This window comes from Symphodus melops, assembly GCF_947650265.1.
Source record: "Symphodus melops genome assembly, chromosome: 1".
Taxonomy (NCBI): domain Eukaryota; kingdom Metazoa; phylum Chordata; class Actinopteri; order Labriformes; family Labridae; genus Symphodus; species Symphodus melops.
The window spans coordinates 51,229,471-51,284,567 of NC_136691.1; the positions used below are offsets into that span (position 1 = coordinate 51,229,471).

At 44.9% G+C, this 55,097-nt stretch overlaps 2 protein-coding genes across 2 annotated transcripts; one reads left to right on the forward strand and one right to left on the reverse strand.

The window, feature by feature from the left end:
- Nucleotides 1-6,635: 6,635 nt before the first annotated feature.
- Nucleotides 6,636-49,630, reverse strand: LOC306837855 (zinc finger SWIM domain-containing protein 6-like). Its single transcript, XM_079365694.1, has 14 exons — nt 48,552-49,630; nt 24,083-24,439; nt 22,510-22,658; nt 21,097-21,247; nt 19,251-19,430; nt 18,767-18,937; nt 18,474-18,620; nt 17,911-18,057; nt 16,521-16,781; nt 15,395-15,530; nt 9,517-9,674; nt 9,243-9,406; nt 8,331-8,412; nt 6,636-7,859 (listed from the first exon to the last, which is right to left on the reverse strand). The coding sequence occupies exons 1-14, from the start codon at nt 48,979-48,981 to the stop codon at nt 6,994-6,996; spliced, it is 3,399 nt and encodes a 1,132-aa protein (XP_079221820.1). The 5' UTR covers nt 48,982-49,630; the 3' UTR covers nt 6,636-6,993.
- A 2,476-nt stretch (nt 49,631-52,106) lies between these two features.
- smim15 (small integral membrane protein 15) lies at nt 52,107-54,288 on the forward strand. Its single transcript, XM_079370799.1, has 2 exons — nt 52,107-52,211; nt 53,580-54,288. Exon 2 carries the CDS (start codon nt 53,612-53,614, stop codon nt 53,834-53,836), a length of 225 nt encoding a protein of 74 aa, XP_079226925.1. The 5' UTR covers nt 52,107-52,211; nt 53,580-53,611; the 3' UTR covers nt 53,837-54,288.
- Nucleotides 54,289-55,097: the final 809 nt, after the last annotated feature.

Below are 55,097 nucleotides of genomic sequence, written 5' to 3' on the forward strand. Positions count from 1 at the left end.
GTAATGTCTAAGTCCTACACATCACAGTGAAAAGTTCTTTGGGCCTGAAACTATCCTAGTTAGATCATACAACAGATAAAATGGACCCTTGTCACATAAGATCTTCTGACATTTTCTAAAAAGATTTCAGGGAAATCACGCACTGATATTTTCAGGAACTTGCATTGTAAACTCAGTAGCCCTTTCGAAAAAGGAGGACAAAGAGTTTTCCATAATGGTGACTTTTTCTGTGTTAATATCGCCACAGCATTTATGCAAGAAAAACACTGAATTAAAAGGTACTACACCAGCATCTGAGAAGAGCAGGAAATAGTACACTGCAAAAACTCAAAACTGAGCCAGCATATTTGTCGAATTTTTAAAAAAAAGCTTTACACTTAATATAAGCCACATTCACCTGCCAACTACATTTAAATTTTCAATTTTAAGATATGAAAAGCAAAATATTAAGGCTTGAATTGTTATTTTCAGAATCAATTTAAATCCTAAAGGAAAAAAATGAAGATCTCAGACGTACAATATTTCAATGAAAAATGTACACAGTTAAAGTTACAGTATATTAACTCACTATACGTCAAATGATTAACTTTAATAGTCAAAACTAACCTGAAAAAATGAAAGGCAAACTCAGAGCTGACAGGATATTTGCATAAATAAATACCACAAGAAATGGGCATCTATTAGCTCTTCTAACATGATAAACCATGTTTCCCTCTCTTTAGAAGAGGTCACTCACGCTCAAGGAACCTTCAGTATTTAAAGTCATCCACATTATCCACATAGACAGGGCTTTCTTGAAGCAATGATCTATTTTATATATATAAAATTGCTGGTTTCAGCTTTTGCCTGAGAAGTTGGCGATTGAGGATTTTGTTTTCGCGAAAGAGAAAAAGGAAAAAAAATGGTTACACTTCAGAGGAAATGTTATAGGTACGGGCAATAGCAATGTTTGTTGTAGCTTGTCAACACAAGATTCAACTTGGGCCCCTCCTTCTGAGCTCATCGACCACCAGAAGCACACGCCCACTGCAGGACTTACATTTACGTCGTGTAACTACACCGCAACCTACCAGAGAACACAACATTTGTTGTAATGTAAAAGCTGATTATTGAGTAAGCTTGCACAAGCTAAACGCTGGCGTTTGGCACTTACTTGTCCAACAGAAAGCTGGCCAACTGAAAGCCTACCCAAAATGTATCCTCATTTTGGAACAAGCTTTATCTGCTTGGTATTTTGCCTCATTATGATTATATTTTGTCCACTTTGCTGCGATGTCCGCATCCATAATTTTTGTTGGCTTGAATTACATCCAATCGCTGAGTTGTATCCACTCTGAAATTCACCTTTCGCGCTGTCATTGGTCAACCAAAATAAAATGTTCAAATACAGGCAGAGGGGAGGTTCTTTGCAGATACAGTCCCAACCACAAATGTATAGAGGCCCATATAGGAAAAACAACTGAATTTAAAAATAAAGGCATTTGCAAGGTTGTTTAAAAAGAATTGAATAAAGCTTCCTGCGCCTGGTAACCTGTTATAAAAAAGTTTTGCATGTGGAATACTGTGTGAAGAAATGATGTGATATGTGGAGCAATAAGGTTGGCAACAACGTAACAAATGCAAGAGCCTTGTTTTTCAGCACTCTGGCAGCGAAATGCTCTTTGTCTGCAGATTATGACTTTGAACATAAAGATAAAATGTATGATACAACACATGTTTCAGGGTTCACCTGCTACTGTTATGTCTCAGGCAAAACATTTGAAACCGACAAAAACACCATTTTCATGTGAAACTGTAAAGAATAATAGATCTACAGCTCTGCAGGAAAATGTCAAGGCCTTGATGTGTTATGGAGCCAAGGCGCAGTGTGTGTGTGTGTGTGTGTGTGCGTGCATGTGTGTGTCAGTGAAAGAGAGGGAGAGAATGCTCTAGATAGAAGTTTTGATGGTGACGGTGAGGAAGAGGGCTTTTGGCATGAAAGGGGCCAGTGTGTGTGATCATGATGTCATTAGGAGTATACAGTGAGACAGACCGGAGGAAGCTGCTGTACCGAGTTGCACCCAAGGGACGTCATTACCAACTGGAACTGAGCAGGGACCTGAGTACAGGTCAGACACACAGGAAGTAGACTCTCTCTCTCTCTCTCTCTCTCTCACACACACACACACATTGAAACAAGTGTACAGTTACTTGCACAAACACACACGCAGACACATGCACACACACAGGCAGGCATCAGTAACAACAAATGGACAGATCTGTCTGGCCTCTGACAGCAGTAGAGTGTGTTTGTTGCAAAACTTGACGAATTCCTCAATATCTAAGCGGACACCTCTGTGGACAAATGTGCCTCATTAATGAGCGCACAGATGGACAACACACACACACACACACACACACACACACACACATGCACGCACACAAAGGCATGGGCTGAGAGCTCGTGCTGTGCTAAGTTGCGGTGTGTATACCGGTGTAGCTGTCTGCACTTCATTACTGTTCACACACAGACAGTTGCACTGTTTTTGTGTCAATGTTTAATGAGGGGCTGGGAGTCTGGGGACCTTACTGCTGTCAGGAGCTCCTGTAGTCTGGAGCTACCACCTGTTCCTGTTCACTCCCCAAAGGCCTTAACACACACACACACATCGCGAAAAGACAGACACACAGAGGCATGCAAACAAGCGGGAGCATGCACAAAAACATGTCTCTGCAAACGCACACACACCTGACAAACTACATACACTGATTTAGTCGTCCTGTGGCACCTCTGTCAGTGTTGGATGCATGTAAACAGGTTATTGTGGTTGGCTGAGCCTGGCTGCCTGACAGAAGCTACAAAGACCATGGGAATATCAATTGATACATTTTATATTCCTCGTCAGCTTGCCTGAGATGACAGCGTGAAAGCTTCTGCCAGTGGGAGTGATCCCTCTCTGCCTCTTTCTGACACTGCCGTTTGATGGAGATCTGAACCGTCCCGACTGATCAGCGCTCAGCGACAAGCAGTCCAACGGCCTCAGACTGCGTCCCATAACCATCCATGACAGCCTTTCAGCTACTTATGTGCAACTGAATAAGAAAATGTTTCCTGCTTTAGCCTGCAAAAAAGGCAGAAGACATAGAAAATACATTTCAAAAAACTAACTTTTATTAAAACAAAAAAACAAAACAAAAAAAATCAATTATTGACTCATTAACAAGATTATAAAACAGTGATTTAGTTACATAAATAAATTGATATCGGTGTATCAAATCTTAATTTCATAAGCATGTATACATGGGTCATTGTAATAAATAAAATGGGAGAGCAGAAGATCCCTACATAAACAAAACAAAATAAAAACTAAAAAAAGAAAAAACAGCTAGAAAGACTCAGAGGAAATTGTTTCTGAAGAGAACAAGAGACACTGGACAACGTATTTTTTTTCACCAAACACACGTGAGGAATTGCTTTGTTAAAGCATAAGTTACACAGCCATTCACTTACTAATTAAGGACACTAAAGCTGGGACCAAAGGTGGGTCGTCTCTCACCTCTTTGAACGCGTTTGGTTGTTAGACAGATCTCCTGTTTGGTTACTTTAAAGCGTTAAGACAAGGCAAGAGAAAAGGCTGCTTTTATCTTTAATGAACACGAGATCGGAAAAGAAAGATGCACAGAAAAAGAAACCTCAGACATGTAAAGAAGGTAAAAAAAAAAGAAAAAAAAAAAAAGGACAAGTAATGATAGGACAGCTGAACATCGCAGATGAGACGCTGGAAATTCTGCTGTGAATGAAAGGGAGAACTGAGGAGACTGTTTTTTTTTTATCTCAGCTAGTTTGAACCTGTGCATAATTATCAAAGTTTTGTTGAGTTGCAAGACTAAAAAGTTAATTTAACAAGGGTTTAATTGCTGCAACAAAAACCAGACTTCAGCCAGAAGATGTCCTTAAATGCATGTAAGGCTGGACACATAATACATGAATATTGAATTTATTTATCTCCAGTTAGCTCCTGTATAAAGCACATCATTGTTTTCCCCACAGGATCCTGTGAGAATCTAGGCTAGTGCAACAGCTTACATGCATGATTAAGTACTTCAAGAAATCCTGTATTGTTTTCAAACATTGGGTCGTCTACCTCCATCCCTTTTCTTAGTCAGCAGGAATGAGCAAGGTTATTCATCACCATCACAATCAGACTTAACCTGTAGAATCCAGCTGCTCAAGTATGAACACAAGTCCAAAAAGCCGTCAACAAAGTCAGTCCAGTCCTTCTGATATGTTCTGTTTTTCAACAAAAGAGAAAAGAAGAGAAGACAAAAAAAGAGAAGGAGCGAGAGAGAGAAAGAGCAAACTACAGCGGCTTCAAGTATTTCACATTACATAGAATACTCTGTATAAATTAGTTAACATATACTTTCAGATCCTCCATATTCAGACATATACTATGGCATATATACAGAGTACAATAAATGCTCGCTCATGTTTGTGTCGTGTTTTTGTCTTTTTTTTTCTTCTCCTGTAGTCAGTCGTTCATTTGTTCCGCCTTTTTTCCTGTGTAGAGAAATCCCTGAGAACGTTCTGGTTGACAATTACTGAAGGTTCAACACAATGACCTATAACAGTAGAAAGTCTAATTTCTATGATTCACATGCACAGAGGGAAATGACACTGGCCAAGTCTGAAAATACAATGGTGGCTGTAAATATGAGAGAGGACTGACATATCTCAGTGTGTTAGAGCCTGTTGTTTTCGGGGCGTAAGTACCAATGCCGGGGCAGTGATGTACAGCAGAGCCGAGCGCAGAAACACCTCAGCAGGTTATTCTCCTCATAACCTTGGTCCTGCTAGTGGATGTCCTATTTCATTAACACTGTCAGCTATTATGGATGATAAAAAATCATGATCACAAAATAAAATGGGAGCAGGTTCAATACCGTATCATGAGGTAGTCTTCTCCCTCTGGGTATCAACAAAGTCTCGAAATCCAACTATAATGGTCAAACTAAGGCTGTTAAAAATCACAGCTGTACTACATTACATTAATGTAACAATAATACTCGTTATGTGTAGCCTGCACACTTGACTCAGTCTTTAACAGGTATTCATTATGGAGATGGGGACGATTACAATAATTACAATAACACAAGTAAACTATAGTTGTGTGTACTGAAGCTAATTGAGCATATTCATATAGCCATTTTCCTCTGCTGTCACGCTCAGGTTGGGTTGCTAAAGGAAGGTTCTAATATCGTAGGGTCTGTGTATGATAAACATTTATGTACGCTCCACTTCAGGATTATTAGCCAGAGAAATGCATCCATGTTTCAAGTTAAAACAACTTTTTTTGACATTCTGACTTCTACTTTAAGTTTGACAACAGTAAATATAAGCATTTAGCATCTTACATGGTAAAACACATAACCTAATAACTATGAAGTGCTTAGTGTTACATATGTTCGACCTATAACTTTGGCTAGTCATTTATGTAGCGAGCTAGCAAGTGGTTGAATGCAAGCATGAGCTGCTGTCCATGAGCTGCTGATAAAATGTAAACTCAGTAATCTAAGGTGAGACAAAAGCTAATATAAGCATTCAGCCACCTACAAGATAATATAAGGATTAAGTTGATGAGAGCTCCTAATATTTTTAGTAGTGTGACACGCAACAACAAGAAGCTTAAATTAGCCTTAAAATATGCTAGGTACCTTTTTAGCTAGCAAGTGGACAAGTGATTAGGTTAGACAGGTTGTACAAATGCTAATGTTGCATTTAGTTACTTTTAAGATGTTTTTTTGTTAGCTATTAAATTACTAAAAGCTATACGCTTGGTTGTTTTTCCTGGCTTTAATTTCTTGGCAACATACTGTTAGCTTTAGGTTATTATTATTAATCTAGCAAGTTTTTAAAAGCCAGCATTACCTGTTGTCCAAACGTAGAAATGTTTGAATTGATAATTAGCTAAGGCTGGACGAGCATTTAATCACTTATTAAATGATGAAACAGCTATTAAGTTTTGTAGTATTACACAATGGCTCAATTTCTTTGGAAGCTTAACCTTCTGTAGTAATGAGTTGTCCAGCATGTTGTTTTACCTTGAAATATCATTCAATTTCTTTCTAATTGCTTATTTGATCATCAAACTAGAAGTAGGTGCTTCTCACTATGTCATTCTCAACTATGACTTACAACCTAGAGAAAAAGGAGTGCAACATATCGACAGCATGTGAAGACAGTGTGACATCAGAGGAAAATGGCTGATGTGCAAATATGGTTGAATTCCTGCGACCGAGAGAAAACCAATAGCTCCTCAAGTGCTGTTGCTGCTGTAACTGCTATGTCTAAAGAAATGCTGATGGCTGCTTTCTGTCAGTGCTTAACCAAGCTGAGCCGAGCTGAGCCAAGCTAAGCTGTGCAGTGCTGCCCAGCGCCCAAACAGCAAGGGCCTGGACAGACTGAGGTGCTCCGTGTGGTTTAAAGCCTTAGTTTTTCTTTGAGGATGCAGTAATTTTGTTTTTTCTACTTCTTGCTTTTGTTTGTTTTTTCATGAGCGCTAATGTAGAAGGGTTTCGGCCACTTGACAACTTTTAAATCATTGTACACTGAAAAAGGGAAAAAAGATGCTAAAAAATAATTAAAGGAACCAAAATTTTAAAAGCCATTTCACTTTTCATTTTCCTCTCGCACACATGTAGAGAAATACACACAACATTCACAACATGACAAATTTCCTCTCTTCTGAAAAATAAAAACACTTCTGTACACATAGTAGTAATAATATTATTAATAATAATAATAGTAATAATGTTTATAACAATAACAACAGCAAGAACAATAATACCGCGTGTGGCTCTGTTGATTTTTTTGTCATCTTTTCCTTTCTCTTTTGCTTCATTCTACAAGTCACATCCCTCTTTTTACTTGTCTATTTTGTTTGTCCAAAAGAAGTTCAAAAGGCAGACTCAAGTTAATAGAAAAGTACTAGAGTGGGGAGGAGAGCCTCACCCTCAGCCGAACCTCTCCCTCACCAGCATCATTAGTTTCTTTTTGCCCTTGTAGATTTGTTTCAGGTTGTCTATGAACTGTGTGAACTGAATGTGTCCGTCGTGAGCCATCATGAAAGTCTCCCGGGCTTTACCTAGGAACTCAATGAACTCGCTGTAGTGGCGCGGGCTGATGTGTGTGAGCCGCGAGTGTGTTGTGTTGATGTAGGCCCCGATGGTTGCGTCCAGCAGCTGCCTGAGCGGCGCCTTGTCCAGGGACATCAGCTTCCCAGAGTTCCTGCGACTGTGTAGTGCTGACACCATGCCCGGTGTGGTCAGCGTGCACCGCCGCAAAATGTCTGAAAGCACGGTGGCACACTTCACGCTTTTTACCACAAGAGGGATCACTGCGGCCAGCTCGTTTTTCCCTAGCGAGTGGCTAAGTGCACAGGCCCACAGCACATCGTTGATGGCCGGGTGTGTGTCCTGGTTGTAACTAAGGTTCAGGTGAGCCATTGCTAACGTTGCTAGCTTGTATGCCCTCATCGGGTAACCGCGGTGTTCCATGTAGCGGGCTATGGTGAAGAGCTGCGTGTAGCTCATCCCCGTTGCTGCTGCGTCCAGTACAATCTGGTAGGCTGTCTCGAAGGCAATGTGGTCCTTTTCACAGAGTGTGAGGGCAGAGAGGGCGCAGTTCTGGGGGTCCTTCATGGCACACTGCAGGGCGAGGGTTCGGGCGGAGGAGGCCAGGTTCTCCTGCTGGTGGCAATCCAGGTGGAGGCGGACGATAGTGCTGTTGGACATGACGGTGGTGGCCACGATACTGGTGGCCTCTGTTGGGGTGAAGAGTGTGAACCAGCTCTGCATAATGCTGTCAAGTGCATACACACCTGGAAGACACAGATTGAACCGAGTGAAGAGAAAGTTTGAATTAAATTCATTTGCAAAGATAATAATTATATGTTTCAGTTGGAACATGACTTGTTTTTGCACCTGCACCCATGCTTATTGGGGAACCTGGGAACCGTTAATGCAGCTAAATAAACTGCAAAAAGTTATTTGGAAATAGTATTATGCACTATCAGGAAGTGTATAGCACCCACTTGGAAATTACATCCCTTTTCTCCTCCTAACTACATCACCTTTTTGAATATCTGGCAATCCAAATTGACTTGTACGGACATCAATCTATGTCAGATTTTATGTAAAGCTGTTCTGTTTACACTGCACGTCTTTACTTTCTTTTAAATCCTCATTCCGTTAGTACAGTTTGAATTTGGGTGCGACATTTAGAGACGCGTTTGTCAAAGGATCAGTGAATTTATATCGAGAAAAATGGTGACAAAGCCAGGCTCACTTACCAACTTCAGTGGCACATGTGACTAACCAGCGCACCATCTCTCTCCTCCTCCAGTTTAATGTGGACAGAGTTATTCTCATCACCTGAGGAAGACAAAGAGAAGGATGAAGCAGAGGGAATGACAGGTGAGTTATCAACTAGGGCTATCAGCATTAACTAGTTAATCACGATTAATTTAGGTCTATATTAATAAAGAAATGATAGTGTGCTATTTTGTGTCTGTAAGTGCAACGTGAATAAGCCTCCCCAGTGTCTCCCTGTTGTCACAGTGATGGAAAAGAATGACACTACTGCATCTTTGACTGTCTTAATTGACAAGAAAATATATCCACATTATGACAAAAATTTCACTTTTTGTTTTTCGAACCATTCCTTAGAGCTGTTATTCAGTTTTTTTTTATCCTCAGGGGTTTCTTTTTCGTGGTTAAGTTCATGTCTTAACGTTGGATCAACCATAAAACAGGTTTGAATTCAAATACAAAGTATTAACACAAATATAAAGTATTTTTTATCTTAAAACAGAGTAAATGTTTGGTACTTCATGGCAGCCAGGCCTGGTATAGAAACCCGTTAAAATATACAAACTGACCCTAAAACTTTATGAAAGAATGGTCAAATACATTTAAGAGTATGGACTGTAAGAAACGGATAAGGCCTCAGTGGGGAGGCAGAGTTTTGAAAGTGGTCACCATAAAGGAAATGCTGTCATACTTTAATTTTTGGTCATTTTAGTAACAGACATACAGGCGGAGCTGTGGTGGGCATTATGCCTCCAACTCAGGTGCCTGCAGCCAGCCTCAAGTGGACAGTCGAGGAACTACAACTTCTGCTATTTTTTGCACTTCTATATAGACTAGCCGCTTTAGTGGCATTCTTTTTTTTCTTTTTTTAACAATGTGGTATGTGTGCTTACCTGCAGCCCCAGCTCCAGAGAGACTTTGAGAAGTGTGATGTCAGGCAGACTGTCCATCAGAGTGGCGATCTTGAATGCATCTTGTGCCAGTTTAAAGATATGAGACGAGGAGTGGATGTTTTTCTGGATGGATTCCAGGACCGTCTCCAGCTTCCGACTGTCACCTGGTTGTGATTTAGACACAGAAAGTGTTTCAGACTTCTTTGCTTGATAGTATATACCTCTGAACAACAGGTGTGTGATTATATCTGAGTGTTTGGGCACATATCCACACCTTTGGCTGCAGTGAGCATGGTGGAGGCAAGCTCACACTGCTGAGACTCTATGTGACTCAGGGTGAACCAGCGCGGGTAGCGGTTGGGCACCACAGAAACTATGTGGTGGGGTCGAGACAGGTCACCGGACGAGGCCGTCGATTCCAACACCGGCAACCTGACACAGGCACAGGACACAGAAAATGTAACTTGGATTTTGACTTAGTGAATGCATCTTTATGTAAACATTTAGAATAATGATCTAATGGAAACACGGCACATGGAACAGAGTAATGGAGTACAGGCAGAGACAGGCCGAGAGACACCAAGGATCCAGGAATCATCAACATCACAGTGAAATGACTTCATACAGACAGACAGAAGAAGTTGTCATTATGATGGTCTCAAAAGGACTTCAAAATGAAAATGACTTTTGTGATCACAGGGGGATTACAGTTCGCCTATCCCTGCAATTTACTTCCAACCTTGCATTTAATCACCTAGAAACCGAGGTATAATTAGTATTTTCTTCACTCTAATTGGTCATAATGAAGTCGGAGTCCCGCAACACCTGCTAGTGGATGAAGGGGCTTCACCAGTTTTCTCTCTCTCATTATTACAACACCGACAGGGCCGAGTCTTCTCCAGCACCACCTCCCCTACCACTGTGGCCGGCTCATCTCCTATTCTGCTTCACTTCTCTCCCACCTCACTTTCAAAGGTCTTCTTTCCTTCAGAAGGCAGCACAACCTGGCCTTCTCTCAGCCAATCACAAAGCTAATTGAGTCCACGGGGAAATTAAAGAATTCACCTTCCAGCCCTGTAAGGCTGGACACACATCAAACAAATACCGACACACATGAATGAAAAGAGTCAGACACACACATACACACACGCTCAGATAGATACCCACCCACCCACACCCACACACACACACACACTCACACACAGACACACACACCTGCCCTTTTGAAAACACATCAAAGCATCCCAGTAAAAGCAATGTGATGCTAAATGCCAGTTTCAATTTCAGAGCAAAGTGCATGTGATACTGTTGCCACCTGAGTGCAGGCATGCACGAAAACAACCTCCTCGCTTTTACCAGAGAGGGCACAAGCCAGACGAGTCTCCCGGAGAGAGAAGGTGTCAAAAACCCCAGTCGTGATGCGTGCGGGTGTGAACATGGACACTTGGTGTAAAATGAAGAAGTTTGGAAGCCCTAGCAACAGCCGGGTTCACTCCACACGCCTCTAAAGAGCTGCTAAAAGCCTCCACCACACTGGGGCCTTCTGGAAGATTCCTGGGGTGTAGCAAAGCAAAAAAAAAAAAAAAAGAAGGCCCTGGGTAAAGATGGAGGCCTCATCAACATTCCTGTCTTTGTTTGGTTTTCACCAGAGGCCTCGATTGGACGGGAGCTTGAGAGGCCAGGCCCAGCTGAAAAATAACCTCCTCAAAATGTTTAGAGGAAAATCCATACTGGGCTATTGTTCCATGGAAAAGCAAAAAAAAAAAAAAAGCTCTGAGCTCTGAAGCATTTAAGTACAGTACATTCCCCATGAAGGGTGCAATCTCATTGAGCGAACGTGAAAAACTGTTGCAGAATGGTAAAAACTGGTTATAAACACGATCGTCTTCTCTCTGTGAAAGCACTCGACTCAATGTCGAGTGTGCTTAAAATACCCAAATTAAACTCATATTTCTTTACAGCAGTGCCATGACTGCATATGTGTTAAAGATAACCGAGTGGGCTTGAAGAGGCAATCAATCCCCGTGTGTGAGCCTGTGAGAAGAGGAGGGGGCTGCTCTGGTGTCAAAACTGAACCTGTGGTGCTGTATCAGCCTGTCACCTCCGAGAGGGACACAGCCAAACTCATCCAGCCAGAGATATTCTCAACCGAGGAGGAGGAGGGCATCTGCTAGGAGCCATAGTTGTAGTTTTAGCAGATGTGGGGATTCATCATGGAGGAGGAAATATTATCCACATACTGAGAGAGAAAAAAGTAAAAAAAAAAAAACTAAAAAAGGACAACAGTGACGAGACGTTGATGTAAAGCAGCACAGCCAGTATTTACCTAAATCCTGAGGCCCTTAGAGGTGTCAGCCTCACGAGGATGACTGACCTCTCTCCCTCGTTCTGCTTTTCCCCCCGTCTCACTGTAAACACCTTTCACTTTCATAATATATCAAGCACACATCTATTAACTCAGCGTCACATGACTTCCACTTCTATACACAAATGAAAGAAGGAAAACTGCATCATGCCAGAGAGGATGTGAAACCTAACCCCCAAGTTTCAGCTCACGTCTGGTAAGTGCTTGAAATCACAAGCTAAAAATCCCAATACATCCTTCCACTATAAGTCATCACGGTCAGAAAATATCCAGTTCTCAGCTTAAGAAACCCTCCAAGCTTAAACGTGTTACTATCACAGAGGTGCATGTAACACATGCATTCAGATATGCGCAACACTTGCACAATTCAAGTTTCAACATCTTAGTGCCTACTGTATGGTGCAGAGGAGTTACATCTATAAATAATATGAGCGGAATATTAAACTTCATGTGTTGTAGCTGTTTCTCTGTTTGTCCCTCCAACACAGCTTTCAGCAGACGGCTGTTCAACACGAGTCGGGTTCTACTCCAGGTTTTTCTAGTCTAGTAATTTATTATGTTTTAGGACGGGGGCCATTTAGATACTTTAGATTTTAAAATGGATGTTTTCTCTTTTAAATCTGGAAAGCAAGATTTACATTTTTAATGCTACGGGCGTCAAGCTCTGGAATATATTCATCTCATTTCTTGGCTTAATTCTTCCAACACATGGGAGGTTTAGAGGTTATCCGACTGTGCAGGGCTACACAGCTTGACCTTATTTAAAGATGTTTAAGTTTGTGAGCTCCCTGCGAGTGTCATTGCAATATCATTGTCTTCGTTTATCCTCAGACTGGGTTATGATATACAGTGGCGTATGTTTAAAGATTATGGATTATGCGGAGGATCAAAGGTTGTGGATTACAGAGCGGATCTAGCTTCATTAGCATTGGAGGACTTGCATCTCATATGGAAATCTCATATGATAACAGGCGGCTGGGATTTGTCTCTTTGGCTTCCACCGAGTTGCGATAAAGGCCGTCTCTGGAGAGGCAGAGAGCCTCTTCTTCTTCTTCTTCTTTTCAGTCAAATTCTGGGCATCGCGTGAACTAGTCTGCAGCTCTTCTTCTTTTTGTTTTTGGCCGCTCACACCAAGCCATCGAGAGGCATATGCTGCTCTCGCACGCTTTAATTAACCTCGTGCACACACAGAACATAAAGGACACACTAACTCACGCTTACATACACAAACTCATATGGAGGGGATTTAGCAGGCAGTGATGTTTTTAGAGCGACTGTGAAGGAGAAGACAGATCGACAAAGCCAGCGAGAAGCGGATAAAGTGTGTGTGTGTGTGTAAACGAGCAAAAAAAGACTCTCCCTCTCTCTGCTTGTATCAATGATAGTGTTATAATAGGTCCATTAAAATAGCCCCGGTTCTTTTACCTCCTCCTCTATATTTAACTGTCCGCTGTCCCGTGGGACCAGGGAGGTATATGCTATCATATTACACTACGCTACATTACACACATTCATTATGTGCTGAGTAGACACCCCTGGTTCCCAGGAGCACCCATAAGTGGCCGTATTATTCTAAATCGCCTGTTTCACACCACAGGAGCGAGGATAGAGGAGGCGAGGGGAGGAAACAGGGTAAAGGAAGTAGTAAAGGGAGGACGGGGAGTGGCCGACTCAGGGGGAAAAAAAGAGGTTTGGGAGGGAGTTCAGAAGGTGACAGTCAGCAGTTGAATGTGAGACCTGGAACCGCACAAACTCCACAAACAGGAGGCCAGCCATGGTTTTTTTTTTGGTTTTGTGAGGAAGTTATTTTCATTTTTGACACCTCCCGACTGCTTAACTAAAGGAAAGTGTCAATGATGCGTCTGTTGTCCTTTTGTTCTCTTTTTTCCCCCACTGGGACACGCGATGGTGCGAGCCACAGACAAAAAAAACTCACTTTTTCATTCATCCACTTATCATCCTGCAGATTCACAGCCAGTCAGAGAGGAACCGCTTTGTAGAAACACAACAAACATCTTCCACACACTGCCCTCTCCCTGTTGGCCCTGAGTGTGCGTGTGTGTGAGTGTGTGTGTGTGCGCGTGTGTGTGTCTGTGCTCCTCATTACAGCCACACTAATTACACTCTCATTAATGTAATTAATATTCACTGATCCAGCTCCCACTAGTCACAACATCAAAACACAGCAGCGAAGACTGATTAACACACATACACATGTCCACATTGTCCACAGATGAATACACACAGGAGCTTAATGCAGAGAGATCACATGGAAAACACAGTCAGGCCTCCAACTAAAGACGGACACATAAAGAGACAAACACAGAGGGCTCAACATCTTTTAAACTGTTGTGTGTATCTCTAACATATGTTAATAATAAGTGTGACTCAGCTGCAGTGATTTACTTTAAAGCTTAAAGAGAGCATTTACAAGTCCACACAGAACAGCAGCAAACTTCCAGCCATGATCATTTAAAAAGGAAAAAAAACAACACTTTTTTTTTTTTATATAGTCAGACAATAACTGGAATAACTTTTAAATTTGTTTCCTCCAGCTTCTGGAATCCAGTCAACAAATAAGGGAGCAATCTCTAAACTCTGTAAAGGCCTGATGAATACAGAAAGTACACACAACAGAAAGTGTTGAAGAAAAATGCCAGAAAGAGGGTGATTCTTTTCATCAAGTGAAAGCGGGAGAGTTCAGTGGAAATTGCCCCCAAGTCTCATGTGTGGAGAACATTTTGCAGGAAGAGATGCTACAAGTTGGAGACAGTGTGGATTTCAGGAAGCAAGTCTCTGGCATATTCTCACTGAGTGTCCAGTGATAAAACCCTGCTGGGTAAAGTTTCATGAAGCAGACCTGACCTGCCTTCATAGTTTACCATGTTATTCTACACATTTGTTTGGTATGTTGATTTCTGCGTGTAAAAAGAACATCACTGCTGTGAGAGCTGGTCACTTCCTGACCTGAAATGACCCCCACAAATACAGCAACAGGAATGTAAAAAAAGGTTGAAGCGAGGATTGCATTGGGTGAAAAAAAGGCCAATTTGCTCTTCAAGACAGAAGTCAAATACGTAACAAATCAATGGCTGTCCTGATTCCAAACAAGGTTCAATGTGAAGAAAGGCAGTCTAAACTGAAAGGCGCTCTGAAGCTGTAAAAAAAAAAAAATCTTTCGTCGGGACATTATTGATGATAATGTCCATCCACGTTAAAAAAGGATTTTATACAGCATCAGAGCGCCTCAGACTTTCAGTTTAGACTGCCTTTCTTCACAATGAACTTTGTTTGTAATCAGGAGGACAGTCATTCGTTTATTAGCTAAATACAGAAATGGGTTGATATACTAAATGCTATTTATGTTGTGTCTCCACAAAAATATTTTTCTTCAACTTTCGACCAAGTGGGTAAAATATATGAAGTCCCGAAGGGCAAATTTTGTGGAGGTTCCTCTTCCTGAATCTCTCCTCCCTGATATGTTTTTAATGACTCCTATAAACACAATTTATCTCCCCTCAAATTTTACTTGCTTCAATACTCTGTTTTATAAACTGCTGTCCAAAAAAAAAAAGAAGCAAAACAGGCATATTGTCCTGTTCTTTTAGTTTTCCGTCGTCATGCTTTAACAAGGCTCCATTAGCCCAAACTCGGAAGGATTATCATAATCCAAAGACTCAGATTTCTTTCCATGAATGCAAATCAATAAAATCTGATTTACAAGGTTTTGACAAAATAACAGCACCACACACACACACACGCAAACATCAGATAATATGATGCATACCTCATGGCTCTCAGTGCAATTTTGTACGCCAGTTCAGCGTCGTGAGGTAGGAGAGAGGTAAAGAGATAGCGGGCGAAGGTGTGCATGGGGACACTCTCTCTGTGGACGATCTCACCGAGGCCAGAGTACGGACCAGCTGCAGAGAAACCGAGAAAACAACACAAACATAAGACAAGAGGAGCTGGTTTAAGTGATGGAAAAAAAGGCGGAGAAATGAATAAAACTGTCTCATCAGGTTAATAAATGTTAAAGGGTGGATTTCATATTTATAGTGTATGAGATATAAATAGACAAAAATGAGAAAAAGGAGCTGTTTATGTTTGTTGAATGTGTGAGTTGTGACTACACACTCTGGAGTGACTTCTCTTGTTCATCCCTCCCACCCAGGACGAGGAGAAGCCACGCTGCATAAAACAAACTGTGACGTCAAAAAACCATATGGCCATGTGTGCAGACTTGGCCTCACTCTTACTCTCACTCCCCTCCCTACCCCCATCCCTTCCTGTGCTTCCTTTAGTCTCTGGTGGGTTATTTTAAACCCCAACAGGCTCCTAAGCCACAGACCACATCACACAGTGGCTCGGCTGCAGCCTCCAGGGGCCTGCAGAGGCCTCGCAGCCCGGCGCTCTATTAGCAACGGAGCCAGAGGTGGGTGGTCGTGTAACGTGTTGGGGGCAGACGCAGGGCTGAGGGTTTGGGTGGGGACTCGGCCACCTCCTCCTCCTCCTCCTCCTCCCCCTCCTTCTCCTCCCTCTTTCCTTCCCATAACCAAACCTCATTCTGCTCCAGCCCAGGTCCTGTAAATGTACACACTGCTGTGTGTGCGTGGATGTGTGTGCTGACACAATACCCCTGGTGTAACTGTGTAAAGAGCTCATTTTGGTCTGGCCCAGGGCAGCGCAGCCTCTATTTGCACCACAAAATGAAAGGATAATAAATAGTGAGGCAGAGTCCAATGTGTTTTTTCCTGTTTTAGCAAGAATGTGTAGGGGTTTGGTGCGTGGGAGGCAGGGAGGGAGGGAGAGACAAAAAAAAAAAGGAGGAGGTGTGTCTACATGTGTGGAAAACTGCTGTGAGAAAGGCTGAAGAAAAGGAACAATGATAAAATATTTGTTTGCTCTCTTACCCTCTAGCAGATAGACGGCCTGTTTACGGAAGATTTTGACCAGGGAGTCGTCCAGTTCCACTTCCTGCAGCTTAGCCAAAAGCTGCTCTTCATTGCGACACACCTTCTCTTGAGCGTAAAGCCCATCGGGCATCACCCGCTGCTGGCCCAAGCCGACCAGAGCCGTCTCCACCGCCAGCGCCACGTACGATTCACCGTCTCCTAACAATCGTTGCACGGGCATCCGTTGGAGTTCTGCTCTGCTGACAACACTGGAGCAATCTGTGGAGAGGACAAAGACAGCAGAAAAGATAAAGCAGAGTTAGGTTGCTGGAACAATGGCATAAAGTGGTTGTAAAGTGTTTGTGTTATTCTCTGAGGTTTTGGACACTAGATGAGTCTGTCTCCTATAGAAAACCGATGTGTCAGTCACACAGGAGAGATCTGAACCAAACGACCATCCAAAATAAAGATCAACGCCTCAGGAGCATTCCTCTCTACACTCCTCTACCTCAGAGGAGAGGGCTATTTCTGTGAGCAGAGGAGGCAATGAGGGACGGAGCAATCGCTGAGCGTAGGAGAGGAGAGTGGAAAAAAGTGAGAGAGGACTGAGACTGAGGGTGATTTAGCACAGGGGTTTTGATCATTTGCATTTTAATGTAAGAAGCAAATGATCAAGACTTCAAAACCAACCTTGTTATGCACCCCAAAAAAGACTTTAAATTCAGTAGTAAACAAGGCAGGCCTGTGAGAGTGAGTCATGTGTTTTGTCATTACACTGCAAAAACTAAACACGGGATAAAGAAACACAAAATAAAGTTCGGAAAATATTTGTATTTGTGTTACCTCTTTTACATAACGTGGTAATACGACACATGAATGGCTTTATATAATTAAGAGGCAGGTGGACTGACAGCTACTTTGCTGACTTATATTGAGTTATTTTAGTCAGGCACAGCCAGAACACTCTGGGAGTTCTCAATAATGAAGGCTGTCCACGTTGTGTACCCATGCTTGTGCTCGTGCATGAAGCACACCTCTTCCAAGCGTGCCAGGGTCAAGGAAGTGCACCATGCTGGAGCACGGATTGGAGCGCTCACACTCGTCAGATTAAGTGGACTGGACGGTACAGCTTGCACAGTGACTGAGGTCTTAAGGTATCATTTTATCTGTGGTAGTCGTATGCATACATTCAGTATGTTATTGTACAGCCACATTCCTCATATATATGACATAGTCCAGGCATGCGGTGCTAAGAATGCATGGACAAAAACACACAGAGGAATCTTTCTGTATTGGTCACAATCACAATCTATTGTTTTAAAAGTTGCTGCATCAGCAGAGCAGTGTGTGTGTGTGTGTGTGTGTGTGTGTGTGTTTCAGGATGTCAGCTTCTGGACATCAGCAGTACCTGAGAGGTCTAAGCAGGTGTTGCCACCCTCCTCTCCCCCCCGTCCCGACTCTGTCAGGGTGCTGAACAGGGTGCCGATGGGATCCAGGGGGTGTCCCACCCAGCCCTCCATGTTGGTTATGGAGGTATGGCCTTTATGGAGCAACTCTGAGACAAGACAATCAAGATTTAAATAAGAAGAACAGAGATTTAGTAAATCAGACATTCAGTGAAATGTCCCTATTTGTCATTATACTTAGATAGTAAAAAGATAAATAAATAAAGAAGGCATGCAGTGACAGTGACAATTTAGAAGAGAAGAGATTTTTTTTTTCATGGCCTAAATGTTTGTCTTTGCTGGTTGTTATTTAATGACTCCAGCTTCCAGAACTAAATGAGAGCAGCTGGGTGATTGTTGCAGGATTTTCTCCTCTTTTCTTAACTCAACACTTTTATTTTCCTTTGTTCTTATACACTTTTGAATATGTGTGTTACTGCGTGGGTGCGTTTACAGTCAGTGATTTGATCAAGATTGGTTAGTCCACTTTTTTTGTATTCAGTTTTTTTTTTTAAAGTGGCTTCACCTTTCTTGTGTCGGCGGAAGTGCTCGAGTTGCCTTTGCTGTTGCCGCCGTAACGTGTTTACTACAGCGATGGCCAATCGGAGGGCTTCTCTTGGGTAACCGTGGGAACGTAGGGCATCCACTCTCGCACAGGCTGTTGGGACGTGTTCTGAGGGTGGAATGGAAAAAAGTTTTGGCCTCTGTTGGCTGCTGTAGATTCTGCATCCAACCATACATGTATAAATAACTTATCTGACACATGCGCTTACTCCTACACACACACACACACACACACACACACACACACTCGCTCACCGTGCCACAGGGGCCAGCCGCGTGAGTCAAAGAGGGAGCCCTCCTGGTTGTCATGGTAACAGTAGTTGGCATAGAGGTCACTGGCGATAATGTGCTGGAGGTGTCGGTCCTGCCAGTGCAGGTCACAGGCCTCGATGGCCCGAGTGAACACAGTCCGATGGGGGCGCATTTCTGTAGCAGGAGGAGGAGGAGGAGGAGGAGGAGGAGAAGATTACAGCTCCAATAAAGTTTTGTGGGGTTTCATCCTGCTTTCTTTTAGCAGAAAGAAAAGAGAATACAACAACAACTCAAGGACACAAGATAAATGATGGGTTATATGAAGTAGACAGGTTCAACAAGAAACACGTCACCAGTCAGAAATAGAAAATAAAAAAAAACGTTTCCTGTTTCCGAGCAGCCTCTCTCACCTTCAAAGCCGTCCGATATGCTAGCATTTAGTAAATATGATATTGACACACATGCAAATAACTTGTCAAACCCTGACCTTGGTTGCCATGGGCACCCTGAGGCAGTGAGTGGGTGAGGTTGGGCAGCTCGTTGCCGTGGTTACCATCCTCCCAGGGGCAGACGTCCACGCTGTTCCATCTGCGCAGCTGGCGCAGCCACGAGGACTTCTGCTCAGGTTTGCAGTGAGGGTTCAGTACGATGCACATCCAGAGGGCCCCTGGAAACACACACAAACGCACGCATAAACACACACGCACGCACACACTAATGACAGCTTCCCAATGTGACAATGACGTAACCATGACTCACACAACAGGTGGGTGTGTCCTCTGAGGTTTAAATACAGTGATTGTGCGAGACTGAAAGCTGGGGGCGGTTTTTAAAGATGCACAGCATTCGTAACATTCTTTCTTTTAGTGCACATTTTGTATGCCTCCGCCATCTTGCACTGAAATACAAAACTCTGAGAAAACGGAGAACTTAACTAGTCCCGAGGCAACACTGGGCTGCACACACATCATTTTGGAGTAAATTGGAACAAACAGAATATGAAAAGTGTCTACGTCTCCTGGGATGGAAGAACATTCAGGGATTTTACTCTCAAGACTGCAGGAGATATGTAGAGTCGGCAGAGTGTGCGTGTGTGTGTGTGTGTGTGCGTGCGTGCGTGTGTGTGTGTGTGTGTGTGTGCGTGTACGATTGTGTTGATCCTGTGCATGTGTGTTAAGGCAGAGAGAGAGTTTGGTAGGAAGGACGAAGACAAGGACAGAGACTGAACAGGAAGAGAGGAAAACGAACACAAAAGGTGCCGAACAGAGGGGGAGCAGAAGAAAGGCAAAGAGAAAATGAAATGGGAGCGCAGATGATTTGGACGAGGAGACATGGGCGAGGACAAGTGAATGAGGCACGGCTTTGTGTCTGGAGGAGAGGAGTAGCTGAGGCTCAAAGAGGAGAAAGACAAAAGACGGGGGGGGAGAGAGAGAGAGAGAGAGAGAGAGAGAGAGAGAGAGAGCGAGGCGCCGAGAGGCAGCATTCACCACACATCAGGGCGAGAGATAAGGAGTTGGGAAGGAGGGTTTTGAAGTGTGGACTTCAAAGAGGCCGTACACACACTTCCAAAAATACGTGAACGTTAAAACAGATGAGATCACTGCGCTGTCCTCACAAAGTGCAGAGCAAGACCAAAGAGAGAAAACGAGACATCATCATCAACAGCTACAGCGGGGAAGGCAGCTACATCAACAGAGACATTAGAGGGGAACAACAAAGACGGGAGACGACACGACTGCTGTCCTGGTGACGGGCTTGTTGGGTTGGGGTTTTTTTTCTTGTGGTTTGTGAGGATGTGTTTCGCTGTAGGTACAGTACATCTGTCAGAGGAACTACACACTGCTTCAAACCACATGCCTGCACGGCTAGCAGCACTCTGTCACATCGACTAAATATATAATGTGGAGTGTTTGAACGCATCACGGAGGTCATAATATTTGGGGTTTTGATGAAGCGCGATGTGCTGTGTTTAATGGCTTCTTATTCACAAAGACACTCGCGCTGAGCTGACAAACTTACACAGTGAGAGGAAACGACTGGGCTGTCAGTGACGAGTGTGAGTCTGTGTGTGTGTGTGTGTGTGTGTGTGTGTGTGTGTGTGTGGGCTGCCTTGGACACAGAGGACAAATAAACAGACAGGGAGAGAAATATGCGTGTGGTTGCCTTTGTGTCAGTGTCTGGGTTCGATCGCCCACTTTGCTAAATCTGTCCGTGCCTGTGCATAGAGGCTGTGTGTGTGTGTGTGTGTGTGTGTGTGTGTGTGTGTGTGTGTGTGTGTGTGTGTGTGTGTGTGTGTGTGTGTGTGTGCGTGCATGCATGCTGTTCTCTCTCACCTAGCTCGTCCCAGAGCTGTCTGTACTTGTCGGTCATGGTGGTGCCCTGCTGTCTCCACAGCGCCAGCCGAGGGTCGGCCATGAACTGTTCTGTGATAAGTGTTAACATTCTCGCTCCGTTGGAGTCACGCATCTTCAGCATCTCCCTCACCTGCAGGAAGGGAAGGAGAGAGGGGACAACTTTTAGACACAAGCAACCAAAACACACGACCACAAGTACAGAGAGCTGTCAATGCACGCCTGAGCATTTCTAGAACACCTCAGGACAGTCTGCCCCTGACATATTTCTGGGCTGCCTTTTCACATATTCACCTCGCAGTGTGATGTTTGTTGTTAAAATGTAAGTCAGAGTCACAATTTAGGAGTGGGGGGGGGGAAAGAAAAGCGAACTACCCAGGAATGTAACCATTTCTCTTTTATTCTTCAGCTTCAACACGCTGCTGAGGTTTATCTGGATTTTCTCTTCACTTCCTCCAACTGGAAAATTTCAGAAACTGCGCAACAGCGGCTCGTTTATTACAAAACAACGATGGTCAGCATCTTTGTGCAGCAGGAAACACAACCGCTGTCAAGTGCACGCGGGTGTGAGCTCAAGGCTGATACTGATCGACCGTTCACATATTTTTGTGTAGTTTTAGACGCCAAGCGGAGAAAAAAAAAAAAAAAAAAAAAAAAAGAGAGTGTCATGTGTGACAAGTATGTGTGCACACGGCAGCACAAACACAAGTAAAGTACACGCACACACTCAAACACACACGCACACACTCAAATGAACAGTATACAGTACATGTCTGTTTTGTCATCCGATCTGAGGGCAGCTAAATGTGTGTATGAATTTGAGCGTGAATCTAGAGTTGGGTGTGTAAGGGGACAAGCTGCTGTCAGTGTGTGTGTGTGTGTGTGTGTGTGTGTGTGTGTGTGTACTGAAAAGAGTATAACAGGCATCAAAGAGCATGAAGCACAGACATTGTAAGAGCCGGGCAGGGTGGATGATAATGGCATTGGCTTGCAGTCTTTACATATCACACAACACATTAATGCCGTCCTCGCCCTGCAACAGAGAGACCCACACAGCCCTCGTGTAATCGTTTAATCGCAGGCACAGAGTGCTATACAGTGCAAGCCTCTCCTCTTTCTACACCTCTTTCTCTGACTTCCTCTGCAATTAGCTGCAGCTAAAAGGCAGCATGCCTTTTAATGTATGTGCCAATAAGTTGTTTTGTCTGGGATGACTTTGAGCCCCTTCCATACGGGAATACACGAGATTACAAGTGCACTAAGGAGACAGACGGGAGAAAATATTTATGATGCAGAGACAAGTGCACCTGGAGTGAACTTGGGAGCATGTGCGTGTGTCAGTCAGCGTCGGTATGTGTGTTGTTATGTTCTGAATGTGGACGGATGAATGCTCACCTTGCTGAAGAGCAGGTTGAGTTGCTTGCCCGAGCCGTGGTATCCTCCCTGCGACAGGAAGAGCTTGACTTGCTCCTGAACCTGCTCCTCGTCCAGATGCCAGCAATTCTCGTCGTCCACGCTGGCTCCTGCCGTGGGGTCCGGGGCCCCTACGAAAACATGTGCAGACAGAAGATTGTTGTTGAATGTTTTATTTAACGACAAAGTCACTTTTCAAGAGAAAATGCCAATCATTCTCTGATTACAGCGACGTGATTATGAAGATTTTCTTCATTTTTTCTTGTACCTGATCGTGAACTGAATGCCTCTGGCACTCAGTTTACTTACTTGTAAACATCTGCTCTTATTTTTAACCCTTCATATGTGTATTTGAGGAAAACGCCCTGTTAAATAGCGACTAACCAGAAGTTGTGCTTTTATCCTTACTTTATAAAACTTTGTTAGCACAGTTACTTTGTGGACTAGCATGCTAAAATGACAAACTAAATCAGTGTTTTTTCATCATTTATTTAAAGCATACAACCTCCATTTATTTGGGAACTTTTGAAGAAGGGGTCAGCTCCTCCTCTCGGTCATTATCACATCCACTTTATAAAAAAGAAGCTGCAATTTAAATGCATGTTTTTCCATGAACTTCCCTGTTCTTTCCATATCTGAGAGTCTAAATTAAAGATGAGTTGTAACCTGTCACCTTCATTCAACTGACTCTTCAGAGTCCGAGTCGGCTTTATTGCCCAATGGTTTACATGTACGAGGATTCTGCTCCGTCTTGGTGGTTCCACCGGGTCACTGTTTCCACACTACAGCGACACTTTGACCAAATAACGAGGACCGTAGGCTAAGCCTGTTACTCAATTCTTCAAAGCTACTGCGAAGGTTGTAAGAAATGAGAACAATGTGAGTGTAATTCTGACTGTGTAAAAGTGAAAATTCAACCACAAAAAACAGCAGCAAAGAGTTATTTATACTAAAATGACCTTTGAAACCAAGAATGAATGTATGACGAATGTATTCTAAATAATGAAAGTAAGTAAATAAAAGCGGAGCTCGATCATAATGTCCTACATGTTTCCTGTTTTGTTCATGCTGTTTGCCCTTCAGTGTGTCTCTCTCTATAAAAGGTATAAGCAGTGTGTACAGTATTTATTGATAACAAGAAATACTAACCTCTCTCCCTCTCTCTCTCTCTCTCTCTCTGAGGTAAATAACAGATCTATAGTGTTGATTATAGGCACACAGTCTCTCCTTTACTGCCTGGATCTCACTAATGAGTCACATTGATCCTGCCACACTTTACCTTCACCCGCCAGTCAATACATGTGAACATGTGGAGGTAGAAACACACACACACACACACACACACACACACACACACACACACACACACACACACACACACACACACACACACACACACACACACACACACACACACACACACACACACACACACACACACACACACACACACACACACACACACACACACACACACACACACACACACACACGTGTTCAAGTGGTAATAAACATACCAACGACCACACACACGCACACACACACTTTTCCTCACCGTGGACTTGGTTGATCTCAGAGTTCTGGGATAGAATCTCGTCAGCCAGTTTCTGTGCGGTAGGCAACACTTCGGTGTGATGGACTGAGATCAGGTACTGGACGAACTTCTGCAGCTGGTCTCTGCTCATCTGGAAGAGCGTTTCCGAGATGGGCAGGTGCAGTTTGACCTGCTCGGGCTTCCGTACTCTGTAAAGCGAAAGCGCCACTACATGGGCGCAGTAGAAGATGTCTTTGTTGCCGCAGGTGCATGTCACCGCCGTGATTTTGCAGCGGTCGAAGCTGACGCTGACGCTGCAGACGAGTTCGGGGGACGAGGGAGTGGCGGGGTCCGTGACTGTGCCGCTGAGATGGAAACCTGAAACAGAGAGAAGGAGAACAGGGATTACTTTCAAATGTCGGCGGAGGTTTCCTGTCTCGAGCGTTCTCTGGCTTCAGGATTTACATGAGAGGAAAGGGTTAACTGAAAACAAATCACAAAAGTTCGAAAATAAATTAAAGCAGATAGAAGGATCTAGAAATCACTGAAAATAACCAATGGCCCCAGCTCCTCAAATAAGATTACCTGCTTTTCATAGTTTTTGATGACAGCTGATAGAATATCTCCAGAGCTGGATCGATTCACTAATGCACACAGCGGTTAATAACTCTTTAATAAATGCAAACAGAAGAGGCCCAAACTGCACGTGTTCCTGCCTGATATGAGTTTTCTGCTGCTCTTTATGTATAAAAAGGCGGTTAAGGTGAATTTTCGACAGTTGTAGGGATACCGTCTGGAAATATGGAAATCTACAGGGGTGCCAGAAAAAAGAATCCTCAGACCTCCTGATTATGAAACAATACATGTTACTGCTTCCTATGAACATTTTTGTTTTACTCATTAAGACAGAGTAAAGTTGCGCCCAAGCTCATCACATCCAAAAGTGACTTTTGCCTGAACCCAAAGACTCAAGTCGAAAATATTAAAAGGGTATTATTGTCTAAGATCAAGATCGCATCATGCATCTATTGTCTCTTTATAAAGTAACAAACCTCAAGTTTTACCCAAACATCCATAACATTCCCTCATCAACTCACTGTTGGTGCCTGTTAGTAAATGACATTATTGAGTAAAGTGAAGGAGTAAACGAGTGAACCCGCGGTCACCTGCCAGCGGCCGCGTGTTCAGTTATCATGAGAGCAGGATCCGGAGCAGCTGCAGCCCACTGCTGCGCTCGTTCATTCAGAGTCATGACAGAGACGGAGACGCAGAAACTCCGATGACAAAAACCCACATCAAGAGGAAGTGAGCGAGAGATGAGGAAGTGAGCGCGGCTGTTACGCTATGAATAATACAGCTCCTTGTTTGAATATGGTTTTTGATCTCATCCTGACTGAGCGATCTGGAGGTGCGGCTAGTCATTATGCATGGATGAATATAAATGAGCAGGGCGGGGTCCCCGGCAGAGGCCTAAAACACACACTGATGAGCATATGAAAGACACGCACTTGTACGCACACGCGGCGCCGCAGCGTGAGATCATGCATTTATTAATCATGGGAGTGGTTAGGAGAGCACCGAGTGGAGCCGATGAATGCATTAATGTGCTCAGGAGAGATCGGACCAGGCAAAGACATACCATCTCTTAAATCTGTTTATCAAAGGGCCGAGCAGTTGCACGCTTGTGATATCAAGCGTGCATTAACGCACATATCAAAGTGTTCCAGGGGCTTCCACATTAGGTGGGAGGGGGAGGGGCAGGAGGTGAATTTTTCATAGGATTCAGATGGAAAATGGTGAGAGGGATGCGTGTGCGGGGGTCAGGTCAGAGAAGCTTTAATAAGGGTGCACTCAGGCTCCAAGAAAATAAGAAAAAAGGATAGAAGGAGGTAAACATGATCTGGCCTGCAGTGCTGGTTATGACCTCGGGGCGGGGATGAAAATAAAACAAAGGGGCCTACAGAGACCTCGCTTCTGCTCTATGCAGTCTCCAAACAACAGGAAGTAGTAGCAGTATTCTGTGACCACCATGATCCAAAATTTCATGTTTCATCATGTTTCCTAAGACTGCGTTGTGCAAAAGAATCCTTCCTATCTTCTTTATTCTTGCGCAACACCTTTGTATATTCAAATATTCGTGCAATATACGTTTGTGTACATGTGCTTCTTTGCTTACATGTTGATTGTTTTTTTTTTTAATTGTTTTTATCGATTAATTCTTCTGCAGCAGGGACAATAAAGTGTACGATATGAAATCGTGAAAAGACAAAAAAAAGAGCCTCTGCACGAGCTGATGAGAGGCCCCGCGCAGCTGTAACCACGAAAATAATCAGAGAAGCTACATCAGCACGGATGGCGCAAACATGCCCCAATTGCAAGAGCATCGAAAACCGAAACAGGAAAATGTTTTGTTGTTTTGGTGCAGGACTAAGAAAGTGTCGGCTGCAGATTTCGAACAGAGCAGAGCTGCAGAACATCGCCATGGAGATATGCTTTTTCCATTCTAAACGCCAGCTGGCACAGGAAGTGCATGTTCGTTAACAATCTCCACAGAAGAGGGGTGTGGATCCAATATGGCAGCCACTTGCATCTGCAGTGATCAAAGCCTATATGTGTACAGCTGTGGGAAAGAGACCGGCACGCACAGACACACACAAACACACCGAGTCTCCTTTTTTTAAATGAGACAAAAAGGTTTACATGGTGCAGCTGGTTGTAGAAAGGAAAGATAACCTATTTAGCTGTGTAACAACATACAAATGAGCAATGGCTTTTTATACATGCGGATACATTTAGTGTGTGTATTTGTACATGTGTGTGTGTGTGTGTGTGTGTGTGTGTGTGTGTGAGTGTGACACAAGCTTATGTTTCAAGAGTGGCCCCTGGTCCAGAGAGGGGAGAGAAAAAGAGAACATCAAAAACATGTGGGCCTGAGAGAGCTCAAAGAAAAATCCACCTCTGATACACACACACACACACACACACATATATACATACACACAAGCACACACACACACACACACGTTCAGACTGTCGTAAATGCAGCTGCACTTTTCCTTTTCCCGATGGGAAAATTAACCGGGATATTTTTTTTTAAACTCAAACCACATGGAGTATGAAAAACTAAATAGTGATAAAAGACGTATCCTCCAGTCTATTATGTTTCCTTTTTCCATTTTTTTTTTTTTTTTTTTGCTTTGATGGACAGTCTCTCTCCTTCCAAGCCCTTTTCATACATCCCTCCCTCCCCTCCCCTCTCCATCCACATTCCCACAGCTCTTTCGCTCTCACTCTCTGACAGATGGGTAGGTAATGAGTTTCGCCTTTCCCCGTCCAATCGTCTGGGCACCAAAAACTGCCCCCCACGCCAAAAATGCCCTTTTAATTTAGCCAAGCACTGAGTACAGGGATATTACTGTTTAGATACACACACATACACACACACACACACACACACACACTTCCCATGACTCCTGGTTGGGTGGGTATGAAACCTTCAATGTCTCATGTGCTAGCTATTAAAGCACCCCCCCCCCCTTCCCGAGTGCTGCTCAGGGCTCCTTTCTGTGCATGTTCAAGAGGCCAGGGTTGGCTTTCAAAGTAACCATGGCGGCCATTTTTAGAACAAGGCCTCTGTGAGGTTGCCCTAGAAACCCCTTCTGACCGCCCTGGTGAAATCACACTTGGCCTGGAGAGCGGTGTACAGCAGCGGGAACAGTGTGTGAAAGAGTAAGCGAGAATTAGTGTATGTGTATATATATGTTCAAATCCCTCAAAGGCCTTGCAGACCACCCACACTCTTTAGGGGGGAATCACATCAAAGCATTCCCCCAAATAGCCCTGCGCTCGAGCATTTTCTTTTTCGTTTTGATGTGTATAAGAACAGATAAGCCAGCATGCGCTCTCTTGACCGGCTAGGACCACTTCTGTCTATTCAACGACGAGGGCCCCTAGAAATACCGGACTCCTGCTCTTATTTCAAGGAGGAAAAGGCCCAAACCAAGAGGTGAAACTCCTTCAGCATTCATCTGCTGTGATGGAAGAATACCGCCTTTATATGCTCTCCATAAAACAGGATTTAGCTCCCCACATGAAGGCAGGCAGCGGGTATCAGGGCCGGGCCTCAAAGTCTTGCTTGCCTATAAGCACAAAAGTGCTCACTGTTCCAAAATCCCTGAAGTAAATTAGATTGAGCAACATACATATATTTCCGCAATCAAATTAAGATTCCAAGTGAATTGAGAAAATGTAGGCTCAGCAGTAGGAAGGTCATTAAGTTTACCGGCTGAATTGCTTTATGAGTGACTCTCACCGAAATCTAATATGGCACCAGGCAGTTCAGAGGGCAGTTGTCCCTTTGTATGTTTGTGTGAAAAAAGAGGGGAAAGAGATTCTTGATACACGTTTAATTTCAGTGATAGAAAAAGGATGGACTAAACGGGCCTGTGGGAAAGCAAGTCCACAAAAGGGAGGAACAAAGAAAGCACATTCTCCTGCACCGAATCCGTTTAGCCTTGTGCATTAATCAAATTACCTCATGAGCAGCAGACAGACGGAAAAAAAAAAAGCAAAACCTAAATCCGACTTTGCCCCGCTGGAGTTGCTCTGATCCTGATGGGACCACCTGCAGTAGCTGGTGCTTTAACACGAGATCCTACTCTTATGTAAACCAACGATAGATCGCTAAAACCTCTCTGAGAAAAAGGCCGCTGGACTGGAATCCAATCCGTTTGGTCGGATTGAACCAAGGGGCCCTGCTGAAAGGCGATCTGAACCACAACTGAGGAAAAAGCCAGGCTTCGCAGCGGGTCGAAAAAGGGTCGAGGATTGTTGGGCAATCTCCACCTCTCACACTACCTCCATCCCACCCACAGCTAAAAGAGCATTTCCTTGAACTGGCCCAATTAATAAGGCTACAAAGACAAATACAAGGCCTTTCAGCATCTTAGCGGGTAGGTCTGTATGAGTAACAATGAGTACATGCGTGTGGTCCTATAAGGAAGCGCCCATACTGAGATTATAAACAGAGATCAATGCTGTTCTGCAGGAGTCCTCGCTTCAGGCGTGTGTGTTCATGAGAGTGTGTGTGTGTGTGTGTGTATCCTAGGTGTGGGACGGGCTGGAATAACACAGCTGAGCTCCAGAGGCGGCCATGTTTATGCCTTAAACCCTCTGGTAGACCGAAATGCCTCTTTCCCTCCCCGTATATTTTTTCATCACCACCCCCACACACACACACACACACACACACACACGTGCACCAACACACCGTCTCGTTGTCTGAATGTTTATCCCAACAGACACAAACAAGCATAATTAATGTTTTGAGATATTCTATGAATTCCAATGCCTTTACTTCCTCTGCATATTCTGACAGCAACATCTGCATGCTAATCACAGAGATGGATGAGGGAAAGAACATAGTACAGTTTTTGTATCGGTGTGTGTGTGTGCGTGTTTGTGTGTGTGAGAGCATTGACGGCTGTGTGGGTGATAGGAGTTGTCATCGGCTGGCGGTTGAAATGACAGTCGACTACTGGGCTGCTGCCACTTAGTTGCCATGCGGTACATCAGGAATGACTTGCAATTTTCTAACTATCACTTTCTGAATGGCTTTTAATTTACCCTGGATCGAGGCTGACAGGCAGCGCTGAAGTTACTGCACTGCTGACTGATCCCAAAGGTTGGCGTTAAGAAGGCTGACCAATGCAGAACGACAGTGAAGCCCCGGCTCAGGGACAAGACTCAGAAAAGACAAAAAGGATAAAGTGATGAGGAACCCTGAGATTCTGTAAAAGGAATAGTTTAGCATTTCAGTAAAATTACTCATACATTTCTGCCAAGAGGTAGATGAAAAGACTGATATCACTTGCGCATCTTTTCAATAAATATGAAGCTATACAGTTAGCAGCAGGTTAGCTAAGCTTAGCACAAAGGTACACGAGTCATGTCTACGACGGACCCACGCAGTATTTAATGTAACATGACAGTTTGAAGGTGATGAGAAACACATTTTAAATACTCGTTAACATATTTACAAAACAACACTTCTTAAAAAGTGATGAACTCAAAAGATAACGCATTTACTGAAAAAGCTACTGCAAGCTAAATATGGGACAAGCATTTAGACATTCTTTGGTTATATCTAATGATGTTTCAAACAAGGCAGGTTATACACGTCTACTTAACTATTAAACACTGTGGTTTAAAATTGCTATAGGTGTAATTTCAGAGTGGCACCTGCGTAGTATTAGATGAGCTATCCCTATAGCCATTATTCAACAAATCTCTGTCACTGGAGAAGCTGCTAGCCTGCTAATTCTGTCTCCTGGCTGTGCATTAACTATACATTATCCCAATCCATGTGCAAGGTTCATTAGCGTGAATGAAATTACAGCTGGCTGGAAATGAATGTGTGTAATTAGCACAGGGTCTGTCCCAGTAGAGCCACGCAAGCTATAGAAGGAAGTAATGGGATCCATTGAAAAGCCATTGTCTGCTACTTCAGGGTCTGAGTATCTTTCTAACGACAAACCTATACTGTCCGGACATTATAGCGCTCGCATCCTCCTCCCTACGAAGAGCACAAGTCTGAGATAAGCTGAGCTGGTTTCGTGTCCGTCAGAGAGGACACTGTAACAAAAATGTGAACAAAGAAGATGACGATACATGATTTCATGGTGTTTTTTTTATAAGTTTGTGAGATAGAGGCTTTTTTGTGAGTCGTTGCGCAGAATTTGCATGCAGAGAGTGTGCTGAAATGACATTTGCCGTGCCTGTCAGAATTGATAATAGATGCGCCTCTCTCGCTTAATTTGAACTTTGCCCCATCTTTTTTTTTTTTTTTTGTGCTAAATCTCTTTGATAAAGCAGCTTTCAAAAAATTGTTTTGACGCCAAGGCACAAGAACAAAGGCGGATAGAAAAAAACATCACAGAATGCAGTGAAAGAGAAACTGTGAATCTAGCAAACCCCAAAGCACACAGAGACATACTATGGAAACTAAACATGGCTCAATGTGAGAGAATTCATTTGGAAATGAAAAAAATAAAAAGGGCACTCATAGCACTGAACTGGAACCCCTGCATGACTGCATGTTTGCATGAGTGTGTGTTTTAAGGTGCACATGCCCACGCCAGGAAATAACCTCAAAGTCTTTACCCTCCCCGTTTCATTTGGAAAGTCACCCGACCCACTCCAACACACACGCACACACACACACACACATAAATATAACCCCACCCTTTGACACACACACTCATGATGCCTTCATGCATGCACACATACTGGCTTCAGTGACTCCCTGCAGTCAACCTCCTTCTGCTCACAAACAGCCCCTCCTCTTCCCTTTTTCTCTCTCCAATAACTGACTCCTCCCCTGTTCCCCCCTCCCATGACACACACACACACACACACACACACACACACTCCCAGAAATGCTGCCTAGCCCTAAGCTGACCCGTTGTGTGTACTGACGTCACACACTAGACAAGGGGAGGCATCATTCCAGACAGACACACACACACGTGCACACCCACACACAAACTCACACACACACACACACACAGGCCCCAGCCGAGGGGGAAGCTGCATTCCAGCACAGGCACACACAAACACACATCACCACGCCTGGCGGTGGGAAGCATGGGGAGTGCTCAGCTGTAGCGGGGAGGTGGGGAAGAGGGCCAGGGGAGGGAGGGGGAGGTTTCAGAGGAGGGAGGAGGGAGTGATGGCTCAGAGCCAGTGTTCCTCTGAGCTCAGCACTTCCCCTTTCAGCTCCAGCCAGCCGCCAGTTTGCGTAACGCAGCCCATGCAGCCCTGCCGGCTCGTGCTTTAACCCCTTCCTTCCTGGAGTCACTGAGGTCACACCCGCTGTTCTCTGTTCACCACATCCTGGCGTAAACCCACCTCTGCCAGACATCCCCCCAACATCCCCCCTGACTCAGGCTGCTCCATTATAGCACTGAGCGCACAGGCCCCCAACTCATACATCCACATTATTAACCGACACAGAAACACATACGTGCAAAAGCAGCAGAGAGAAACGATACATTCACCAGGAAAAGGGTTAACCTTTTGCACGTCAATTTCCTCTTTCATTGTCGGAGCTGTAGTAACTCATTTATTCGTCGTCCTTCTAAAATACAACTGAGTGAAAATCTAAAAAAGGCCGGTGGCTTGTAAGATTGGCCTTGATTTATCTGTAGAGGAACAAGATAACAGAAAGCGCCGCTAAAGTACACACCCTTTAATTAGCAATTACCAAGCATTTCAACCATGACGCTCACACAATAACCTCCTGAACAAAGACGTGTTTAAACAGCGACGAAGAATGACAAATGTAATATGGTAAGTATACCATGCAGCTGTATATCCACTGACCTTCCAGCAGCTTATGTAGGCCATAGTGTCCGTTCTACAAACACAAATGTGAGGCCTCGTGCAACAGACGTGGCGCCTCTCCCCCCCGACAAAAAACCCCAGTGAAAAGTGTCATAGCTCACACTAACCACAGCAGACACAGTCCGAGGCGGCAGGGCGGGTGGGTACAGCAGAGCGGGGAGGGGGGAGAGTGAATGAGGATGGAGGAGGAGGTTCTCTCACATTTAATATCACTTGACACGCGTCATCCAGCATCTCTCAAACAGCCGCTGAGCCTGTGTCAAAGCTGGGAGATGCTGCGCACGCGTGCACAGCGTGCACCTTCGACACACACACAAACAGAAAACAAAGGCAACCCAGAGACAAATATCTCAGCCACCTGGCGCTGTGATCGACGGGCTGCTGCGGAGAATGGGAATAAACGGGATGAAGACAAGTGAGGGGAAGAGGCGAAAGGGGAGGGGGGCGGGGGGGGGGTTGCAAGAGAAAGGTTGAACAAGTCTCTGCTGAATCGCGGTGGTCGATTCGCATGCCTGCCGGCTATTCCTGTAAATATTGACGTTGATGTTAGGACCACTCTCTTAAGGATAAGCTATAAAGCAAGGGGGTTAGATTTACTCTGTGCAAACTGTAAGCATCTGCAATCGCACGCTGCGAGTACTTCTTTGAGTGTGCTGAGGAGGGGAAACAGGGAGAGACTATGAGGCTGAAGAGCTGCAGCCACATGAGGGAAGTGAACTCTCTTAGTAGGGTTCCAGCTCTCTCTCTCTCTCTCTCTCTCTCTCTCTCTCTCTCTCTCTCTCTCTCTCTCTCTCTCTCTCTCTCTCTCGATGGTTTAGGTTTCCACTCTCCAGCTAAAAGCAGGGAGCTGACATCAAAACCTTTCGAGAGACCCCTATTTCCCAGAAACAGCTCTCGTTTCATGTAAATAGCGAGCTGCCTTTCATGGCTTCATTGAGATAAATTGTACCCTGCTGGACAAGAGGGAGACAATGTGCACCCTGGAGCCTCCTTTGTGGACATCTGTATGGGTTGCTATGACAATACATGTCTGCCCAGTACGAGCGTGTTTGTACATGCGTGTGTGTTTGCATTCATGGGTTGCACTTGTTGGGGGGCAAACACCTTGCAAACATACAGGCGAACACAGACGTGCACACAGTGAGGCGGGCAGGTCCACACACAATGAAACAAACAAAAAAACATATACAAATACCTCTCTCATTCTCCATTAGACACACAAAAGCATGAGTGCACAAAAGCCTGCAAAGAATAATACACGAGTGTGACCAATAACTCTGAATCAGGTTAGACTTGCTTCCAGCTCCAACGTTCTCGTGGGAGGCTACAGGCAGAGAAGTTATTAGTAATCATCCTCATGTTAAAAAGGGCAAAACTAATCTGACAATGACAACACCTTTCCCCCCCCCCCCCAAACCCTCCAGAGGATCGCGCGTGTCTTTCCATCTGGGAATTATTCTGCAAGGGGAACGCAAGAATGCTTGAATTTAATGTAACACAAGTGGGTTAAAGATGCCAATCCTCCTGTGGGATCCTAATTTCTCCAATTACATTTGTCACTATCCATCTGAGTTTGTTAAGGAGTAAGGAGTACTGCAATTGTCAGAGCCTCTCCACATTGTTTGATCAAATTTGCTCAAATTAGCATTTTCATAGACGGCAGAAAAATAATCGTATCTGTATGCAATTATGCTGATTATGTCTGCCCAGAGACCTGTGAAGTGAAGGACTATGTCACCTCTGAGACCACGGGAAACAAAGGACAACTGCTTTGTTTATATCCTACCACATCTCTTCTCCCTCATTATGTTCATTTAGGATGCACCGACAGGGGGTTCAATCGGGGAATGTGTGTGTGTGTGTGTGTGTGTGTGTGTGTGTGTGTGTGTGTCATAACTGAAGGGGGTAAAAGAGGTTGTGGGTTTGCATATTTATAATAATGGAAAATAATATGTGTGCATGTGTACGTGTGTGTGCAAGAGAATCCCCTCCTGTGGGCAAGTCAGCATTCACCCATAAAGTAGGTCAGAGAAATTTGCCCAAATTAGGTCAGTGGCAGTCACTCTGGGTGCCATCCTGGACAAGAGGAGGAATAAAAGAGGGAGAGAGAAGAAGACAGAGAGGAGAGGGAAAGAGAGAGAGAGAGAGACAGAGAGAGAGAGAGAGCGAGAGAGAGAGAGTTTAAGGTTAGGAGAGCAGAACCAAGCGGCTTACTTCATCTTAGCTCTTACACTTAGTTAATTACTGTTGCGGTGGAGCATACAAAACACACACACACACGCACACACACACACAAGCATCAGTGTTAGAAACCATAGCGCCCCCCCCCCCCCCCCTTAGGCAAGAAGAGTTTTTACAACTTCAAGCTGTCACTTTTTTTCGGCTCAAACAACCCTGGTACCAGAATCAGTGCACATCAAAAAGCTCCGATTTTGATTGGAAGCGCTTGTGAAAAGCAGTCCAATTCAGTTACAGTGCTCAGGTCTGATTATTTAGCACCCCTCCTCCCTCCCTCTACAACCCCCTCTAGCTGTTTGCTTGGTAGCTCCTTTGTCATGTGCGCCTGTTTCGTCTAGCTGTTTCCCCTCCCTGGTTTGAAGAATCCAAATCGTGGGGGGGGGGGTTGTTGTGCGTTGTTGCCAATAAACGGCTGAACACAGGAACCTTTGATGTCTGCGGCACGTTGTGATCCGCTTTCATCATCCCGCGGCTGTCACTCACCGGGAGAGAAAACGTGACTCGAAAAAAAAAAGAGAGAAACTTTTGCTGCTTTTTCTCCCCAATTTCTTCTTCTAACGACAAACACGTAAACGCAAGCCCCCAAACAAACCAAACCAGAACAACAAACGTAGCATTAGCGACAGAAGCTGTATGGGGCATTAGATTGACGGAGAGCGGGCTGAATAATAATCTGCGAGGAGTTGCGAGGTGTACCAGAAGATTGGGAAGTTGCTGCACACCGAGTCTGCTTCCTCCAGCCTGGGCTTCCTTGTCCCACTTCCACACAAAAGGGGAAATGTGTGTGTGTTAGCATCCTGCTGTAGCTGTGGGGGGGGGGGCTCTCTGAACTTTCTCCTGTCAGCCCCTCTGTCGCTCAGCTCAGTACAGCTGCGTGTCAGAAAGGAGGAAGAGCACTGACAGGTGTCTTCTGTGGGCAACGTCTGATGGCAGAACCGAGGCCTGCACCTACTCACACAAGCCTGCAGCCTCTGCCAGCGATGACAGCCACAGAGGTTGAGGAGGGGAGGGGCGGGGAGGGGGACAAAGGTTCTCTTTCCCTGGGCAGCGATCAAACTCGAGCCCCCGGCTTGCCTGGAGATGTGACAAGGCCCACTTCCCCTTTTTTTCGCTTCTGTTCCCCCCCCCCCCATCCTCCCACCCTGGCTGCCAATCATTTGTCGTATGCTTCACACTCTCACACTCACGGGTTTGTGTGCAGAGCGTATGTTGAGCCTGTCTACACACGTTAAAAGGGAAACACACGCAGACAAAGGAGATATATGAGGATACAAAGAGCTCAACTTGGGAGTGTTGAGCCAGAAACAACCAAATGTACAAGTGAAACGTGGCTTGGAGTGGAGCGAGCCGCAGTGAGTTACAGTCTCTAACGTAAGTAGCCAGAGAGAGAAAGATGCCTGGCTAGAGAGGCTGGGTATAGGAGCCAGAGAACTGAACTGCAGCCAACCTGGATAAGGCTGCAGTCCAGCTAAGTTGGGACAACACCAGAGGCTCAGCTACAGCCCGTCGGAGCAGAGAGGGGGGGGGGGGAGCGAGTGAATTAGCAAGAAAAATACAGAGTGAAAAGAAAAATTACAGAAAAGAAAGGAAAAGAGAGGGCAGGTTTGGAGGCATAGCAGAGAGAGAGAGAAGAGTTCGGAGGCCTTTCAGCTCCGAAGTGGGATAGAGGGGGATGGTTGGAGGGAGTCAGGCAGAGCTGCAGCCCAGGCTCAGAGGCAGGGCCAGGGCCGAGCTGGAGCCGCGGAGAGAGGAGCCAGGGCTAGAGGCCAGAGGAGGGAGAGAGAGCGAGAGGGAGGGAGGGATGTGGAGCTGGGGCCAGGGCCAGAGCCAGGGGCCCAGGCTTTAGATTTAGTCAGCTGTTCCTCTGGCCAGCAGCTGGAAGGGAGAGAAAGGGAGGGGAGGTAGCAGGGGAAGGCTGCACAGAGGCTTCAGGGGGAGAGTTTTAGCAGGGAAAGTGAAAGGAGATGGAGAGGAGTAAAAAAAAAAAAAAAAAATGGAGAAAAAAAATAGCAGGGATATGAGAGAGCGAGAGGAAGAGGAGAGAAGGGGGAGAGAGAGTGGTGGTGGAGGTTTGGAAAGAGGACAGTGGAAAAGCCATTAGATTCCTATGAGAGAGAAAACAGCGCTGAGAGCAGACAGACTGACAGAAGGTGGTTAAGGCTCACTGGCTTCACAAACAGTCTTCCCTTCCTCCCCTCTTCGCTGGTCCTCCTTCTCCGTCGTTCCTCCCTTCCCTCCCTCCCTCCCTCCATCTCTCCATCCTCCTCCTCTTCTCCTTCCGTCACTTGTGCGCTATTCTCTGGCTGAGTTCCTCCTCAACCAGTTGTGCTTCGGCAACAGTCCTGCTATTCATTACGCACGACCTGCAGGCGCAACCCTAAACACACACTGAGATCCCAAACAGGTGCCCCCCCCCCCCCCATACACACACACACAGCAGCAAAATAGATCACACATGACTGAAGGGGGGGAAACAGAGAGAGGAGAGAGGTGCTAAAGTGAGAAGAGAAAGCTCCGTGACTGCTAAAGAAGAACTGGAAGAGGAACAACAAGAAAAAGGGAAAGAAAAGAAAACACTGAAAACAAAATATTAAAAAAAAAAACCCCAAGTTTAATCAAAGCAGAGCGCAAGCATTGCTTTGTTTCCATAAAAGTGTTGAAATGAGATTTGGAGCAGGCGATCGAGGAGCAAAGTTTGCCATGGGGCAAGCAGCCACCGCTAGCAAAGCACTTTATGGCCTATTATATTCCATTCAGATGGACCAGGCGTCTGGGATAAAAGCATTAAGTCTGTGCGTTAGTGAGTGACTCAGCACTCAGAGCCTTCACAGGTGGACCCCCTCATAACCACACAATGCATATCAATGAAGTGGACAGCTCTCTGCATGCAGACCACTAACTCCCACGCCGCTGCATCCTTTTTTTTCCCTGATGGTCCGCTGAAGACATCGTTTCCGCCCAAACCTTGAGCACCGTTTTGTTTTTATTTGAAGAACTTAAATGTGGTTTATTCTCCTTTTTACAGCAGGGTTAAACTCAATCCCCCTGCTCTTTATATAGAGACTTCGACGGAGCAGCAAATCAGCAACATTAAAAATAACACTCGCACGTAAACAATAATCCCGATAAATGAATCCTTTTGCACATTTCTTGCATCACTTTTTTATCCGGCTTATCTTCACTTTTAGGGGAAAGTCATTTTGTGCACAATTTGAATACCCAGCATACCTCTTCCTTTCAAACTCAGTTGCTGTTGTGAGCATGGGCAGCCCCCGTCCGCCTCCCGGTGTTGCTCTCTCTCCATCATTCTCTTGTCTCTCTGCAGCTCTTTCTCCACCCATCTGCCCTTTCCCTTTTTTCGTTCTACCTCTACGCCTCTCTCCTCCTCTCCTCTCCTCCCCTCGGTGGTGCTTAATGGCACAGGGACCCAGCATGGAATATAGATCAGTGCGAGATGGATGGGGCACCAGGAGCTCCGGCCAGTCCCGTAGGTCCCAGACCAAAGATTAACTAAATATTAGCTGACAGGAAGAGAGAGAGGCAGGGACACAGCTGCAGCTGCTAGTGCCACTGCCGGCAGAACAAACGACAGAGGTTGTTTTCAACCCCCTTCGCTCTCGGGAGGGACACGCGCGATAAACACACAAGTGATGCAAAAATACACACATGGCATCGGGGCATACATACTGCTGTGCGTGCGTGCGTACGCACATGCTAGCAGAGGCACCCTGGGATAAGAAGGCAACTAATCACATTCTCTCCTCCTCCCCCTCCTCCTGCCCTGCCAAGGCGGATGGCGAGGAGAAAAAAAAGGAATAAATCTTTATTAGGCGATGTGTCCCTGCTTTATCGATCGCTTTGCTCCTTCCCTCCTCCTCCTCGCTCTCCACCCCTCCCCTTCCTCTCCCCTCCTTTTGTTATTTTAGGCGTGTGTCTGCCATCCAGTCCAATTGAGTCAGGCTGTACATCAGAGAGGACCATTACCCATGTCTCCCTTGGCTGGGCTGTCATTGACTGCGAGGGGGGTTGGAGGTAAGGTGATGTAGCCACCCAAGAGGGACAGCTAGCCAGCGTATAGCTAGCCAGACAGCAAAGCAATCAGACAGACAAACAGCCAGATTGTTTGAGCGAGAATGCAGGCAGACAGTCGTCCTCAACAACGCCAGGCTACAGCGACGGTAGATCTGTGCTTCACCTCCACTCAAGTCCTGTTACGAGCACAGCATGGCAAACCTGACCACCAAGTCGAACAACCAGGTAGGCCCTTCTGATCTGACCCAAATAACAGTTTCAACCAGCTAACTAACATTCTCAAAGGGATCTTCACACCACTCCATGTACATGGACCAAGCCAATCCAAACGGCTCTGGTCAATCTCAGTTTATGGACATGTGTACAAACCCACAGGTGTTGGGTTGTGATTCTGGTTTTATAGGAATGGTTTCCATTATCACAGGCCTTGCAGCAAAACAGCCCCATGCAGTAAAGAGCAAACCAGGCAGAGCACATGTGAATGAAATGAAACCCAAGCGCCCATCTTCTACCAATGCCACCATTTAGCTCATACAGGAATATGACTGAGCCATTTATTGATAGGACAGTTGTGACCGAAAATACTAGAAGGATGTCCTGGGATCGGACTTGAACCAGCGACGGCCGTAGTTATTGTAGCGTCTGCAGTGTGGTGTACACGCTTAAACCGCTCAGCTTAACTCAACTTGAGCTTCCCTGTGTCTCTAACTGCTGTTTGAACTGTCAACGATTATCAAAGCACAGAAACAAAGGCATAGTATAAACTGGTCACTCAATAAGAAATACCTGCGCTGGCCACAGAGGCTTCATTGTCATCAGATGATAGCCGATAGGTTCCATAATAGATGTGACATAGTCAATAACTGATGAACAGTGATCAAATGAAAACCAGGTTATGAACTGGAACAGGCAGTGTTCGTGTTTGTTTTCAGACTGGATTGTTTCAGTAGTGCGTGCGTTTAAAACACATGACTCCAGGCTGAGTTAAAAAATTTGATCCTATAACTTGATCTGTGCAATAAAAAGTCAAATTGCCATTGGGCAAAGGGAAATGCTCACTCAGTGCAACAGCTAAATGAATCTCCTATAATAAAAAAAATGTAATGACACCAGATGAATTTCTGAGGCTCGCCAAACCCCTGAAAAGGTTCCAGGAAGGCCCTCAATGACTGGAATACATCGGGGTGAGGCTCATTTTTTAAACTTCAGAGAAAGACACCACAGCAAAAAGGCCGAGTCCTCTTCCTCTCCCTCCACCAGACGCTGGTAAACACAGAGCTTCTAAATGTAGGAACAGTGATAGCCCCTGAGGTCTGGATGCATGAAGGCTAGAAAGCAGGGAGCGAGCTCGCCGGCTAGCCTTCCTTTGGGACTTCAGACACAGGAAACACTATGGAAACATGATGTTTCTAGATAGGAGCAGTGTAAATAAGATATGAGTTTCTATTGCCTGGGCTTGGGAAATGAAACTTTAAAATTGAGATGGGTAAAGAGATCCTATGCGCTTAGAAACACAATGCAGGAATGTACAAAAAAGGAGGAGGTGCACAGGTAAGAAGAAGAAGTAGGGTTGAAAAATAATACATGAGGAAGGTGAAAGGCAGGAATGAAATGAGAAATATGAGCGACTTCATGAAGAAAAAAAACTCGAAGAGCAAACTAAATTCCAAAGCCAGTTGAAAGCCGTCCTCTTCTCCTCGTTCCCATTGAATCTCTATCATTCTCTTTCTTTGTCTCTCAGTCTCTCATGCCTGGAGAGCCTTTCTAGCTCTATTCAGCTCTGCCACAGAGCAGTGAATGCATGTCTCACATGCCACACAGCCACGACATCGCTGAACCAGCCACAGCCAGAGGCACCTCTGGACCTCCTCCTCCTCCTCTGCATAGCTCAAGCAGCACCCGAGCCTGTCCCGGAAAGAGGAGAGCGGGAGGTACTGTAACCCCCCGGCCTTCTGATACCCTGGGTATTGGGCCCGTACTGTGCCCCCTCTCGCACTGACCTCTGCAGAGAAAAAATTGCTTACCGGAACATGAAAAGGATGTTAAATCAAGTAAGAGGTCATTTCCTTTTGGTTGTCTGCTGTTTATTGGAAAACGACAATTAAAGCGAAGGCCTGTCTTTCAAGTAGAGCAATCGACAACTGGAGGGACAATCCAGCTAAATTGACCTTTGACTTAAGTAAATCCCTTGGGGTCAAGTGAAGAGGTCAACACCAAGCCAGCTCAATGCTGGGGGAGGCACCGGTCGATGAGTGAACACCTCTGTCACTGTGTTTCTGTGTGTGCCATCGGGGTCAGCTGCAGGTAAACCCTCATCCCTTGCTGCTGTTTATTCTAAGGCGCCTTGTCAGTAGCACTGCTAAAGCTAGTGTGTGTGTGTGTGTCTTAAAGCATGTGTGCAAGCTAGTGTGTGTGGGTGTGTGTGTGTGTTTGGCAAGAGTGGAAATGGGATAGGGTGGGAACGCTGACAGACGGGAATGTCATCCAGCCTCTTATCATTCACATGCCTCACCTTCATTCAGCCTGACACACACAGCCATAAACACGCTCACAGAGTCATACATGCACACGCTCGTATCCACATACAGATAAAACAGAGCTGAGTGTACCGAGACGTCTATCCTGCACGAGCTGATTGAGGGAAATAAAAGGGAAGCAGCAATTTTTTTTTTTTTTTTTTATTGTTTTATTGGGTCCATGAAGGAAATAAACTTATTTTCATGTAAATGTTGTTTCTAAGCAGCTATGTGTATTTAGGCTGTGTCAAGATTCACTGGCACTGCTAATGTTTAGCACACTCTGCAAACCAGCAGACGATGTGATCCCAGTTTTAGGTGCGTTTAAGAAGTTTCATTTCTGAGTGTTTTCTGAACACATTTACATCGATTTCTGATTGACTTTAGTATGACTTTTTTTTTAAGTATATAAATGATTTAATTCACACACAAAGACAGAAAACAAAGTTGTAGCCTTGAGGCCTATCCAAAGCTGTTTGGCTTCTGGGGAGAACCAGCTGTTGGACCAAACTGCACAGAGAGGCTCTGTTCAGTGGCAACAGTGAGAGCATGTGTAGTCTCGAACACATAGTCTCATAGTTAGTACATCCACAAGTGCACACACAGAGTACATACATTGAACCCTACACTGCAGCAGGCAGAGTCTTGGCCCGCGTTGTGCTTATTTCAGCAGCCCATTGGTGCAAAGAGGAATTCATTAAAAAGGGGAAAAAAAAGTGTGGAGGGGAGCATCTGATAGGAGAACGCTGAGCGCTGCATTCCCCTGTTGTTATTATTGCCAAATCGAAGAGAGAAGGGCGGCTGGTAATAAAAGTCATTAAATGAAATAGAAAAAACAGCTTTTAATAGCGACCTGTCGGTGTGGATTTAGTGGCCTTTCCATTGTCGGCTCTCTCCACTCTCAGGGAAAAGAGAGGGGCACGAGCTGTGAGGAAGGAGCGCTGGATTCCTAGACAGAGTCAGCCAGCCGAGTAGCTGCTGACGCACACCCAGCAGCCACAGTCTGGGAAAGGAGACAAGTCAAGCTGGAACTGGGACGGGCAGACGAAGGGGAGCGCATGCTGGAACTTTATTACTTTAGCTGGTTTATTTTAACAGGCGAGGCATGCTGATCGTGTACATTGAGCGTCTCTTACAAACGAGCCAGAGCTGGGGGATTCTGGAGGGTGGTCTTGAAGCACTTGGTCGTAAGGTTTTGGAGTGTGGCAGAGCTGAAACTGTCACAGTGATTAAAGAGGGGAAGAGAGGACACAACTATGTCTGGGGCCGGGGATGGGACTGGGAGGGAAGCTGGCTCCAGTCAGGACGAGGGACTGGAAAAATGGGCAGACACAGTGAGCTTGAGATGGCAGAGAGACTGGCTAATGGTACGTTTTAGGGGACAGTCTTGGTGGATGTGGAGAGCAGGAGACGGTTATGACTGGGTGTAGTGGATGGAACATGGATGTGGTGGGAATAATCTATCTAGAGGCACATCTGCGTCTGGGACTGGGGTTAGTAAGTTTGGGATGTGACAACCATTGGGACCTTCTGGAAACTTCTGACATTTTGAGAACACGGCAGACCAATGGCCATCCATCACTCTGGGTGCAGAAAACGCCTGTCAAGGTTTATCTTTATGGGCTCAATCTTTGGGGTGGTGGTGGGGGGGGGGGGGGGGGCCACCCAGACTGAAAACTAACTTGGGTTGACTGTCTGTTTGTAATCGAAGGCGGAAATCAAGTGAGTGCTGAAAGTCATTAAGGGTAGAATGAAAGTAATTATCACGTAAACACATTGCAGATTTACGATGACGCTGACTCCAACTTGAGCTTACATTCAAGATACTGTCCATGAATACAGATGTTGTTTAAAAGACATACACCTGGCTGCTTTTATCATACACCTAAAGAATGGTAATATTAGACTCTAATCATACAACGCTCAGTCATGGGAACACAGTCTCATGCAAAGAGAGACTAACCTAATGTGTCTCTGTTACTCAACAGCTGAAATGTATCCTATCTTCTTTCCATTCAGCCAGCAGAATGGGACAAAGGCCTGGAATCTGCTTCTCCCAGTCTCACAGTTAGAGGGAGAAAGCACTTTCCCCAAAGACCCGATGTCTCTTCACATGGTTGTGGTTGCAGCCCCTCTCTCTCTCTCTCTCTCTCTCTCTCTCTTTCCCCCTCGGACAGCCATTTGTTTACACTAGCTCCAGGCTCAGCCATGTTTCCATGACGATACAAGCCCAGGGATAGTCACATGGCTCATGGTAGACCTGAGGCACCAGATTCAGGATCACTGATTCTTCACAGCCTCACCTTGGAACTCAGTTCAGAAACAAATTCGGACTGAAGCGGTTTTCAAACACACACCCCTGAACGCTTTTTCTAGAAAAAAAGTCAGGGAAGCCTTCCCCTGAGATTTTCCCTGCCGGACAGGGCAAGACATGACGTAAAAAAAACACATGGTGGAAATCCAAGATGGCAGACAAAGCGACAGTCAGACACCATAATGAGAAGTTATCTTGCCTTCACATCAACCCTATCTGACTTACCTGACCTTCAATAAGCCCTAACGTGTGATTTTGTGTTCTTGAGAGAAAAAAGGACTTTTTCACGGGTACTTTTCAAAGTCCTGAGTCATATTGTGTCTGCAACCCTTGAGCTTCCTGAGTCACAACTTGAGGCCTCTTTGCAACATGCTGGTTTCACACATAAAGACAGCATGTTTCGGAAGGGTTCTGTCTCTCTCCTTCTTTGGTGGTAGGCATGTGGGCTCAATCTCGACGGGCATTGTAAAAAAAAAAAAAAAAAAAAGATAAAAGGAACTCTCTAACCTAACAGGAAAAATAAAAACCAGATCCACCCACATGAAAAGAAAGCAGCCCACACACAAACAAAAAAAAAAGAAAAGAAGAAGAAGCCCTCATCCACTGTTAAGAAAGAACCCAGCTCAGCCTGATAAGTGTCTCGCAGACAACACACTCATGCAAGATTCACGTTTGGCATCTTAAATTCTGCACCTTTGTGGACAAAATGCTTGAGATGTCAACGTGGATACCAGAGAAGAAGTTTGAAAAGCCTTGTGAATTCTTAGCTCCTCCAAAAAGTGTGTGCGTGTGTTCTTACACAAACATGCCAAGTGTTAAGTCTTAAACATTGCTGCTTTAGTCCCACAAACACCTACCAAGCAGTGAGAGCAAATTCTTTGTTGTTTTATCCGCCCCGTCTTTTTACGGGTGTTGTCCATGAATTTGTGCTGTCGTAATGTTGTAAATTATGTCCGATATTGCCAGTGTTCTGCCTGAATACTAAGCACACGTGTGATTTAAAGCCCATAGAAAATGACACACGGTTCTGCAGCTCCTCTACACACACACACACACACACACCTGAAGCGTGGAGCTGCACATAAGGTTTAGGATTGTCTTTGTTATGATTTTCACCATCTGCAGAACAAAAAAGAAACGAGTAGAAAAGGAAAAAAAGAGGGAGAAAAAGCAGGGAACCACCGGCTTGGTTGTTATTTCAACGTTTCATTGACATCATGATAAAAAGAGAGAGAGAGAGCGAGAGAGAGTAGATGACGCAGAAACCTAATTAAGATTCTCCAGAGCGTGAACAAATTAACCTGAGTTATGAGCATGCAGAAGCACAAGACAGACACATATACACAGACATGCACGCACGCACACACACACACACACACACACACACATATTCGTCCCTGGAATAGGTGAAGCAGGGGAGGGTGACATTCACACTCAAACAGGCATGACTGCCACGGACATTCAGAGATATTCCAGGCGAGGGAAAGGCAAAATATTGCAGGGTATGTGGTCGAGCATCAGCGTGGAAAAAGTGCACCGAAATAGGCTAGATGATGCATAACTACATTAACTATGGTTGGGTTTAAAATGGCCCAAACAAAGCATCCTCATCACTCAGATTTGGGGCAGCAGCCTGATATAATGACATGTAGCTTCATGTGAGAAATTAGCCTAACAAGGAGAGCTGGATAAATTGGCTGTAGCGTGTAGCCTACGCTAATGACATTGCACAGAGCGACATATGCCAGGCATCAGTATGTCACTCCATAGGGACATGGGGCTTACGGTAACAGGATAGTAAGTGTGAGGTGGTGTGTGTGTGTGTGTGTGTGTGTGTGGTGTTTGTGTGTGGGGGGGTTGTTGTTTTTTATATGCTGGCACAAAGCCCTGGAGGCAGACAGGGGAAGGGGTGAGGGGGGTCAACAGGAGGAGGAGCCCGACAGTACATGTCACAAATGAATGAGAGAGAGAGAGAGAGAGAGAGAGAGAGAGAGAGAGAGAGAGAGAGAGAGAGAGAGAGAGAGAGAGAGAGAGAGAGAGAGAGAGAGAGAGAGACGAGGGGGTGAACTTGACCCAGACTGAAGGACTGAAACAGGAAGGAGGGTAATGAAGTGCAAACATGCTTTGTCATGCCATGTTAGAGCCATAGGATTAGAATTCTATAATTAGAGGACGTGGCACCATAATGTTAGCCTTCCTTTCAGCGTGATGAGCCGCCGAGTATAAATTACACAAGGGGGGCAGGGGGACCAGATGCTGTGATAAGGACAGGGAGCTGCGGAAGTTTTCTATACCTGTAAGTAAGGCTCAGTTACAACAACGTGCAGCCTGACTGGCATGATAGAGTACATTGAAAGCCTGCATATTGCACGGTGAGATTAACCGATGCTCCTTTGATCAGCTCATGACGATTTCATTTCTTTGACAGACAGCAGTTGTTGTGGGACTGTTCTCCGGGGCATCATGCATATTTCATTCATTCATTTGCAGGTTTTGATGAATTATTGCACACAGGCTTTTTCTTCCAGGTTGAGGTTAGGTATGTGCTCCCCTACCTGGTCAGCGGCTGACAAATTCATCACCGATTTGACAGGATTGTTATAACACTGCTATACCAAGAGAGGCAATGGCCTGCGAGATAACACTTGCATTCATATATGAATATTTATCTGGAAGGCTGGCACTGGAACAGATGAGCTCGCATGGGAGGAAGAACAAGCCATCCATCTCACTCTCTCCCCTTCTCTGCACTTCATTCTTTACTTTCACACATCCCCTTCTCTTGCAATCACCATTTCAATGCCTCTTTCCTCTTTTGCATTTTCCACCCACTTTCTCCCTCTAGGCTTCCCCTCTTTTCCTTGATATCGCCCGATCTATTGCTCTTCCCCTTAAACGCTGTCCCCCCCTATCCGTTCTCTTCTCCGCAGCACTGATGTATGGAAAGAGATCGAGCAGGGGAAAAGAAGGGAAAAAGCGTGTGATTAATGACTTTGAGAAAAAGATAAATAATCACAGGAGACTGGGGGCTGGTAGTTGGCCTTAGGGGAGTAAATATGGAGAGTTTTATAGCTGCTCACTTGGGAGAAAGAGGGGAGGCAGAGGAGGAGAGGAGAGGAGAGGGGGAGGAGAGGAATACGGCGACAGCAGATCCATTCAAGTATATTAGCTCCCCCCCATACACAATAACCTCAGCATCTATTGCTCTACTGTCTTTCATCATCAACACTGAATCCCATCCCACTGACAGCACACACATGAGAAGCCAAACAAAGCCATGCACGCCTGTGTGCACACACAAACACACCCTGCACTTTTTTTTCTCCCAGTCCAGACCCGCTGTATGCGTTTGATGGGCCAATACATGTGGTGTGTGATGTGGCTGACAGCCCCCTCCCCATGCTGCCCTGCTTTTAAGCCCTCATCCTCCAGTGACTGCCTGTACCCTGGAGTAGATTGCATCTTTTATTTATCATTTTTCTCTTCCTTGCCTTCATCTACCCAAGCTTTAAAAAAAAAAAAAAAAAAAAAAATTCTGGGGCGAAAATTGCAATCAGCATAACATGCGCTTCTCCTGCTGTGTACTCGCCTGTCATCCTCCACTCTCTATGAGCATGCAGGATGAGACTGACAGCCCGTGCAGACGAAGACACACACATGCACGCACAGATGCATGCACAATCCCCCCCTCTGTGTTTATCAAACCCCCACGCATACTCCTCTCTCTTTCTTTCACACACAAAAACACATGTGTCGCCAAAGAAAAATAACCCCGTTACCCTCTTTGTCCCTGTTTCTCACTATTTTCCAAAACACACACACACACACACAAACACACTGATGAAGTGCTCTATTTTACCCCGTGCTGAGTATTTAGCTTCCCAAAGCCTCAGAAAGAGTGAGCACATAAATGAGTCTAATGCTGGGGAATCTGGTAAACAGGCCAGAGAGGGAGGGAGAGCTGCCTGCCTGTCTGCCTGCTCCATGGCTACTATTGTGCACTGCACATTCTCTGAGCCCACAAGAGCTGAAGCCATCTCCACACGGATTCTTTGGAGGGATAGTAAGCCAAGAAGTGAGAGAGGGAGAGAGATAGGGGGGTTAGGGAAGGAGGGAGGGAGGGAGGAGGAAGAAGATCATGCATAAAATCTTGTTTGCAGAATGCATTAAGATTCAGATGAACTGGGGGGGTTAATGGGATTAGAATCCTGAACCGTTTCCAAGGGTGGGGAGTCGGATTGACAGCTGAGTCTATTGCACTGACGATTGCAGTGAAATATTGTGGCTCTGGCAAAGGCAGCCAGCCAGGCAGGGAGGCAAGGGAGGCAGGCAGGGGAGCGAGCAGGCAGGATGGAAGGGGGGTTGCTGAGCCTACAGCACCTCTGTTTACTCCGAGCTTCACCACAAATAATGTAGAAGAGAAATCATCTTTGCCTTTACCAGCTTGCATAAAGCATGGGCTTTCAGTGAATATTGGAGAGGCAACAAAAAAAAAAGCTCCAGCCTGTCTCACAAAGGTGTTTGGCAAACAAAATAGAAGCACTGTGGCTTTAAATCGCGGTCCCTCCCACCCTTTCTAAATATCGTCTATTTAGCCAGCGGTGAAAAGATATAGGGGGCTTTTGTCTGCGTACCAATTGGTGGGGGCATTGAGAGCTGGAAAGACATAAAAATAGGAACAAAGTGCTAAGCTTCCAATTGGGATGGCTCTGGGCAATTCAATGCGCGCAGCTCACTGGGCAAAAACAAGGGAGAAGTGGGCTACTATTACGGGCTTATCTGAAAATAGGCTATTCTCACACAGCTATAGGGGTAGACTGGTGTGGAAATACCCTGCATTGTTTATCATTCACAAGGCTATGGACACACAAGCCCTTTAACAGTCTGGCATGGTTCCACAGTACAAAAGACATACCGTGCGAGTTTGACGCTTTGTGTATCATAGGCTGTTCTGCTCTGTTTTTTGCATCTTTTTTAGTCCACTCACCGACTTGCAATACGTTGTCCACCCAGCCACCCTCCAGCAGAGTGACACCGCGTAGGAAAGGCAGCTGCGTCTCGTCATTATTGTCCCCGCTAGTTCCACTTTCCTCTCCGGCGTTGAAAGAGGAATACATACAGATCTCCTTCTCGCTTCTCGGGAATGACCAATATACGATCCTCCGCTGGACGGGTTCCGGGATCCTCTCGAACCGCTCCTCCACCCTCTGGAACGGCCACTTCTCCGCGACTCTGCGCGCCGCGATGTCGAGCAACGACTCGGGGTTGTGCGTTTTTCCGTTCCCCGATCCTCCCGGAGCGGACCCCGCGCCGCCACACAGGACTCCTCCAGCCCGCTGCCCCTGTCTGCACGCCGGGTTGTAGCCGGGCCTGCAGCAGAGCCGCTTGGCTGGGGGCTGCTGGACTCGCTCGGCCATGTTCGCACCGCTTCCAACCTGAAGCGCAGTTCCTCTCCGATCATATAAACGGGATAAGGAAGAGAAAAGGGCAATCTCGCACCGATTGTTTGCCGTACATGGAGAGACTGCCCTTATTTGGAAAAAGGAGGCGGCGCCTGCGAGTTCCGTGAAGTCCTTTGTGTTGTCAAAGTAACCGGGATGGGCGGGGTTCTGGAACGTAGCCAGCGCACGAGTGGCGCTATAAAAGGAACTGGAGGCGGAATTCCCGAACGTCGGCAAATCCTTTGTGAGGCCGTTCGGGAGCGCGAGGGCGGAGCCCCGGCGGCCGACGGCCTTTGAAGTTTCCTTCTTATTTGAGTTTAAAGGCGGGGACTTAATCCAGGGGCGGACTCGTAGTTTCCCACAGGGGTAAAAGGGGGCAAGAATACTGACTTTTTCTCTTTAGAGCCTGAGCCCCGGGCTCTGGCTTCTTCAATAACAACGTGATGGTTGTTTTCGATTCTTAAAGGACTCTCAAAGACAGAGAGGGCGTGGGAGGAGGAACATAAAGATGTAGAGTTGGACATGCTTGTCCTCTAGTCATCCATCCAGCCATCCATTTTCTACCTCCATAGTCACCAATCAGTCATTTAGCGCATCTTTTATAGTAGGCTACTTGCTTATACATTAGCCCAGGGGTGTCCAAAGTGCGGCCCGGGGGCCATTTGTGGCCCTTGAGTGGATTTTTTTGTGGCCCTTGACTTCAATCGAAGAATCAGAAGATTTTGGCCCCAGGCCTCATCAGATGGCATATTTCATTATTTTTTTCTTTTTCATGTTAGCGACTATTCTTTCCAAAAAATTAGAACACAACAGTTTCCCACTGCAATTAGTTTTTTTTTTTTTATATATATACTTTATTAATCCCGCGAGGGGAAATTCGGTTTTCACTCTGCATTAATGGAGAGGTCTCAGAGTGAGGGGGCTGCCCACAGAGAGCGCCCCAGAGCAGTTTTTGGGGTTCGGTGCCTTGCTCAGGGGCACCTCGGCAGTGCTCAGGAAGTGGACTGGCACCTCTCCAGCTACCAGACCAGTTTCTGGACTTGGTCCGTGCCGGGACTTGAACCGGCGACCCTCCGGTTCCCAACCCAAGTCCCTACAGACTGAGCTACTGCCGCCGTTATTGTGTATTTACATTATTTTTTGAAGAGATCAAAATACAAAAAGTTCCTTCCAAAATGTATTTAAATTAAAAAATAAAAAAAAACCCGTGGCCCGTGAGCGATTCTAACGCGACAATTTTGGCCTGCAAGAAAAAAAGTTTGGAAACCACTGCATTAGCCCTTTCTCTCTCTCTCTCTCCCTCCCTCCCTCTCTCTCTCTTTCTCTTTCTTCCACACATGTAGGCACACAAACAATCTTCATTTTAAAGGGTCACTCCACAGGTTTTTACTCTGCAGTGTATGTTGTCCTCTAAGCCCATATAGCCTGGAGAATGCTTTTTAGTTGGTCTGAGAAAATTATTCATCAAGGTTAGATGTTGAGATATTAAAATAGGCTACTAAAGCTTAAAAAAAGAGTTGCAAGGTTGTAGAAACAAGTGTCTCCAACATCCTTTTTTCGTGTTCTCTGTCGAGCTCTCACCTAAGAGCAACACTTAAATAGTGGAATAACCTTTCAGGGGGCACGTTCTCTGCTCTTTATGCTATTCACTTTCATTGTGTCTATCAACTTGCAAAAAGAAAAGAGAAATCAAGGATGTTCAAAATTCCTCATGGTCTGGCCAGACCATGGTTTTTCTTGTAACCATTAAGACACACACACACACACACACACACACACACACACACACACACACACACACACACACACTATGGAGCTTGTTAACTATAAACTGTGGTGCAGCCATTTTATGGAACTCCTCCCTGTCTGTTGATAATGTTAGTTCCATAGCTGTGCCAGGAAAAGGGGGCCTACTTCTGTGGGAGTAAAATAGTCATCAGGGGTTTAGGGTGCGGCTGTGTAGCAGACCCCCAGGGTTATTCCCGCCTGACATGAAACAGGAGCTAATAATTATAGTATAGCAGAACTGCCACCAGATTGTGAATATTTTTCTAAATTGTCTATAAAACTTAGCCAAAACTATGCTGATAAACCATTGTGTGTTTGCAATGTGTCTGCATGTGTTCCCATGCAGCTGCGCCTCTCCGTCCTCTGTGAGTAACTCTAAAAGGCTGGCCTTTGAACTGCTCTGAAAGTGATCCATGCCGTATGGACGGAGCAGATGTGGCCTAACCTGATTTGGTTTCAATACTTCCCCACAGGAAGTTCACAAAGCCAGCAGGTCCTCTTTTGTCATCTTTCTCAGAGGGCCATTTTAAACACAGTTATTGCCCTGTTTGTGTAATGCTTTAGACACAGAAGTTGTGCACATAATCCGAAGTTTCTGCAATGTCATCTGATTCTATTTAGTGACAGAGTGGACTGTGTTGTGTATTTCCAAGAGTTTTGTGTGTGGTCAATCCATATCCAGTATTTCAGGCTACTTATAAATGATCCAGCAGACTTGTTTTAAAATATGTATATTCATTGAGAATAATAAATTCGCTCTGTGATGAAACTTATTTTGAAAAGCTATTTTAATAAATAAAAAATAATAATAATTTAATTACAAAAGTTATCATTTTAAATTCTGCAGTTTAAATAAAAACCCAATCTTTCATTCTTTCCCTATCCTCCAACCACCCCATGTACCTTTTTTTTTACATTATGCCACACGTTCATAATCAAAGCCCTCCCATTTATTTTAGAATAACAAAAAGAATACAAACGAAATTTGCAGGATAATTTGCTCTCTTCCCTTGTTCTGCAAAGAAGGGGGGGCTATTAATGAGTATATAACTGCTTATCTAAGTCACAAAATATCTCATGCGGAAAATATCTCATGTGACCCTGAATTCACACTTGGAAAGCGTAAACTAAGTTATATTTTATATTATCAATTCGATTGGTAAACACTTGTAAGACCAGGTGAAAGAAAGCATGAAATTTAAAAAAATGATTCTAAAAAAAACCTGCTTATCTAAATCAATATGTTCGTGGTAACTAAATCCGTTTCAAAGGCAAATGGACTACATTTCCCATGTCTATAAGGAATGCGTCATAGCCAATCACGAGCGAGCAGTAAGTAGATACCACACCAATTACACTTCCTGGAACAGGGAGGAGCTGGAGTTTATCGTGGATATTAAATAAATCCCTGCACTTGTGTGAGTTTTTTTCGTTCTTAACTAATTTTAACACATTTACCTATCATTGAAACATGAATTCCTCATTGTGTCGGATGTATATGCCTTGCTGTGTCGATGTTTAGCTGAGAGTCTGTGGTTCCGTGTAGTTAGGCCGTCATGGATGGGCGGTGTGCCGTTAGCTAGCTCTGCTAACGGGGTTTGGGGGGAATACAAGTGTTTCACCAACAACTTTAACATGCAGATCTTATCAAAGGGACAGACAACGTGCATGTATCTATTGAACCAGCCTTTGCTATCTTAAACTGGACTGTGGCCGCTGTCGATGATTTGTAATGGTTTTATCTCTGTGAGTTGAGCTAACGGATGCTAGCTGCGGAAGAGTTGAGTCAAGGGTCAATAATCAGTTTTACGAGGGACTTCCCCCCCCTTTAGAGCCCTTAACAGGAAACTATTACATGCATTTAATGGCTTGATAAAACCAAACTGATGATTAGATTTGCCATGGTTATTACTCCACTGCGTACCTCGGTGATAACCTGTTGCCATTGGTAACGATGGGTTAATCATGAATGGACACTGATTATGAGTGAATTCACGTTTTTAAACATTACAGATTTATTTTTTATTTTTTACAAGGCCCGTGGTAATAGTTATATAACTACAATCACTAGACGTGTTGTATGTGTGTATGATTAAATCTTGTTACGATGCTTGAGGCGAACAGCTGAAAATGACATTGGAAAGGTCTGGAGGGTAGATAAAAAGAATAACAGCAAACAGATTAAATAGGCATGGACGTAATTGTACACACACACACACACACACACACACACACACACACACACACACACACACACACACACAAAAATGCGTATAAACCATCATGCCACCAGGGGGTCCTTGAGTGTTGGGATTGGCAAATTGTTCTGTTTAGTTAAATAGACTTTATTTATCCAGGGCAGCCCTGTAAAGCGATACTTGAACTTTTCAGGTATGTCATTTATTGATGAGACTTTGAGGTCATATCTGATTTGAAGTCTATACAGCTAGAAGTAATTTTTGGCATCTAATGTCATTTTTAACTTTGCCAGATTCTAATTTTTTTCCAACAGTTCATCAATAAACACATTTCTAGTTTTTGAGACGATAACATAGAGAAGAGAAACCAAGCCTGACATTTTTGGTAAAGTTATTGAGGAAAACATAAAATTATAAATGCAACCATTTTCTAAATTCATTTAATCAAATTATTGATAGATGTTTTTTTTCTCAGCACTTAATAGCTGTCGACAGTTTGACAGGGGACATTTGGTTATTGTTACATCTATTTTATAAGTCCCACAGCTCTGGTCATTCACTGCCTTCTCTCCTTGTACCCTCTCTTAGGGTTTTATCAAGACTCATTGCTGCTGACCAGGATGATTGATGTACGGGCATGGGCAGAGTATGTGGTGGAGTGGGCTGCGAAAGACCCCTACGGTTTCCTAACCACTGTCATACTGGCACTCACACCCCTCTTCATTGCCAGTGCACTGCTGTCCTGGAAGCTCGCCAAGATGATTGAGGCACGCGACCGGGAACAGAAGAAAAAGCAGAAACGTCAGGAAAACATAGCCAAGGCCAAGAGGACCAAGAAAGACTGAGCCCTGTGAGCACAGAATGAGGGCATATAAATAAAACAGGAGAGACCACCATGCTCACAGCCCTCCTTGTTCCAAATAATGACACGGTGCCCTTCTTTGTCCCAGCCCTACTGTCAGCAAAGGGCCACTCTGCATCATGTCTGGGGTGGGAGGGACACTGGCCCCACAGGCCTAACAGTGCTGAGGCAGACAGTGCTGCCTGGAGGAGGCTCGTCCCGATGGGACTATGGTCAGCAAGAGCACAGTGGTCATCTGTATGACGTTTTTGTATCCAGAGCTCTGCGGATAATATGGCACAGCTGTTGCAACACCTTGCATTCCATTGTTAGCATCCATGTTCTGCTGAATTGACCGTGTAATGAGCATACTGGAAATTGATCTAAGTTACTTGCAGATATCCAAAATACTACTTTCTAATAAATAAAGTTTTCATGCTTGATTAGAAAATTCTATTTCCTCTTTGTGGATTTTATCTCGGACTGGAAAATGTATTGCAAATGCTTTCAATTCAACATACAGTACATGCAAGGTATTCCTCGCCTTACAGAGTTTTTATATTTAAAGGAAAAAAAGACTCTTAAATGAAGAATGGACCTGGAGCAGCAACATGTCTTACAAATTTGCATGAGCGTATGTGTGCGAGGTGAATTTAGTTATGTAACCCTGCATTGAAAGGAACTACAGTGAAAAGACAAAGAAACAGAACAAATCAGTTGAAAGAAAAACGGAAACATTTCACTGATTCAGAGATTTAAGTGGCTGCTAAACGTTCCTTTTATTAAATATTGACAAAGGAAAGGAACTTCTCAGTTAGGCCTTCAGGTAGATTTATGTTCTGAGTTTTTTTTTTCTTAGCCTGTCACCTCACAGCGAGGAGGATCCTGGTTCAAATCCCTGTCAGGCAAGAGGCTCACTGTTCTCCCTGTGCATGCGTGGGTACTCTGGCTTCCTCCGACACTCCAAAGACGTGCTTGTTGTCAGGTTAATATATGACAGAAACATTGCTCGTGAGTGTGGCTGTTAGTGTGTCTCTGTATGTCAGCTCTGTGATTGAGCGGAGAACAGTCCAGGTTGTACGCCGCCTCTCACCCAATCGCAGCTGGGTTCTAGCCCTCTGTGATCAGAAGTGGGAAAAGCAGTATTGATAATAGATGGACGTATTCTTTTCTTTGATTTGTGAGCATAAACTACATTTGAAAGCAAATCAGTAAAACGTATGTCAGGATGAAAACTTGTACAAGTGTTATTTATGCGAGTGTGG

Coding starts and splice junctions, on each gene's coding strand:
- smim15 (XM_079370799.1), top strand. CDS start 53,612: ATGATTGATGTACGGGCATGGGCAGAGTATGTGGTGGAGTGGGCTGCG.
- LOC306837855 (XM_079365694.1), bottom strand. CDS start 48,981: ATGGCCGAGCGAGTCCAGCAGCCCCCAGCCAAGCGGCTCTGCTGCAGG. Junction 22,659..24,082: donor TGAGATCAACCAAGTCCACG/GTGAGGAAAAGT, acceptor ATGTTTTCGTAG/GGGCCCCGGACCCCACGGCA. Junction 18,058..18,473: donor CTTCCGCCGACACAAGAAAG/GTGAAGCCACTT, acceptor GTCTTGTCTCAG/AGTTGCTCCATAAAGGCCAT.